This window comes from Phaseolus vulgaris, chromosome 3 (assembly GCF_051622355.1).
Source record: "Phaseolus vulgaris cultivar YP4 chromosome 3, ASM5162235v1, whole genome shotgun sequence".
Taxonomy (NCBI): Eukaryota; Viridiplantae; Streptophyta; class Magnoliopsida; order Fabales; family Fabaceae; genus Phaseolus; species Phaseolus vulgaris.
In genome coordinates, this window is record NC_143500.1 from 22,410,024 (window position 1) to 22,482,112 (window position 72,089).

Below are 72,089 nucleotides of genomic sequence, written 5' to 3' on the forward strand. Positions count from 1 at the left end.
CTCAAGGCTCCCTTAAGGTCATTCCAATTTTCTATGGGAGGGTCCTTGTGGAAGCGCCTATCTCTCTCTAGGGTTTTCCACCAATACATAGCATTTCCTTGGAAACTTAAGGTGGCTAGGGGTACTTTCCTCTCTTCACTAATATGATGACGAGCAAAAAGTTATTCTACCTTTATCTCCCAATCTAGATAGGTTTCAACACTTTTCTTCCCATAAAAATGAGGCAAGTCTATCCTAGTTTCCTTTGGGTGTTCCCTTTTATTCTAGTTCTTCTAGGTGGAGGTTGATAATAATCATTAACTTTCAGACTCCCCTCAGCATGCGAGTCACTCGACCTAGAACTAGATGCATGTGATGTATGTGATTTTTTTTTAATTTTCTAATGTATTCATCTTTTTTCTCTTACAATCTTTAACTCCTCTTCCAAAACGGCAAGATGGGCATCTCTTTCTTTTTTATCTTCCAAAATTTGAGTCTCATGTTGCAATTGTCTAAGTGATAGTGATTGAAAATCTTTAGCCAATTGTTTCAAAAGAGATTTTGTGGATTGTCTATCACTTTCATATGTTTAAGGTTACGTGATAAAAGTAATTTTCAAAAAGAAGATAGGTAGAGTGAAGTAGGTAATTTCCCAGAAAAGGGAGGTGGATCACTTGGATCACTTAAGTACCAAGCCTTTCCTTAGTCGGATATTATCCCACAACACTTTCACAAACCTTTTTCTAAGCAATTTACTTAGAGCACAATTAAAGATGAAAACAAAAATTTTATGTAAGAAAACTATGCAAAGCAATAAAGCAATTGAAAGAAATTACTAACTAGAAAGCTTGTAAACTAGAAGGCACTTTGAACCTTGAAGACACACTCACCGACTAAAGCGCATTGATCCACTAATTAATAAGAGTATTGCAAATTACAACTCGAAAAAATACAAAGAAATTAGGTCAACAAATTTGGATGCACAAAATTAAAATCATATTCTATGCACTCTTTTACTTGTAGCTCCCTTGTGTATATTTGTGTATGCTTTTAGAAGTGGTTGTTTGTTGTCCCTTGCTTTGTCTCTTTAGAATTGATGACATTGTAGGATGAACATGACTTTGACAAAATTTGTATGAATTCAAAAATCAAAATGACTCAACTACAAACACTTTGCACTGATTAAAATCACAAGACTTAAATAAAACAAAAACAAAACAACCAACACAATGAAACCTAAAAACAGTTTGAAAACATAAGTTCAAGATCAAGTTGAACCAAATGCACCGATTGGAATTTTCCAAACAATAACACAACTTCAAAATGTAACTAAAAACAACAAGACATTCAAGACAACATATGACAATACAGAAATGAATAAAACATAAAAATTAAATGAAGAGAAAAACACTTATCTCTTGAAGAATCAAAGCTCTTGATACCAAATGATGGGTTTGCACTTCATGACTGGTTGTTCTTCTTGGAGATTTGAAAAGGGTGGCAGAAGCAATGGATGTGATGGATTAAGGAGGGATCATATAGAGTTATGGGTTTCTTGTATGTGCATGAAAGGTATGGAGAGTGAATGATTAGACCATATCTGGAGAAAGGTGAAGATCAAAGTGTCTAACCTAGAGAGATTAGATAAGGGAGTAGTAGCTTGCAATATTTGGCAGCATTTTACTTGTAAAATTGATCTTACATAACATGAGTCAAGCGCCCCTATATATAGGTGCAAGTGTCTTGAAGACAAAAAGGTAGAGGTAGAAAAGAGACGTAAAAGGGGTGACCTAGGGTGTTAACCTAGGTCAATGCCACCCCTTGGCTAGGTTTCTAAAAGGTAGGACTACATTCCTACCCTAAAAGGTCTAGACACAAGTCAAAATGATAAATACATTCCCTAACCAAAATGATAAATACACCCCTCCTATTATGCTACATATACACTATTCTGCTGAAATTACAATCAAAGAAACTAATTGATGCTCAGCTCCCATGGCTTAGGCTCTACTCCTTGTGATCCTCTGAGTGGTCTTTGAACATGTAGAAAAAAGTTTCTCTGTTATCAGTAGCAGAGTCCCAATCCTTTTGAATCCTCTTTGCCATGGACCTAATTGTTGGTCCTGAACTTGGGTTTGAGCTTGGGCATCTTCCATCAGTCCACCTCTTAGGTTGGATCTTGTCTTTCGACTCCTTAAAAGTCTTAGGGCCGGTGGGGGTGGTGAAGGACCTACCGACGAGATTGGTCGATCCGACGATGGTCCCCCTCCACAAACTTCCTTTTCATCTCTTCATTCTCCTTTTGGAGAGCTAGGATCTCTCCTCATTCTTTCGAGAGATCTCCTCATTCCTTCTTTTCATCTCATCCATCTATGCAGAGACATCAACAATGTCATCTACTCAGCTTCAGACATTCTTTCGCTAGCCATGCTTTGGATCGATACCATCGAACGGAGTTGGGACCTAGAAAACTATAGAGATTATTCTTCTGCTTTCTCGATCGATCAGTCGAATAGCACTTCACTTCCTCTCCAAACAAGCTCCTTACTCTCATCTACTCACTTTACTCCTCAGTCTTCATAATCCAGACTCGAATAATATCTATAGAAGGCACTTCGACGCTAAAGTCAAATTTTGTATTCGACACTCAATATTTTGAATACTATATAATGACATACCTGATTCTTGGAATCTGTGTTATTTATATTATTTTGGTGAACCTTTCTTATTAGACCAACTTGGGTGAGGAATGCATTAACTAACTCTTAATTGTTAATCAACCTCACTAATTCTGCTTAAACATAATTGATTCCAAATTGTGGTGTTGGTCGTGCAAACCTTACCAATACAAAATATAACACAAATTACAAAAACATAATTGCTTATGTAAATTCAAATAAAGCCTGAAGAATTGAGTATTATCTCACGCCTGTAAATGTGTTAGAAGTCGTGGTCATGGGGCTATAACAAGTAGGCACTAACGAATATTTGGTAGAACCAGTTGTCGTATGGTTACCAAAGCAGGTGATAAAATGGAAGACATTAAGGCTAATAATACATTAATAATCCACCTTTTCATACAGCTACGTTAGAACTCCAATGTCATTTTAATATTTTTTTATATCATTCAATTATAAATTTACCATTTATTATATATATTTATATTTAAAATTCTATTTATTATATATATTTATATTTAAAATTCATCCCTTCAAGAGTTGTATACTCTTTAGTTGTGCCAGAATTGTATACAACTACTCTTAGTTGTGCCGGGACATTAAACAATGATATTGTCTGGTGCATGCAGTACTTCTAAAAAAGGGCAAATGTTGACTAAAAATATAGCCTCCATGAACGAAAATTTGGCCAGCTGCTCAGACGTCACCAACTTCACCAAACCATCACCAACCACCTCAAATCAATCACTTCGATTTGTGGAGACTCAAGGTAAACTCTTACTTTTGGAGTAGACTTCACATTACTGTAAACTCCAACTTAACGGTATGTAACGTATAAACAATGGAAGCAAAGGAACGAAGGTAACTGAACATATTACCACTATTAACATTGACAGAATCTGACGAGTGTAAGGCAATAAAAATGTTAACATGATTATATATTTTCACAGAAAAAGATGATCAATTCTCATGTGGGTCTTGTAGTTGGGAAATTATTTCGGCACGAAAACAAGCAACTAAAATAACACGAGGTTTTATTCCACTACATGTCTACATCACACACTGAGGAAATCCTGACAACCTCTTATCTGCCTCTGCCGGTGGAAACATCAGAATTGCCTAAAAATGTAGAAATGTTCCCTGAGTAAAAAATAATTAATTCAAAAAACAGATATACCACTTTTCCTTTGAGATAATAAATATTAACATCTGTTATATCAACAAAAACTAAGGCTGAAAATAACAACCCCAACAAATTCAAACCCTCCACCCCAAAAAAGATATATGGGAGTAAAAAAGAAAGATTGACAAAAGAGAATCGAAACTATCATCACAATAAAAAAGGGCATGGAAAACTGATAGAGACATCCAATTAACTCCATGGATCATCCCAGCCCTTAGGGCCCTCTCTTTTTAAGAAGTCAATAATAGAATTAACAGCTTCTTCAACTCTGTTGGAGAGGGAGTGATTTCCATATTCGATCTCTACTTTCTCTGCTCCTCCCATTGCTCTGCATAACCTGCATGGATTCAAAATGTACCCCTTGACCATAGGATCGGCAATCATATATCTCAATCCTCTCAAATTGCACTTATTGAATAACAAAAACTGACACCAGATAGGATAGAGGTTTTACCGCTCAACAAGAGCTTTCTTATCAACGTAATCTGGCACATATTCGTCCCCCATTGAAAATATAACCTGCCAAAAAACCAAGGCATTCCATAATGACAAGCTTCCTCCTCAAGAATTATAGGTAGATCTCAAGTTTTCTGTCTTCGTCTCTAATAGAATAACATTTGCACATTTACTAGTAGCACTTATACTGTATGGTTGAAAATGGCAGCAGATTTATGAAAGTAACATCATCGACACTGTTGCTCGACATTCAGGCTAAGGCTAATATTGAGAGCTATAGTTGATAGTTTGACAGTGAAAAATTTTAAGCCTTCTTTTTTCAGTAATTGGGAGCACTAGCACTCTAGCATGTTATAAACTTAGCTATAACCTCAACACAGCTTCCCAATCCCCAGTGCATTTTACTTTTACTATATATGCCTTCTTAAACTGGCAAATTACATTTCAAAAGAAAAATATCGTATACCTTCTACAGAAATGAAAAAAGAAGCAAGAAAACTTTTGCTATTATGACTAACATATTGAAGCATAAAACCGTAGCATAGCAATTGATTAGAAAGGTGTCAGCTACCACAATTGTATTTTGTCATAAATTAGTTGAATAAACTTAGTTTGGATGAAAAAGAAGCAAGTAAACTTCTGCTCTCTTAAAATATTGAAGCATAAACCGCAGCATAAAAATTGATTGGTTAGCTTGGTGTAAGTTACCAAACTGTATTCTATCATAAATTTGTTTAGTAAACTGAAGCAGTTAGGGATTCTAATTTCAAACTGTCTCTGAAGCCTAAAAATCGGAATCTGTATTTAGTGCAAACGAGATTTAATCAACAAAATTTGTATCCATTTCCTCTCAATATTTCTCTCTACGGATTCTCAACATCAGCCCAAAAGGTTGTACAAAAAAGGAAAATAAAAAGTTATGTTAAACAGATATATGGTCACCTGACAATGTGTGCTAGACATATGCCCCAGCCTCATCCTCAGTTGGTCTTCACTCAGGTCAGAACTGAACATGTCATCATCGCCATTGTATGAACATAGGGAGTGATACCTACAAAATTAATCTCTTTTTAGGACAGGAACAAAAGCATGGGATTATGAGACAACAAACTTGCCGTATAATCATTATCAACTTTTGCAAGAAGTTAACTTTTCTAGCATGCTAACATGTTGTGTATATGGTATTGCTACATTATGGAGAGAAAGGTACTTAAGGATGGAAAAACAGGAATAAAAAAGTAAATAATGTCTTCAAAACAGATATTACTTGATACGTGACAAGTTGTGTATTTGACATCTGATAAGCCTAGCTCAAAATCAATATCAAACAACTTAAAATCATTTACAGATATGTAGTATATCGCTAACTTAATTGGAAGCTTGTCATCAAAACAATAGTAGAGGAATTTCAGCATGAACAAAACTTGGACTTTCAGAAATGACATTGATAAATCCAAAACTAACTAAGCCTTTTACAAATATACAGTATAGCACTAACTTTGGAAGTCTGTCATCAAAACAACAGTAGAGGAATCCTGTCATGAGCCAAACTTGGCACTTTGCAAATCACATTGATACAGCCAAAACAGTAGAGGGTGGGAGAAGTGGCCATTCTGACTAGTTATCATTTGGGAACTGAGCATCAGCTATGTAGAAAAGGGACCTCATGAAAGGAGAATTCTTTCTTTTGTTCTTAGTAATTCAATTCAATAGTGAATATACACTACAAAAGTATGATTTCCCTTACTTTCTCTGCTTTTTTTCCTTTTTCTGTGTGACTATCATAAATCCAGAATCCATTTATAGGTTCTTCTGGATTCCAAAAAATCTAGTCTGACCTGACAATTCAAGATTGGGGTAGACAGAATCACAATTGGAAAAGTTGGAGAATTTAGTGGAAATTCTGATGAAGGTGGCCAAGGCCAACACACACGGGTCAACTTTTGGAAATAAAACACAATATATCAAGCAACTGATTGAGAGATGGATACAGAAACAAGGCATCAAGTTGGAGGATGAAGTTATAACTCAGGAACTTGTAGAGTATTGGGTTGGAAAAGCAGAGATGTAGAGGCTTAACCAGAGAAGGAACCTTAAATGGAGCAACCAATATATTGCTGGATTAAGCACCAGAAGAGGAACAGTTCAATGGACTAGGAAAAGAGGTAGAGGCATAAATCATAGGATTCGTCTGGATATAGAGAGTTAACTTTTTGTGTGCACAAAAACCACGCTAAGGGTCCCATGATGGGGAGACAATACAGTCACATCTGGGTGAAAGAGAGGGTGGCACAAGGGTCCAGCATGGGTAGCCAGTGCCCCAACAATGGTTATAAAACAATGAATTCGGACAAGTCAGATCAGCTCACTAATAACACTGGCACAAGCATGCAGGATATGTTGCTACTGCCAGAACAGCTACACATGCCCCATGGACAATGGAGACAAGCAGAAACCAAAAGCATCAAGAGTCGGGAAAGGAAAGGAGTATTAAAAGGAAAGAGCACAATGGGATTTTCAAAAAAATGGGCTGCGTTATTCACTAAATACGTGAAAACTCAAAATAACAGCAGAGAGGGTCATTAGGAAAGAAAAGTGGACTAGCATTATTTGAAAGTGGAATTAAATTTAATTCTAACTTGTAAAACTGATTTGTAAGATGATGTTTACAATCATTTATATATTAATCTGGTCACATCTTTAATCATCGTTACATCTCTAACATACATATTTGTTTAATTACTCACTCAATCCCTGTACGAAAAAACGATAAGTTTTAGTCCCTATACAGCTTTTTTGGCAATTTATCACCATCAGAAAGTTTTTCTAGTAGTATTTTTACCATAAAAAAGTCTTTTTTGTTATTCTCAACAAGGACCAAAGTATATAGATGTAGAGAAACTAAAATTATAGTTTTCTTGTACTGACTTACAACTTACAATGGGGACAACTATATGGATTAATTATATAGTTTTACCTTAGAAAAATATGTTTTCAGCACTGTTATGATGTCTCACCTGAATTGAGAATAGACTTGCAAACCTTGACCATAGTTAGCTTGTAAACTTGAGTTAGGGTCAAAAAATTTATAATATAGCAATAGATCCTATCCAATCTAGACGTTATGATGACTGATAGAGCATCCACTGAGTTAGCACCTTTTAGAAGGATAACTAGGAGCATGACACAGGATCAAGGACTAGGTTAGACTCATTTCATAATCAGTGACTCACAGTCCATTATGCCTTGGAGGATTACCAGGAGAAGAGCACAAATTATTAGACTTGAGAACCCACTATTTTTCCTGCTTTGTATTTTGGAAGAATAGAATTTAAATAGCATAAATTGGACTTGTGTCAAGCCCACATTTAAACCTAGCTTCTAGAAAGAGCTCCCCGTGTGTCGCCCAAGTTACACTTCTCACATTATGCACATGCTTAAATGTGAGAAGCATGTGCTCACCTAGATCCACAATTAGTGGCGCCAATTTAGGGGCTTAAGTAGGTGATAGAAATGCTGAGGTACAACTGGGCCAGGAATATGGTCCTAAGCCCAAGATTTGGAGAGTGTATGAGAGGAAGAATAAGAGAGGGGTCAAGAGGAATGACGTGGCCCTGAATCAGGCTTGATATGTATGGAGGATATAAGGGGTATAAGCATTAGTAATATATATAGGTGGTTAGAGGAGAGAGAGAGTATCGAGGATTCTGTTAGAAGTGGATTCACTGTAAACGTGAATTGTAGAGGCCCTGTGGCTCTGGATTGGTAGCTTGCTACCAATTACTGTTAGATTGTTATTTCCTTATTTTTCCTGCTGAGATACACGGTATTAGTTACCTGATTCAAGAATCCTAAAGGAGATATCCATTTTCTTGCTGATTGTCTCTGTTATTTGATCTGCATTCCATTAAATTGGTCCGACCTGCCGGATAAAGACCCAGCCCGGAGAAGACCGTCGATGCCAAGGAAGCCACCTACGCCTAAGATGGGTGATCGGATTGACGCTTTGGAGACCCAAGTGGGACATGTTACCTCCACGCTCGACGCATTGGTTCGACAAATGCAGCTCCAGTCCGAACAGATGCAGCAGCAGAGTCTAGTTCTCGCGAAACTAAGCAAACTGAAGGAGGGAAATAGAGAAGGAGAGGCATCGAGTGGAAACTCGGGTGGTGATTCGCCTTCGAGTGAGTCTCGACTCGCCGGGAAGAAGGTGAAGCTTCCACTGTTCGATGGCGAAGATCCAGTGGCTTGGATAACTCGTGCGGAAATATATTTCGATGTCCAGAACACACCGGAGGATATGCGGGTGAAGCTTTCACGTTTGAGCATGGAAGGTCCCACGATCCATTGGTTCAATTTACTGATGGAGACGGAAGATCAGCTATCATGGGAAAAACTCAAAAGGGCATTGATCGCACGTTATGGTGGCCGGAGATTGGAAAACCCGTTTGAAGAATTATCCACGCTCCGTCAAACTGGAAGAGTTGAAGAGTTTGTTGAAGCATTTGAATTGCTTTCCTCGCAGGTGGGTCGATTGTCGGAGGAGCAATACTTAGGATACTTCATGAGTGGGTTGAAACCTCCGATCCGGCGAAGGGTGAGAACTCTGAATCCTTCTAATCGGATGCAGATGATGAGGATGGCTAAGGATGTTGAGGAGGAGATTAAGGAAGACGATGCCGAGGGTGAAAAAGCTGTGGGGAAAAGGTTTGTGGGCCGAAGAGAAGAAAGTGGGCTTAAGTTCAGTAGTGGGTTTAACCCGACCCAGAAGGACATGAATAGACCCGGAAACTTAAGTTGGCCCAACCCGGCAAAAACAGGGAGCTCTTTTGGGTCGAACGCGAACCCAACTTCATCGCTGAGCTCGACGGGACGGAAGAGCGACGGCGACTGCCGCGGTAGAGCTTCGGAACGGTGGCGGGGAGTGCGAAGTGAGGAGATGGAGGAACGGCGAGCAAAGGGGCTTTGTTTTAAGTGCGGTGGTAAGTATCACCCAACCTTGCACAAATGTCCTGAACGCTCCCTACGTGTGTTGATATTGGGGGAAGGAGAAACAGTGAATGAAGACGGAGAAATAGTAGCGTTGGAGGTAGAAGATGCCGAGGAGGAGGAAGAACCAGAGGCGGAGTTCAAAATTATTGGGGTTCTGGGAAAGATGGGAGAATATAATACCATGAAGTTGGAGGCACAATTAGCTGATGTGGTTGTGGAGGTGTTGGTCGATAGTGGAGCTAGCCACAATTTTATTTCACCTGAATTGACCTCCGCCTTGGGACTACCAGTAAGCCCTACTACTGTTAAGAGAATCAAGCTTGGGGATGGCCATCGGGTTATGTCCGAAGGCACGTGTAAAGGAATTAAGCTTTTTCTGGGGTCTAGGCTCTTTGTAATAGATGCTCTGGTGTTGGAATTAGGAGGGTTAGATGTGGTTCTCGGTATATCATGGTTGAGCACATTGGGGAAAGTGGTAATGGACTGGAAAAATTTATCTATGCAGTTTTGGCATAATGGGGAGCTGGTAACATTACAGGGTCAAGGAAAAGGACAGGTTCGACATGGCTGTCTCAATTCCTTCTTGACAGGCCAAGAGCGGGACTGGAATGGTGAAGGGTGGTGGACTCAATTGGAAGAGAAGCAGCATGCAATGGAATTGGGTCAAAACAGTGTGCGGGAAGTATTGGAGCGGTTTCCTGCAGTGTTTACAGACAAGTTAACACTACCTCCAGTAAGAGATCAGGTGCATAGAATCAATTTGTTACCTAATTATGGTCCAGTCAATGTGCGGCCATACAAATACCCTCACCACCAAAAATCTGAAATTGAGAGACAAGTAGCGAAGCTGTTGCAGGCAGGGGTTGTTCAGCCCAGTATGAGCGCTTTCTCTAGCCCCGTCATTTTGGTCAAGAAGAAGGATCAAACATGGCGGATGTGTGTGGATTATAGAGCTCTCAATAAAGTAACTATCCCGGATAAATACCCTATACCCATAGTGGATGAATTGTTGGATGAATTACATGGGTCAACAATTTTTTCGAAGATTGATTTAAAATCAGGGTATCATCAGATACGTGTGCATGAGAATGATGTGCACAAAACTGCGTTTAGGACTCACAATGGTCATTACGAATATCTTGTGATGCCTTTCGGATTGATGAACGCACCAGCCACTTTTCAGGCCACAATGAACGACATTTTTAGGCCATTTCTTAGAAAGTTTGTGTTGGTATTTTTCGATGACATATTGGTGTACAGCAAGGATGAAAAGGAGCACATACAGCAACTTCAACAAGTGCTACAGGTGTTAGTGGATCAGTGTTTTGTTGCTAACATGGCTAAGTGTAAATTTGGATGTTTGCAAGTAGATTACTTGGGTCATATAATTTCTGGTGCAGGGGTTTCTGTGAATCCAGAAAAGGTTAGATGCATCTTGGAGTGGCCTGAACCTAAGAATGTTAAAGGAGTGCGTGGGTTTTTGGGTTTGACTGGATACTACAGGAAGTTCGTCAAGGATTATGGCAAGATTGCCAAACCTCTGACCGAATTGACAAAGAAAGATGGTTTCAATTGGGGTATGGCTGCTAAGGAAGCTTTTGAGAGGTTAAAGAAAATTATGACAACATCTCCTGTTCTTTTGCTGCCTAATTTCTCTGTGCCCTTTGAAATTGAATGCGATGCTGCAAGGAGAGGAGTAGGTGCTGTGTTGATGCAAAACAGACAACCAATTGCTTATTTTAGCAAAGCTTTGTCTGACAACAACTTGATGAAAACTGCTTATGAAAAGGAGTTGATGGCTTTAGTCCTTGCCATTCAACATTGGAGGCATTATTTATTGGGCAAGGAGTTTGTTGTGTACACTGATCATAGGAGTTTGAAGCATTTTTTACAGCAGCGGATTTCCTCTCCTGACCAACCAACAGTGCTGGTTGGCAAAGTTGTTAGGCTATCAATTTGAAGTGCGTTATAAACCGGGTTTCGAAAACAAAGCTGCCGATGCCTTGTCTCGTTGCTATGATGAGGGTGCATTTTCTGCACTGGTGCACACTCCTATATGGTTAGGGAGTAATCAGCTACTACAAGAAGTGAGGAATGATGAATCTGTTCAGAAGGTAATGGCGGAGGTGATAAAAGATCCTATGGCTAAACCGGGTTATAGTGTGCAGCAAGGGGTTTTATTGTACCAGGGCCGTTTGGTATTGGGTGCTAAATCTCCCTCTATTCCTTCATTGTTGAAAGAATTTCATGAAACTCCTATGGGTGGCCATTCTGGATTTTTGAGGACTTATAGGCGTATTGCAGAGAATCTTTACTGGGTGGGAATGTAGAAATCCATCCGGGATTATGTACGAGCATGTGATGTGTGCCAAAGACAGAAATATGATGCAACTACTCCAGGGGGTTTTTTACAACCTCTACCTATTCCCAATGCTGTATGGGAGGATATTTCCATGGACTTTGTGACTGGCTTGCCTAAATCCAGAGGTTTTGAAGCGGTTTTTGTGGTGGTAGACAAACTATCCAAGTATAGTCATTTTATCTTATTGAAGCATCCTTATACTGCCAAGTCTGTGGCAGAAGTCTTTGTTAAGGAGGTGGTGCGACTTCATGGAATTCCTAGTTCCATTGTAAGTGATAGAGATCCCTTGTTTGTGAGCCATTTCTGGAGGGAATTGTTCAAATTGCAGGGTACGACACTCAAAATGAGCTCCGCCTATCATCCTGAAACAGATGGGCAAACCGAGGTTATCAATAGGTGTCTTGAAAGCTATCTTCGGTGTTTTGCGGCTGATCAACCCAAGACTTGGGCCTATTGGGTGCCATGGGCTGAATATTGGTACAACACTACTTATCTTGTGTCTATAGGTAAGTCCCCTTTTGAAGTTGTCTACGGGAGACAACCTCCTAAATTGCTGCGATACTTGAGCAATGAAACAAAGGTAGCTGCAGTTGCTTTGGAGTTAAAAGACAGAGATGAGGCTTTGGATCAACTTAAGAAGCACTTGTTCAAAGCCCAGCAGCAAATGACAGTGTATGCCAATAAGAAGAGGAGGGATTTGCAGTTCGAGATTGGTGAATGGGTGTTTTTAAAATTGAGGCCCCATAGGCAACAATCAGTTGTCCGAAGGATAAATCAGAAACTTGCAGCACGTTTTTATGGTCCTTTCAAGATCATTGAGAAGGTTGGAGAAGTTGCTTATAAGCTTCAACTACCTGACTACTCCAAAATCCATCCTGTTTTTCACATATCCTTATTAAAGAAGGCAGTTGGGAACTACCATATCCTGGGAGAATTGCCTAAAGAATTAGAGGTTGTTGCTGAAGAAGAGGTATATCCAAGGTTTTGGGCTTCAGAGTAACAGTTCAGGAAGGAGTTTCCATTCCTCAAAGTTTGATCCAATGGAAGAATAAATCTATTGATGATGTCACATGGGAGGAAAATGCTGTGTTGAGGGGTCAATTTCCAGAATTTAACCTTGAGGACAAGGTCATTTCTGATGCGGGTGGCATTGATAGAAATGTTGAGGTACAACTGGGCCAGGAATATGGTCCTAAGCCCAAGATTTGGAGAGTGTATGAGAGGAAGAATAAGAGAGGGGCCAAGAGGAATGACGTGGCCCTGAATCAGGCTTGATATGTATGGAGGATATAAGGGGTATAAGCATTAGTAATATATATAGGTGGTTAGAGGAGAGAAAGAGTATCGAGGATTCTGTTAGAAGTGGATTCACTGTAAACGTGAATTGTAGAGGCCCTGTGGCTCTGGATTGGTAGCTTGCTACCAATTACTGTTAGATTGTTATTTCCTTATTTTTCCTGCTGAGATACACGGTATTAGTTACCTGATTCAGGAATCCTAAAGGAGATATCCATTTTCTTGCTGATTGTCTCTGTTATTTGATTTGCATTCCATTAGTAGGCTTAGTTTGAATTTTGAAATTTCCTCCCTTTGCTAATCACACGACACCTTAGGCTATAAAAATAAAGTGCCTTGCTCTCTTGTAAATCATACTAGATTTTGAGAAGAAACTATGTTGGAGTGAATTTCTGAGTGACTATATGTATATAGTCTCACGCACAAGTTGGTAGTCTCAGCATGAGGGGGATGTGTTGGAGATCCCACATCGACTAGAGATTAGGACATTTCATAGTTTATAAGTGAGTGCAATTTGAAAAGAAAAAGTGAATGAAATGAACAAAGTAGAATTTGAATCAAGACAAAGAAAACAAGTGAAAAGTGAAAAATATATGCTTTCACCATTCAAGCGATATACTTTAAAAAGGATTCTTGATGTATCGCAAATTTGTGTTCATATTTAGTGGAGTTTCATGCTTCTTTTTTTAGTGCATTCTATTAAAATTCAAAATTAAATTTGAGTAAGTTTTCTTTGAGTCTTAAAAGTTATTTTATTGCTTGTCTTGTTAATGTTTTGTCTTCATCTTATTTCCAAATTTAGTTTAGCTTCACTTTATACTTTTCTTGCTTGTCTTTAAATTTCTTAAGTTTTGTTTAGTCCTTCTTGAGTGAGTTGATAGGAGTTGTGTCATCTTTCATTTGAAGCAATTCTTTTCAAGTGTGGACTCTTTGGATAATAGACCTATCTTGGTAATTTGTTGAGTGAAGAGTGAAATTAACCACCTTCCTTCCTTCATCTTTTTTCTAAAAGGTCGGGTGATACACGTGAGAAGAGTGCTTAAAACTTTGTATTGAACTAATTGTTTGAACTTGTTTGTGCAAATATGTCTCACTTGTAAGGGAATCATCCAAGTCGCCTTCTCCTCAAAAGGCAAGTCTTATGGTTGAGCTTGAAGAGACCAAGAGAAGTTTGGCTCAAAAGGAAGATAATGAGGCAAATGATGGAGAGGTTGCAAAGATTAGAAGAGTCACAAGATAGGGAAAACCGGGAGAGGAGATGGGAGCCTAGAAGAGCAACAAGATACCATATACACTATGAAAGTCAAGAAGAAGATGAGGAAGATTGGAGAGTGCAAAATTATGAAGCAAGACGCCATCATCATCAACCCAAGAAGTCTATGTCATGTTAAATTACCATCTTTTAATGGGGACTGTTATCCTAATGTATACTAGGATGGGAAGCTAAGGTAGAACAGATTTTTAGTGTCTATGATGTAAAAAGAGATCAACATGTAAAATTACTTTGACTAAGGTTAATATACATGAAAGTGATGAGTCAAAGATAGCTAGGTTTGTAAGTAGGTTAAGAAGAGAAATACAAGATGTTGTAGAACTATAAGAGTATACCTCTTTGAGAAAATTGATTCACCTAGCCATCAAGTTTGAATCACAAATTTTAAAGAAAAACTCTTTCAAAAAAATACTTATAATGATGACCTTTACAAATAATTTTGGAAGGATAAAAATAAATTTCAAAACAAAGCTTCTCCTTCCAATTTTTCAAGGGAACCCACTTCATAACATAGAATTTCTAAAGACACCTCTTCTACTTCTACTCCTAAATCTCCTACCAAAACCTCAAATAGAAAGTGTTTCAAATGTCTAGGTTTTGGGCACATTGCTCCAAATTGCCCTAAAAAAAGAACAATGATGGTTAAAAAAGGGGTAGTAGTGAGTGACCATAGTTCTCAATCCTCTAGATCTAGCTCTCCTTCCTCTTCAAAAATACCCAAGTGGGGAAGAATGTGAAATACCATGTGAAAGTGACTTGTTAGTGGTAAGGCGCATGTTAGGTCATGTTCAAAAACCATTTGATGAAACTCAAAGGGAAAATATTTTTCATATTCAGTGCCTTATCAATAACAACTTATATTTCATGATAGTTGATGAGGGTAGTTGTACAAAAGTGGCAAGTACAAAAGTAGTGGAGAAACTTGGATTACCCACTATCTCTCATACAAAGCCCTATAAATTGCAATGGTTTAGTAAAAAGAGTGAATTGATTGTTAACAAACAAGTCCTTGTAGCTTTTTTCCATTGGAAACTATAAAGATGAGGTATTATGTGATGTTGTGCCCGTGGAAGCAACACATGTTTTTTTAGGAAGGCCTTGGCAATATGATAGAAAAATTTTACATGATGACCTTACTAACAAAATTTCTTTTCACTTCCAAGGGCATAAAGTCATAACTAAATCTCTTTCTCCAAAAGAAGTAAATGAAGACCAACTAAAAATGAAACAAAAGAGAGACAATGAAAAAAAAAAGAGAGAAACATAATGTTATCAAAACGAGCCTTCTCATCTCTCCCAAGGAAATAAAAAAGGTAATGATTGCTTGAAAGTTGGTATTTATAGTTTATCCACAAAAATGTTTAAAGTCTACATCTTTAAATTCTTCATCTCTAGAAGATAGTTCTAAGTGTTTGGAGTCGTTGTTAAAGGAATTCCAGGACGTGGTCCAAGATCCTTCTAAGGTTTACCACCTCTTAGAGGTATTGAACATCAAATTGATTTTATTCCTGGATGAGACTAAAGAGATCCAAAAAACATGTCAAGAGGTTATTAGAAAAGGGTTGGTCCAAGACAACATGAGTCCTTGTGTTATGCCTATCATTCTTGTCCCTAAAAAAGATGGGTGTTAGCATATGTGTACAAACTGTCGTCGAGCCATAAACAACATAACCATTAAGGATAGGCATCCCATCCCTAGATTAGATGACTTGTCAGATGATATACATGGATCTCAAGTATTTACCAAAATTGATCTTAAAGGCGGGTATGATCAAATTCAAATTAAACCTGGAGATGAATGAAAAACCGCTTTCAAGACCAAGTTTAGACTTTATGAGTGATTAGTCATGCCCTTTGGCTTAACCAATGCTTTGAGTACCTTCATGTGACTTATGCATCATGTCTTAAGATCTTTTATGGGCAAGTTTGTAGTAATCTACTATGATGATATCCTCATATACAACTTGAACATAGAAGACCATAAATTGCATGTTAGGAAAGTACTAGAAATCCTTAGAAAAGATTTGTTGTATGCTAATCCTGAAAAATGTGTCTTTGCCATAAACAATGTTGAATTCTTAGGGTTTGTAGTCAGCTCCAAAGCAGCAACTAGGAATTGACCTACACCCACAAATATTAGTGAAGAGTGAGAAGTTTTCATAGATTAACTAATTTTTATAGAAAATTTGTGAAAGATTTTAGTACTATTGTTGCACCTCTATATGAAATAGTAAAGAAAGATGTAGTATTTAAATGGGACCAAGAACAAGCTAAAGCTTTTGAAACTTTGAAAGATAATTTGACCAAAGCCCCCATCTTAACACTACCAAACTTTACTAAGTCATTCGAAATAGAGTGTGATGCCTCTAATATAGGCATTGGGGTTGTCCTCCTTCAAGAGAGCCACCCCATAGCTTATTTTAGTGAGAAATTAAAAGGAAGTTATCTCAATTACTCCACTTATGACAAAGACTTTATACTCTTGTTAGGGCTTCACAAAACTGGCAGCACTACCTTTTTCCCAAAGAGTTTGTGGTACACAGTGTTCATGAATCTCTTAAATATTTAAAGAACTAGAGCAAACTTAACAAGAGACATGCTAAGTGGGTAGAGTTTATTAAACAATTTCTCTATGATCAAACATAAGCAAGACAAGTCAAATGTGGTTGTAAATGCTCTTTCTAGAAGACATACATTGGTCAATTTTTTAAACACTCAATATCTGGGTTTTGACCACATCAAAGAAATTTACAAAGATTACCAGGATTTTTCTCACATTTTGCAATAGTGCTCAAAAGGAGTCCACAAAGACTTTTTTTCATCCATGAAGGTTTTCTTTTTAAAGGAAAAAGAATTTGTGTGCCCCAAGGGTCTTCGAGACAATCTCCTGTTAAGGAGGAACATGAGGGTGGATTAAGGGGACATTTTGGAGTAGCAAAAGCTTTAGATACCTTGCATGAACAATTCTTTTGACCCAACATGCGAAAATTTGTACACAATTTGTGATAAATGCATAGCATGTAAGAAAGCTAAGTCTAAGGTTCAACCCCATGGTCTATACCCGTTGTCCCATCCTGACATGCCTTGGGTAGATATTTCAATGGATTTTATTCTAGGGCTTTCCAAGACATCTAAGGATATGGATTCTATCTCTGTGGTGGTGGATCATTTTTCCAAAATGACCCATTTTATTCCATGTCACAAAGTAGATGATGCTTGTAATATTTTCAATCTCTTCTTTAAGGAAATTGTTTGATTATTGGACTTCCTAGAAGTATAATATCTGATAGAGACTCTAAGTTCTTGAGTCACTTTTGGAAAATTTTATGGGGCAAACTTGACACTAAACTGATGTTTTCTACTATTTGTCATCCCCAAACAGACGAATAGACAAAGTGGTCAATAGAACTTTGTCACAAATGTTAAGATGACTTATGTTCTCATATTGAGTTTGCTTATAATAGAGTAGTTAATTTTACTACTTCTCACACCCCTTTTGAGGTTGCGTATGGGTTCAATCCCCTTACACCTCTTGACCTACTTCCTATTCTTGTGCTTGAAGAGGTGTTGTTCAAAGATGGTTTTGAAAAAGAAACATTTATTACAAACTTGCACCAACACGTCAGGCGACAAACCAAAAAGGAAGGTATGCAAGTATGCTCAACATTAAAATAAGGGGCGTAAATAAATGATCTTTGAACATGGGGATTTGGTATGGCTTCACTTGAAAAAGGATCGTTTTTCTACTCAAAGGAAATCTAAACTTCTTCCCCATGGTGATGGTCCCTTCTAGATCATTAAAAGGATCAATGATAATGCTTGAGTTAGATCTTCCTAATACATATTTAAGGAGTAATTCTTTTAATGTAAGGATCTAACTCCTGTAGGTGCTTCAAATTTGTGGACGAAATCTCTCTAACCCGGAGAGCATGATGAAACCCTGGCTTATAGAGCATCCACTAAGGTAGCCCAACCTTATAGAAGGATGACCAGGAGCAAGAGAAAGAACCTAGGGCTAGGTTAGACTCATTCCATAGCCAGTGACTTAGAGACCATTATGTCTCAAAGAATTACCAAGAGCAGAGCACAAATTATTGGACTTGAGCAATAGTTATTTTCCCTGCTTTGTATTTCATTAGAATAGGATTTAAAGAGCATAAATTGAGCTCGTGCCAAGCCCACATTTAAACCTAGGTTCTAGAAAAAGCTCCCCATGTGCCGCCCAAGTCACACTTCTCACATTAAGCACATGCTTAAATGTGAGAAGCATGTGCTCTCCTAGATCCAAAATTAGTGGCGCCAATTTAGGGGCTTATGTAGGCTTAGTTTGAATTTTGAAATTCCCTCCTTTTGCTAATCACATGGCACCTTAGACTATAAATAGAGTGTTTTGCTATTTGGTAAATCACACTAGACTCTCAGTAAAACAACTTTGTTGGAGTGAATTTTTGAGTGACTATTCCTCTGAGTCTTATCTTGGCAGAGAATGCTGCAAGTGGCGACTCCCTTCCTCACTCATTTTGGAGCTTTCCTCCCCCAAGTGGCGTGATTCCTTCCATCACTCCATCTGCATGAATGCTACAATTGCATAAGCTTTCCTTTCCACTTTCGTCAATGTGTGATTTTGTTTTCTATTGTTCTTTGTGTCTGTCTTTTCTTTTTGCTCTTTGAAGAGAACTTTAACACTTACTTAACCACTTGGTTAAGTTTGTGTCTAGTGGCAATCCTCACCAAGTCTTCACCATATTTTGTAATCAAAACTCTAATACAAGAAAAACCAAAAACTCAATGAGTGCATTTTCTAAATCAACTCACACATGTTGGGTCACTAATATGCATGATTGTCTAAGTTATGATTCCACAGTTCCTTTCAAGGCATGGAAACTCATCCCTCAATACCCCCAACCCCAAGCTAGCTATTGAAGTTGAGTTAGACTTGCAATTTGGAAAGTGAAAATCAAACTTGGATGCAACTAAGGGGTAGAAAACTTGAAAGTTTTAACTTTGAGAAGTGGCATGGGTGAGGGTCTGGTTTGGAATGCAGATGTTGCTGACCTTGGAAGTGGCAATAAAAGAGTAGCAGGGCGCAAGGGCTACTAGCAACTAGTGGCATAAAAGGGGTGGACAACCATGACAGCTAGCTAGGGTGAATCAAAGGATCTTTGGGTGCACTGATATCAGAACCCAATTCCACATTCCATAGTTGATGATAAGATGGGATGACACTAATGAAGCCAGAGTAGTTAGTTAAATAGTTAGACACCTAAAGTTGTAGAAACTGAATTAGCTTAAATAAAAAGAGGTGTAGATTGAGCATTCAGACTTGTTAGCATTTAGTAAATGAGCATCAAGTTTGTTGTAGAACCCTTTGTGAAGGGTAGCCTATGGGGGCAGAATGCTCTCCTTTATTCTTTGTAATTCAACAAACAATACAAAAGTATTTTCCCATTTCCTTTGTCTAATTAAGTAATTCATTTTCTCTTTTTGAAAAACTCCAATTTTATCTCTGGGTAACCTAATAAATATGCACACAACATCATTCTTTGAAGGGATCGGCCTCAAATAAGTAAACGAATCAAATGTGTAGGAACTCAAACATGGGTAAGGGCAAAAACATATTTACATATGTTGTAACAAATTTGAGTACATGGCCAGTATGGGAAGCATTGACATAAAGTTAGAGGTTGAGCACAAGGACAAGGAAGGAACTGAAAGGTAGGTAGGAAATCAACCTGCTAGTTTGGGTGGCTCTGATTTGCCATAGGGCAGGGAAGTTTATCTCCTTTGATTTTTGTATTCTCAACTCTATTGCCTTTTCCTTTTGTATCCTTGTTAGAATAGTTTATTATCTTCCAAACAGAGGTTGTTTTATGTTGTATCGATCTGCAACCTAAAATCCTAGGGCAAACTCTATTATTTTTTCTTTCTTTGCAACCTAAAATCCTAGGGTAAAATCTATTATATTTTTCTTTCCTTCCTTGAGCTTTGGTTGTAAGCCACTGACCCTTACATATGCATGCATACATACATATATATATGTGTGTGTGTGTGTATGAATCAAAATCAGTAGAGATATCTAAATTAAGATCTCTCAAGCTCTTTTTCTCATATATACTCCTTCAAGTATCCTGAACACTGTTCTCTATAATTTTCCCAATTAATTCCGTAGTAAACTTAGTTCCTATCAGAATGTCATATAAATAAATTTGTACTGCCATAAATTAAGAAATTGATATACTAATGAAATAATAGGCATTTCAAAAATTCAAAGGCTTAAATACTAACAAATAATTCTTTGGTAAGCAGCTCTACTACCATAGGAATTCAAATGTTATTGACGTGTGCAAGAGTGTGATGACCATTTCTTTGCATACATCAAATAATGATAAAAATGCTAAAAAGACTATGTGGTAGACCATGACAATCTAAGAATTACTCTATACAAACCCCTTTGGTCTGATAGTTGATGGGCAAAGATTATTTTACAATTGAATAACATCCTAGTTTCCAAACAATGCATCTTAGGAATCAATCTTAATTGTAAATCTTAACCTATTGACTAATATCAAGTTTGTCTCCGTGTTGGTGGTGCTCTGACAATAATTCTGTACTCACCTATAGGCAGTTATCGGGGAACTAGGATCTGCTTCCCTTGGCATTAACTCTAAACCTCGTCCTTCGCTTATCATCTTAGCAGCCAAGTCAATCATAGAAGCTGTGTGAGGGAGTGTGGCTTGATATTCCCTATCACTGACAGGAGCCTAAACAAATTAAATAGATATAGAAAATTAAACATTCAGTCAAAGAACAGATGGGATAAAATGATATTATTTTGATATTGATCAAACAAAACGTCCACTTTCTTCTTTTGGTTTTAAAACTGGCATTTCAATCCATAGATATATGTTTGTTAATAGAGCATTATTCAATAAATATTAGAAATTCTACAAGGCAATCATAACAATTAAATCATCATTTAATTAAAATAATAAATTAAAACAAAATAATTGATATAACTCTAATGTGTAATTAATTATTATATAGTTCCTAAAATATATCTTACACCTAATAGTATCAAATATCAATATATTTAAACATTACATATTATACTCATTAAAAATAATGGAGTTAGTTGAATTTGCCTTGGTGGACTTCTCAAAGCATGTAGCAGGTACTGTAATACAAAAAGTCCACATGATGACTACAAACCATTTGTTATGTTGTTAACCCCCCACCTTATGCAGGTTATGTTCTATGCATCACTACTTAAGCATTGGAGATAAAATAAAGCTTACACCAGTTCAAGCTCAAATCCACAATTAGGTCCAGGCATGTTGATTAGTTAACAATTACATTATCTGGAGTAGTTATCAACATTATGATTATTAGTTATACGAATGAGAAAGCTGACATCAATATTCCCATATATGCTATAAAACATCCCATATATTTCTATAGCTGGTTCTAATATTAACTTTCTAATCACTAGTGATGTGCTGATCATACTAAAGTTAAATACAAATGAACAAAAAGGTTAGTAGCATCATTCATGTATGTGTTACATCATATATACAATGCAAATCGAGGTGAGGAGATGAAGTTATCAGTTCATCAACAATACAGGTGAATGGAAATCGTAATGCAACAGTGTTTAGTGAAAGGGAATAAACAAAAGTCTTTGCGACGGTTTATATCAGTTTCTCAATAATACGTTAACATAGATTTTAGTATACTAAAGCAACCATTTATGTTCACATTCATATAACTATCTTTATACTTAAACATATTGATGCCGTTTCCTTTCAATGATTTCAGTATTTAAAACTTCAAATATAATAATTGCTAGTTTATGCAAACATAATTCCTGGTGGCAATGGAAGAGTTCAGTTTGGATGAAAACATGTAACAAACATAATTCATTTTCAAAAACATGTTATTAATCTTTGTACAAATATTCTGAAGATTTTAGGAGAAAAAAGGAAAGTTATTTCAGATTGTAGGCTCCTAAATACCATCAAATGACTCAAACCCTTTTCAATATATCCTTATGACCTTAGGCACGTTAAGATATCAACCTAAATCAGGTTAATTGGGCCACTAGTCTCATCTGAAAACATGACAATTAGAAGAATAAGACCCCTAACTGTAAAAGTTCATCTGAGGGGCATAATTGCACCAAATTAAATTAGGCTACCATTTTACAAAAAACATGCAGATGAAAAAAAAAATGGAAGAAGGAAGTTCACAACTGACCCACTATCAGTGTGTACCTGAAAGATGGCAGCACGAACTGCTCGGGAGCAAGCATAATTTGTGCCCATGTAATGCACAATATCCTAAATAAAATGTCAAAAAAGAACAAGAACAAATTTAATTTTCACTATGAATAACAGCAGCAATGGAAGTAGAAGTATAGTTAGCACTTGAAATAGCATATAACCTGGCAGCCAGTACTATGCCCTAGCAATGCCACGCCTTCAGAGTCCTCTTTGTTAATTAAATAATTAATGAGCTGATCCAGCTCCTTAGCATCCTACAACATAAAATTAACAAGCTTAAGAATCAAGATAACCATCCTTGTCGATCAGATAGAAATATTAACATTGCATCATAAGAATGAATATATAATATATTTTTAAAAACACATTATATCTTGAGAACGGCAAAATACTGAGGTACATATATATTTAAAATATGTTATTCAAGGCTGCAGTAACAAATTTAAGGCTCCTGGACTCCTAGGAATTAGGATCCTTAGTTTGCCATATTTAACAAAACAACTAAATTCTGAGGATATTGTTGGGTGAGGTAATGTCAGAGGTCACACTAATTTAACAGTAAAATAAATTACTTCTAAATATCTGATGAAAAAGTCCATAATGTTGTCATTTGTTCTTTTGGATTATTAAACAAAAAACAGAGTTCTCTTTCACAAGATCAATGCTTGATTCATATTGCTCACTGTAAGGAGATGCTTTCTGCAAACACTAAGCTCACTATATCAAAGGAAAAAGGCATTTCACTGCTAAAGTAAAACAATTTCTTGTCTTTTGTGTTAGTGGAATTATATGGTGGTTTACTATTGTATTGATAATTTCCACAATTTTGAGCTAATCATGTAAAATTAATAGGCAAAATCTATTTGATAGAATGTGTTATAAATACTTCACAGCAACCTGTAACAGCACAGCATCACTGGGAATTAAAATTTTAACTGATTACTTGTTGCAAACTGGAGGTGCCATATCCACTGTAAGAAGATGACATAAGAAATTGAACTAATGACCAATTCTCACGGTCCAGAGCAATTGCCAAAGGTTCCAAGTATCTACAAGAAGATGAAGAAAATGGATGTCAGATAGACACTATCCTAAGCTTTGCATCTTCGGGTGGATCTTAAAAAAATGTGTAGAGACCAGTATAAATTTTCTATTATTAGATAAACTAATAACAATACCAACTTCTAGCACATTGATCTTTAAATGAAAAAAAAAATCATAAATCAATTTAAAAATAAGTTGTTGCAACACAATGGAATAGGATTAAAATAATAAATTTGGAAATTTATAAAGAATTATATTTAAGTGCTCCAATAGTTATTTTAAAGAAACCAATTTATAATTATAGAAAAATTGCCACACAAAATAAATTTACAAAAGAAACAACTGCATACAAATTGATTAATTTTTTATTCTATAGAGCTTCTTCATTAAAATAGGTAGAGAAAAATATAAATCTAAATAAAGTAATTAAATTGTTGGTAGCTATTAGCAAATTGCTATTTCCAAGTTACTACAGTCAGACGAAAATGACAAAGAAATGGAAAAAGGGTAATAATAAATATCTGCAAGCACTTCCTTAAAACCGGCTTTTTAATTCATTCCACCATTTCCTCCCTTATATTTGTAGGGAAAATGGAAAAGCACGTTTGATCTTATGAAAGTGGATTATGATTTCCTATTAGCTTTTTAAGCTCATTTCGGTAAGTTTCAAAGCCAAACTTATGAATAAGCTCTCATTTTATACGATTGCAGGAACTTACTTTCCACAAGCACGCTTATCTCAATCATGTCAGTCATCAAATACTTAGAAATACTAGATAGGGTTTTAAGCAAAGAAACCCAAGGCGATCACAGAACACAACACTTAAAAGAACATTAGGTATTATCAATCGAACCTAGAGGGAGAAGAATTTGGCTTTAAAAACATTAGATTTAAAAAGATGAAATAGTATTCTACTTCCAAGGAAAACGAGACTGAAGCCCAGAATGAAAGAGCGATCAAATGAAACAATTTGAATGCATTGGAGGGGAGGGAAACAAACATCAATCATGTAGACCAACACATAGAAGAGATATATTTCTGAACAATTCTACTCAAAAGCTCGAAAAATTCTATGACACCACTCATCTACCAAGCGTATCCGACTGCTAATTTTGTATTTCTTCTAATACTACTGGAGCATAGTATTTTTTCACAACTATATATTGACGTGCTTGAAAATGATTTCAAGGAATCCCACAGCTTTTTTTCTTCTTTTAATACTCAGAATTCATTGGCTTGAAAAATCACTGCTGTTCCTATTCTCATCTATGGAATATAGTCAATGTTTTTTATTTTACATAATATATTTAATTTAAGAAATTACCAATCCAACAGTCATAAGTTATAAAACCATTCTAGGTCAGATGATGAAAGACAACACAGCTTAATAGCTTTGAAATAATCGAGCAGTATGATACGTACGAAGTAGCAAGAAAACCATCGGTCAATCCACCAATAAAAATGACTTGCCGCTTGAAATCGCCAGTCTTAAAGGCAACCTGCAAAAAAAAACTATCATAATGCCCTCCAAGAAAACCAGAAAGCATAAACAAAGCAAAAGAGGAATTGAAAAGTAAAGATACAGTGACAGAAACTGAACAATGGCAACTCAGGCGCGAGATTCACGAAGGAAAAAACACGATACTGAAAGACACGAAAACACTAACGCTTACGTAGCACACTCATTGATAATTACTATTTTTCTTTCTTTCGAAGAAATCAGAGATCTCGAAGGTCGAATACAATGTAGAAGAGTAGGTGCGATATTAATAATATTGAATAGAAGATAAAATCGAAATAATAAAAAAGAAAGTCATATGTATACGCATAAAAAAGAAGCAAGAAGGTAACGGACCTGAATAGGCTTGGGACCGTACTTGAAAAGAACTCCTCGGAACTGATTTCTGCGGACGACAGGGTCGGCGGACTCGGTGGAGGCAGCGACGGCGGGGGAGTTAGTGGACATTTTCAAACTCCTTGAACCACCGGGTCGAACGATTCCGAAGAACCAGGACGAAGATGTAGTGGAGGAAGAAGAGGAGAAGGAAGAGGAAGAGGTGAGAGAATGATTCATTGCCTGGTGAGCGGGACCGTTAGATTATAGCCATGATGTGCTGATAGTGCACGTAATGTGGTCTTGGGATCCGAGAACGAAAACGGAAGAAGATCCCTCCAAGTTCCACATCATGACAGAGCAGGTTACCGGTTACCTATGGAAAGTTTGGATCAGAATGTCACCGGCTCGCGACCGCGTAGTTTTCACGCGCGTGTAAATCGTGCGGAATAGATTGCCGCTGCCAGTTACTCTTACCCGGTGGGTGAACTGTCTTCTTAAAAAATGTGGCAATAAATAATAATAAACACATCTCAATGATAAAAAAGAACCAGGACTCTATTAGGTTGAAACTTACAACTTTTAAAATGAATTTTTGCTTCAGTTATAAAAGTCCGTAAAACATTGAATTAAATTAAATGTAATTATTTTGATTCTACTTATTTAGGTCAAAGTTTAAGTTAGATAGTTAATTTATGGATTGATTTCTTTTATAAAACAAGTAGCGGTAACATAGTCACGAGAATGTCTGTTTATCCAAAAAAATATTTTTTTTTATTATTTATATTAGTGAAAATATAGTCGTTATTATGCTTGTAATTTTTTTATTTTTATTATTTATATATAATTATATTTAATATCAAAAATAAAATAAAGATGTCAATTAAACTAAAATAGTGTGTATATTCGTATTTTTTATTTTTATCATTTATATATAATTATGTCTAATATTAAAAATTTAATAAAAGATGTCAACTAAACTAAATAATAAGTAGAGATGAAAATTATAAATTTTAAGAGAGATGGACATATGACAAAAAAATAGAAAATGATTGAAATATTCAAAACATCCACTCTTTTATATCTCTTTCAATTCAAAGCGCTCATACTAAATGTTTTAGAAAAAATAAGAAATTATGCAATGCATGATAGTGAAATAAAATCAAATATTGATATGAAGATAAAATAAGAAAAGAATTGAGAGAGTTAAAAAGGAGAATCTCATTTATATATAAACATAGATATATTTATATTTAATATTAAAATTTAAATAAATAATGTAATTATTAGCACACTTATATTAATAATATAAATTTATAGTACATTTTAATAAATATAAATATACATAAGAAGACACAAAAATTATCTAAGTGCACCTACTGATATATTGTGAAGGAAACATAGTAGTTGTTTCCGCCGGTTGACCTAACGTCTTCGTGCGTTTCTGTTGACTTCGCTTCCAAGAACCCTTCGCTCCCACGTTTCCTTCCTCCGGTGGAAACACCTGAAAACAAAGAAACAAAGGGTGCCCTCGCGGCCGTTTGCACTCCGACGGTCAAGTTAGTATCTCGGGCAATGAACACCAAACTATCACTCTTAGATCACTGTGTGTTCTTTCTCACCCTGTTCACTCTCAAAAATGCGTAACTTCACTAATGAAAGTGTAGAGTGTTTTTTGTAAAATGTCAAAACGTACCTTAGTTATGTCTGTTGTTAGCCTTATATACCTTTGGTGTTATTGCCCTCCTGTTTAGCTATGACTTAAGCATTTTGTAGGCGCGTCTTAGCGACACTAACACCCAGACTTAGGCTTGTCCAGTGTATAAGACTGCCCTGCCGTAGTGCAACTGGCGTGGGATGACTGCTTGGGTGTCAACTCATGCACCAAATCTCTGAGTCATTCGTCCTGGGAGTCCCCTGCCTTCCTCACGTGCCATGCATGCAGATCACCCTCTGGGACGTGACCCTCTCTCGGGTCGTCTCTGTCCTAATGGCTCTTTAATGGTGGTGCGTATTACCGCGTCCCTACATCCCATGCACGGATCCCTCGTGAGTTGGGTCTCTCCCTACTGGTAACTGGGGGTGTGGCTTGAAAACCACATTTCTTTGTCTATCTTTACTGTTGAGGTGTCGAGACCCGAGACCTCCATGCCTTGCCTCTATGTCGCCCCCTCCACGGTCGTCCTCGCTTGTGAGTGTAAGGAGACACTCTCTTATCCTGTTGTACTTTTTAGGGATCCCACCTTCGAGGTCCCATCATGTTGACTTTGGTCAATGCCCTAGGCCGGTCAACGCTCGATGACCGGACGGTACAGTAGTTATATATGGTAAATTTATAAATATCTTTAATTTTTAAAATAAAGAAAATCAATTTAAAATAAAGAAGCAGTTTCCAAAATAAGTCAAAACTCAAAATTTCGTGATTAATTTAAATTAAATTAAAAATTAAAAAAGTAATAAAAAAAAATTATACCATAATCAATCAGCTTAAAAACAATCAATTTAAAGTCAATTACAAAATTTATAAATTCAAAACTATATAATAATAATTAAAAAAATAGTCTAAAATAGTAACTTACCAATTTTTCTACTTTTCAAATAACATGGCCACATCTAACGATAGTCAAGTGACAATAAATAAATAAAAATAAAAATTAAAAACTATTGTTGAAATTACAAAATGACAAAATAACCAAAACAAATTAATAAAATAAAATATTAATAAAGATAAAATAAAAATAAATTTGTGTACACCAAATAGTTAGAGAATCCCTTCATATATATAAGTATAGATAATTATGTTAATAAATACTTTCACTAATTAATATTAAAATTAATTTTATTAAATGGTTTAAATTTAAAAAATACTTATTTTTAAGCTGACTCGATATAATATCCAATCAAATTAAAGATGTGTAGTCTATAGATTTGTTTACTACGAAATATAAATTTATTATATTTGACCTCTACTCACTCATACTTTATCCAAACATCAATAGTGAGGACTTTTATTTTTTTTCTATTTCCATACAAAAATATAGGAAAAATATTATTGGGTTTTAAGATTTTGATACCTTAAATCTATATTGGTATTCGTATTAATATAATTTTGATAGTGTTAAAACAACAGTACTAATATAACAATTTTGATAGGGTTCAAGTTATTATAATTGTAAATATCTTAATAGGATGATTATTATTCTTACCAAAATTTGAAGATCTTTGATTGAGTTATTGATGAAGTAGAACAGTTTATGTTTAGTAAACTAGGTAGTGGATTTTAATAAAAAAAAATCTATATATCTATAAAATATAAGAAAAAATTAATAAAGGTTTATTTGATAATGATGTTAATCAATAAAAATATATATGAAAATATATACTGTAATAAATAATATAAGGTAAGTGAAAGTTGAAGTGGTACTCTTTTGTGTGTTGATATATATAGCCTTTTAAAACTATTATTTTTGGAGAATAAAATATTAACAGTGATATAATAGGTATCATTTTACCAATTCGTTATTCTTAATATTGTATTGAAAGGGAATAAACAAAAGGCTTTGTGACGGTTTATATCAGTTTTAGAATAAACAATTTCAATTTTGAAGGTTACTTACTTATGTCAATATTATCTACCATCACTTTTATTTCTCTTTTAGGTAACTTTTCTTTTCCTCTCGAAAATGTGTTTTCTATCTGTATTTTACCCCCAAAAACAACTGTATTTTACCCCCAAAAACAACAAAAGTGTGTTTGTCTCTCTGTGTTTCAAAGTTCTTAAAATAACAAAATTATACTTCTATATACTGTGGATAGCGAAGTTGTTTTTTTGGTACAGTTATGCATGTATCTTATATATAATGAAAACATTTTATTAAGTATGAATGGTGTTTATTTATGCACAGTCAGTACACAGTTTAATAAATAGAAACACATATATCTTGTTTATATATTACATAACAAAAATATATTTCTGTGACGATAATGCTCTGCACTCCCGTATATTTTCGTGACACCTCATAAGTTTTATAATTTTACAAATATTCCTTTATATATAAAAAATTAAAATATTTGAAGTTTTGGTTATGATATATATTTCTCTGTATATTTTGTATTTTTATTGTGAAATTGAATTTTTGAATTATATAATTTGTAACATATTTTAGAGTTGATGTATTTTTTTTATTGGCAAATTTGAAATTTTTTTTGTGGATGTGGAAAAAGATTTTAGATTACTGTGGTATTTTCAGATTTAATGCAATGTTATGTTTTAGATGATTTAATATGAAATGTTTGAGTTTCAAATATGCGAATCTAAAAAGTACATAAACTCTAAATTATGATACGGATTATATGCGAATCGGGTATGAAGAATTTAGTAATTAAGTTGACTTTTGGATTGAGAAATCCAAAAGTTATTTAATGCGTGAAGAATTACATTTTAAATTAAAATTTGTACCATATGACTTATAAATTGGCTCATTTGAAAGGTATTTCGAAATTGGATATTTGATTTATTTAGTGTTTTTGGTGGGAATCACCACGAATGGATAGGAGAGTGAAGCAATGCAAGTGGAGAAGGAGATGTTGGTGTACATGCGGGGTTACCTCCCAGGAGCTCTGCCGCAGAAGACGTTGTTGTTGATGTCAATCCTCATTAGGGTTCAACCGTCAGGTTACTCTTGAGAGATGTTTGCGATAGAAATTGTGGATTTCTCATAACTATCTTTGAGATCTAGCTTTGTTTATCTTTTTAAATTATTTTTCCTTTTACAAATGGACTTTGAGAGTGTCCCTATATAGGGAGTCCCTATAGACAAAATAGAAAAAGGAAGAAGGTGAAACACTATTTGAGGCTTTATGGTTTTATTTATTTTTATTGGAGGACAATACTCGTTATGGGTGTGAAAAACATATCAAGGTGCAAGAAGAAGCAGTCTCCTGTTTTGACAACAAAAAAAGAAGAGTGAAAATGGCAAAGCCCAGACAAAAATGTTTGTAGGTACAACAAAAATACAGAAAAAGTGCAAGCCCAAAATTTCACTTGGGTTGTCTTTTTTGGTAAGAACTTGAGTTGTCTAATTAATTATTGGAAGAAAGGAGTTTTATTTGTACCTTAATTTTTGTTTTCATATTGAGGGAACACTCTTACTCTTTTATTCCCAATTATGCATTATTCATCTTCTTTGTTTCCCTCTCAACGTCAATATCTTCATATTTTCACCTTGCCAACCATTTTCCTTATCCATTTGATGGTTTCAAAGAATTATCCGTATCTTCTCTTCATCTGATAGTTTTGATGTTTTTATATTAACCAATTTATTAAAGTCTAGATTTTTCAAATGTATTATAAAAACGAATTTTCGAAATGCAAGTTAGTGTTGTTTGAAAATTATTTTCCAGAAGATTTATACATTCCAGAAATTGTTTGTGAAATATATATAAAATTAATCATGTCTAGAAACCAGTCTTGGGAATGTAATGAATTATCTCTCGTAAACTAATTTCTATATATGACAAGTGCCATTTTTTTTTTAAATTACATATTTTTAATTATAAACTCTAGCTAGAAATTAATATTATTAACAAAAAATGTAGGAGAAGAAAACATGATGAATCAATGCAACACCATTGTCTCCATATATAACCAGGAAGAAGCTTTGTTTTCTTGAGAAAAGAATCTTGAGCTGATATATATAAAAAGATTATCAACACAGAAGCTTCCATAAACTGACAAAACACTTAGGAAAATATATATGCCTATACGTACAGTTATCATCATCAGTTAATATATACATATAAAAGTATAAAGTTCAAAGCATAAGGTGGACACACTTTGGTGGTGGTGGTGGTGGAAGTTTCTTCCGCCGCTCCCTTAAAAGTGATATCATGCATTGTTATAATTATTATTATTTATAAGTTGGTCAAAGTATGTTATATAAGGTGCATTCCACCATTGCTTATGGACCGCAAACCTAACTCATCTTATTAAATCCCTCTTATTGTGGCCAAAGAACATTTAAGAAAACACTACAGACAGAAAGACCTACCTCATTTCAGTGTGTGATGCCTATATTAGGTAAACTTTGTTTCCATTCTTTAGGAAAAACATTGGTAGATACTAATATAAGACAAAGAGCTGAAATAAGATTGTCTATAAAAATATATATGGGATTCTCTAATTTTTATTTACATTTTTTTCTATTTTACTCATAATAATTTTATATTTATAAAAATATAAGTAGGAATTTTACCATATAATGTACATAAATTGTTTTCCTTATTTTACCCATAATAATTTATAATAATATATATATAATGAGGATTTCTCTAGTACACAAATTATTATTATTTTACCCTTAACAATTCTATATTCATGTATAATTTCATGTGCATACAAACTATTTCCCTATTTTTTCTTTAATAATATTTTTAAATCACAATATAAATTTGACATTAATTAAAACTATGAAAATAAAATAAAATAAAAGCATAGTGAAGTAAAAAAAAGTAAATATATAAAAGAAATTAACCTACAGCGGAAACTGACTACTCACATCTTGTATACACGGCACGTGTTTAGAATGTTTGATTCTATATAATTAAACTTTTATATATATTACAACATTACTTCAATACAATAAAATGTATAATAAATAATGTATTTAATTATTTTTTTCATTATATAATAAAAAAATCACATAAAGTAATTATAAGTAATAACAAATATGTCCTTTTATTTATAAAAAGATTGTGTAAGCAACCACATAATGTTTTCACTAGTATAAATAATTAGAATAAGAGATATGATAAGAGAAAGATATACACTAATGATGAAAATAAAATAGACTAATTAGTGTTGACATAGTAATAACCACCTATCATCTATTACACTATTTTTGGATCAGGGGTGCACTGTTGTTGCAGACGGAAGTGAGGATACACCTTGTTTGGATAAATGAGTATGCAACGATGGGAGAGCGCGAAAGTGGATGATATTAAGTTTGGATACACTTTGTGTTATTAAGTTTGTGCCCCTTTTATTCTTTCAACTTTTCTTACCTGGGTTGATCATACACTGCACGCATACACAAATTTATTCCATACAAAGATTCTTAAATTTGACACAGAGAATCTTGTTGACTATCTTAAATGCAATGCTTAGGTCTAGGTGAAGTTCATTAATATAACACATATCACGAGTTATTTATGTAACCTAAGATTATCGTGAACATTGCATTTGTATTTGTATTATTGCTTGACTATTTTCGTTTGGAGAGTGAGTAGAGTGCGAGTGATAATTGTTGGAGATGGTGTTAAGTGAGGTGTGCCAATTTCATCTTCCAAGTCAGGTTAGGTATGTTTTACATTTTACACACACCCTAATCGATTAACCTTGTAAAAACACATCATACACAATCAATTAAGTCCTACAAAACAATTCATAATCGATTAAGCAAAAGGCATAATCAATTACCTTCTATTTTTTGTAGCATATATTTTGAGTGTTAATGGGAGCATAATTGATTATGCTGTTAAAATTGTTTTTATAATCTATTATGTTTGTTTTCGAAGGCAAGACATAGTCGATTAGGCTCGTGAAAATTGTAAATAATCGGTTATATTGTTTTTTTTAAGGTAAAACATAATCAATTATGTTCTTATTTTTTTCAAATTTTTCAGTTTCAGTTTTTTGATAAATTTTTCTTTGGTTTTTTAATTTGATGTAGGTGTTTTTAGGTCTTTTGTTGATGCAAATTCTTGACGCACAACTTCATCTTCATCCATAATATTCTTGTGTTCTTTTCCAGAGGTAACTTTTGTTTGAAATTTATATTATGTTTATTTTTATTGTATTCATGAGTTTATTCATGTCTTTATTTATTATGTATTTAATTTAGTTAATTTATTTTACAATTGATTAATTTGATTAAGTTTGTGGTAGAGTCCATTTTAATATTCAAATTTTAAAATTATAAATACTTATATTAATTTTTATTATTAATCATAATTGAACCGATAGAGTAACTTACATTAAAAAATTTGACTAATTATTATTTTTTATTTTATTAACCAGAATCCATTTTTATATTGATTTTTTTTAATTATAAATATTTATATGACTTTTTTATATTATAGAATTGAAATCATGGAGTAATTTTAAATTAAAAATATTTATGTAATTTGTTATTTAGTTATTATAATTAGTTTTTAGGGTAACTGTAGTGGTGTAGTTTTACACCGAAACGATAATCGTATTTGTGGTTGTAATTGTAAGAAAAATGTTGTAGAGACACTTACTCGTAATTATGGTTGTCAATGAAAAGCTAAACATTAGATGGATAACGATATGAATTCTACGAGACATTTTGATGAGGTAGAAATGACAGATTTTGAGGACACAGTTGAAATTTATAACGATCTTAGTTTTGCGAACATGAATTTAATTGCACAAATACAAAAAAAAATTAAAAAAAAAACTTAAGATGCATCAGTGATGATCCTTTGTATGATTGTTTTTGGATTGAATTTGTTATGTATGATACGTACTACGACGAACTCTATTACCAAGTTCCAACCACAAAAAGGGCATCGCAGACAACAATTGATGGAGTAATAGGTGCACATTGAATGTTGTTGTGACATTATTCGCATGAGACAAGAAACATTCTTTCAATTATGTCAATGAATAAGGGAAACCAGACTTGTTAAAGATGCATATTGATCAATCGTGGAAGAACAAGTTTCCAAATTTCTCCACATTATTGAACATAATATGAAGAGTCGAAGTGTTTCATTCTTCTTTCATCGGTTTGGAGAAACAGTTTCCCGTCACTTTCATAATGTCTTGAGTGCGATTTAAAGGTTGGAGGCAGAATTCTCAATTCAACCGAATGGTACTGTTGTACAACCGCAGGTCTTAAACAATAACCGATTTTACCCCTACTTTAAGGTTTGTTTATGACAAAATTGCTTGAAGGGCTAGGTGTTGCTTGTGTGTGTTCTGGGTAGTTTGAATTTTTAAATCCACTCTTTGTTATGATCCAAACTTGTTTTAATCAAGATCTTTTGAAAAAAATAATGTTTTCTAAGGAAGTGGAAAAACAACCAGTTCTTTTTTCATTTCAATCGGTTGTTTTACACTTAGTGGTTTTTGAAAAGGATTTGAAAAGCTTGACTTTGTTTGGCTTTGTTGTCAAACCAATTCAACCGGTTGATTTGAGAAATCAACTGATTGATTTTTAAAAATTCTTAATAGAATCTGTTAAGTTTGTTAAATATGTCTTAAATGATTCAAAACTGATTTGGCTCTTGCATTAAATGTTTTTAACAGCTTTTTGGAGTATAAAAAATCTATTATACGCTCCTAGTTGTTATGAAATCAAATTATACCTTTCAAATCAGTTTTCTCCAAGATTGCTTTAAGCTTTGGATTCTTTTAAAGAGTGAAATAGGATTGCTTTGTATTTTTCAATTCAATCTTTTGATTGTATCAAGTGTGATCATTCCTTTTCTCTCTTGATCTCTGTAATTTTGTAAAGACTGGTGTGTGCAGATCTAGAAGGTGTTCTGATATGTGGTGTATTGTTAGCTAAAGGAGGTGTGTGTACTTTAAGGATTCAAGATCACCTCTTTGGTGTGTGGTTTGTAATCAAGTTTTTTTTTATTGCTTAGTGGATTGCTAAGAGGTTTCTGAGTACTGGATGTATCTCTTGGTTAAGAGTGAAGTAGTATAAATTTCCTGTGTGATCTTTGTTGAACCAAGTGGGTTCAAGCTTTGAAGAATCCAAACCCTATGAAGGTTGATGAAAGGCTACATGTGCTTGATGTTGTTGAGCTGTCTTTTAGATAGGTTCTGGGGTAGAATTAAAAGAAAAGTGTTTTTTAAACTAAGTGAAAAACAACCTGTTGTTTTGTCGAAACAACCGATTGTTTTATACTTAGGTGTTTTTAGAAAAGGTTGAAAACTGTTTTTCAAATGGTTGAGCTGTCAAAACCAAAACAACCGATTGATTCGTGGAAACAACTGATTGTTTGTTTTGATACCATAACAGAAAACTGTTTTGTGCTTTGACTGAGCATTAAATGATTTTCTAACTGTTTACGCTCAAGTTTTTAATGCTTTAACCAATCTTTAAATGCAATGAATAGTTTGTTAAGATTTGATAACAAACAAAAACTTTGATTATATACAGAAAAACAGATTTGAGTTTTTCACTGATTTTTGATTAAGAGAAAAAGTTGAGATTGCTGAGAGATTGAGATTGATCGAAGAGTGGGAGTTAGGATTTTTTGCTTGTATTGATTTCAGATTCGTTCTGTAACAAGTGTAATTCTTTGTACTGTTGAAAGAAACTTTCTGTGTGTTGTTGAGAAGTGTTGTGTGTTCTTGAGGGGATCAAGATCAGCATTCTTAGTGTTGGTGTGTTTGACCAAAGGAAGTGCGTGTCTTGAGGGTATCAAGGTCACTTCTTTGGTTGTGTTGTAAGTGATCTATGGTTGATTGCTTAGTGGATTTCCTCAGTGGTTTCTGAGAAGACTGGATGTAGCTCTGGGTTTAGAGTGAACCAATATAAATCTGTGTGTGCATTTTCTCTACCCCTTAACTCTTTAAATTCAGTTTTTATTTTTGTAAACTGGTATAAACAACCGATTGTTTCTGCAAAACAACCGATTTTTTTTCTAGTGCTGTGCTTTTTGCTTTGTGTTTTGAAAAACTGATTTCTTAATCAAGACATTCTCGGAGTAATTTCATTCAAGGCTTAAAAGTTTTCAAAAACCCTTTTTAAACCATTCACCTCCACTCTAGTTTAAAGCCATACATTCTAACAATTGGCATCAAGAGCTTGGTTCTTGAAAGTTATTCAAGTTGATCCAAAAATCTTTTTTCTATGGCTGGAAAACAATCTTTTGAGGAAGGTGCTTCAATCTATAAACCACCTTTATTCTGTGGATTGAATTACAAGTATTGGGAGGCCAAAATGAAAATCTTTGTGGAATCTATTGATCAAGGAATTTGGGATTCAATTGAGAATGATCCTTTCATTCCAAAGTTTAAAAAGGATGGTTCTTTAATTGCAAAACCTTGGTCCCAATGGACCAATGATGAATGTAAAATGGCCAAGCTTGATTGCACTGCTCAAAACATAATGCACTAGATACTAATGAGTTTTTCAGGGTATCAAAATGCAAAACTGCTAAAGAGATGTGGGACACACTCAAGGCTGCTCATGGAAACATCAATGAACCAAAGGAGACAAGGTCAAGAAGTCAAGCAAGAAGGAAAAGAAGGCAAAACAAGAAAAGCCTCAACCTCTGCTTCATGGCCAGAAAGGAAGATGACTCAAGTAGTGTAAGTTCATCTAACTCCTCAAACTCTGAAAATTATAGTCAATTGCTTCAAGCCTTTCAAGAAACGCATGAAGAAGCCAACCGATTGGCCCTCTTGAACAATCGATTAAAGGGAATGAATAGCTGGCTTGAAAATAGAGTCAAATCACTAGAAGAGGAATTAGAAAATTCAAAAACAGATTTTGAAAACCTTGAAATTGTTTACAAAAACTTCTCTTGCAAGTGTGATACTCTTGTTTGTGAAAATTGCGAAAATCTTGAAAAGAAGGTCCACTATCTTGTTAAAACTGTGGATAAGCTTTCTAAAGTACAATCTTTGAGAATGTCTTGGCATCTCAAAACTGTGTTTTTGGAAAAGCTGGATTGGGTTTTAACCCACAAAACAAACAAGATAGATTTTCAAAGTCATTTTTGAAAATGCCAGAAAAACAACCGATTGGACCATCGAAACAACCGATTGTTACATGCTTCTACTACATGAAAAGAGGCCATTTTGTGAGGTTCTGTAAAATCAGAAAATATGCTGTTCCTAGGGGCTTTATGAAGTGGATTCCTAAGTGCAGTAAAAGTTCAATTGATGAATGTAAACCAAATGGACCCACATTCATAAGGGGACCAAATCTTTGTACTTGAAAATCTTCTTTGTAGGAAAACTTGGAGGAGAGCATGCAACAATGGTACTTGGACAGTGGATGCTCCAAGCATATGACAGGGGACAAATCAAAGTTCCTGAGTATCTTCATTAACCAAGAAGGGCATGTCACCTATGGGGACAACAACAAGGGAAGGATTCTTGGGAGAGAATCCATAGGAGACAAAGACATCTTGGTAATCCATGATGTGCTCTATGTAGAAGGACTAAAGCACAATCTGCTGAGCATTAGCCAACTATGTGACAAGGGATATCAAGTGATGTTCAAGACAAACACATGTGAATTTTGTCTACCCAACACCAAAGAGGTAATGTTGGTAGGTAAGAGAATCAATAATGTTTATCTTCTAGAAATCTCTTCACCATGTTCAATTGGTTGTCTTCTATCCAAGCAAAATGAATCTTGGCTTTGGCATAGAAGAATTGCTCATATTCACATGAATCACTTGAACAAGTTAATTTCAAGGGATCTTGTGATTGCGCTACCAAAGCTCAAGTTTGAGAGGGATCACATTTGTGAAGCTTGCCAAAAAGGGAAACAAGTGAAAAACTCTTTTAAAATAAAAAATGTTGTTTCTTCTTTAAAACCTCTTGAGCTACTTCACATGGATCTCTTTGGGACCCTCAAGAACTATGAGCCTTGGTGGAAATTACTATGCTCTTGTTATTGTTGATGACTTTTCTAGGTTCACTTGGACTCTCTTCTTGGAATCAAAGAGTGATGCCTTTTCTGCATTCAAGAAGCTAGCAAGAAGGTTGCAAAATACAAAGAACAACAACATAGGCTCTATTAGAAGTGATCATGGAGGAGAATTCCAAAATGAAAAGTTCAGCAAGTTCTGTGAAAAGATGGGGATTTTGCATAATTTCTCTGCTCCAAGAACTCCACAACAGAATGGTGTGGTAGAGAGGAAGAACAAGTCTCTTGAAGAGCTAGCAAGGACAATGCTTAGTGAATCATCTCTTCCTAAGTACTTTTGGGCTGATGCAGTGAGCACCTCTTGTTATGTGATGAATAGAGTGCTTATTAGGCCTATTCTAAAGAAGACTCCTTATGAAATCTTCAATGGAAGGAAGCCTAACATAAATTATCTCAGAGTTTTCGGTTACAGTTGTTTCATTCTCAACAATGGAAAGGAAAACTTGGGGAAGTTTGATGAGAAAGCTGATCTTGACATCTTCATAGGGTATTCTCTCACAAGTCATGCATACAGAATCTACAACAAGAGGTTGATGACTGTAGAAGAGTCAGTTCACGTTGTCTTTGATGAGGTAGATCACAGAAACATCCAAATCCCGAAGACCAATGCTGAAGAGGATGAACAGAGCATCAGTTTGGAGAAGCTGGAAATCTATGCAGAAAAACAACCGGTTGATTCGCAGAAACAACCGATTGGAATTCTGCAACAGAGTGAGCTGCCCAAAGAGTGGAGGATTCCTAGAGATCTGTTAGTGGAAAACATCACAGGGCAGATAAAGGAAGGTGTCTCCACATGTAGTTCCATCTCAAACTTCTGCAGGCACACAACTTTCGTCTCACAAATTGAACCAAAGAAAACTGATGAAGCTCTCAAGGATGAAAAGTGGGTTGAAGCTATGCATGAAGAGTTGAATCAGTTTGCAAGGAATGAGGTATGGTTTCTTGTCCCTAGAACAGTTGAGATGAACATCATAGGTTCGAAGTGGGTGTTCAGAAACAAGTTGGATGAAAATGGTGTGATCACTAGGAACAAAGCAAGGTTAGTTGCCAAAGGCTACAATCAAGAGGAGGGCATAGATTATGGTGAAACCTTTGCCCTTGTTGCAAGGTGTGAGGCTGTGAGGCTGCTGCTGGATTTTGCTTCTATGAGTGGTTTTAAACTCTTCCAAATGGATGTCAAAATTGCTTTCTTGAATGGCTACATCAATGAGGAAGTGTATATAGATCAACCACGGGGCTTTGAAGATCATCAACATCCCAGCCATGTCTTCAAGTTGAAGAAAGCTTTGTATGGACTGAAGCAAGCTCCAAGGCAGTGGTTAAGCAAACAAAGGATGGGATCTTTCTATGTCAATCAAAGTATTACAAGGAGATTCTCAAGAAATTTGAAATAGAGAGTTGCAAAGAAGCAAGCACTTCAATGCCATCAAGCTGCTACATGGATGCTGATGCTGCTGGAAAGGGAGTAGATCAAACCAAATACAGAGGATTGATTGGCTCTTTGCTATATCTAACCGCTAGTAGGCCGGACATCATGTTTGCGGTGTGTCTTTGTGCAAGATATCAAGCAAATCCTAAAGAGTCACACTTCAAAGCTGCAAAAAGAATTCTGAAATATCTTAAAGGAACATCAACTGTTGGGTTATGGTATCCTTCTCACTCTCCAATTCATTTAATTGGTTATTCAGATTCTAACTTTGCAGGTTGCAAGCTAGATAGGAAGAGCACAAGTGGAACTTGACACCTTCCTGGCTCAAGCCTAATCTCATGGCATAGCAAGAAACAAGCATGTGTTGCTCTCTCTACTGCTGAGGCTGAGTATATAGCTGCTGGAAGCTATTGTGCACAGATTTTGTGGCTCAAACAACAACTTGCAGACTTTGGATTACAAATCAGCAAAGTCCCTTTGATGTGTGATAACACAAGTGCCATCAATCTTACCAAAAATCAGATTTAGCACTCAAGGACCAAACATATTGAGATAAGGCATCATTTCATCAGGGATCATGTAAGCAATGGGAACTGTGAAGTGAAATTTGTGGAGACCAAACTGCAGTTAGCTGATATCTTCACTAAACCACTACCAAAAGAGAGGTTCTTCTTTCTAAGAAATGAGTTAGGTATCATTGATCTTAATAATCTCTCCTAAATCTGTTTTGATGTTAAAGTCTATTTGTGAAGACAAATAGGGGGAGAATTAGTTGGTTCTTGTGTATCTTTCTCTGAAACTGTTTAAATTTGTTAAAATCTCTGATATAAAACTATTTTCTGCTGCTGCTGATAGAAACAACTGATTGTTTCGTGTAAACAACCGATTGTTTATCAGGAAATATGCTTTCAATGTGTGAAAATCTAACCTGCTGCTGTAAGAAGCATTGGACTGTATATATGCTATTTTTGCAGATACTGCTTCAGATTCAATCAAATCAAACACAAGCACCAGGGATTTGTCTTCATCAAATAGGGGGAGATTGTTGAACCAAGTGGGTTCAAGCTTTGAAGAATCCAAACCCTGTGAAGGTTGATGAAAGGCTACATGTGCTTGATGTTGCTGAGCTGTCTTTTAGATAGGTTCTGGGGTAGAATTAATGTATAATCCACTCTTGATTGAATCCAAAGCATAAACACTCTCAATCCTTTTAAAAGAAAAGTGTTTTTTAAACTAAGTGAAAAATAACCTGTTGTTTTGTCGAAACAACCGATTGTTTTATACTTAGGTGTTTTTAGAAAAGGTTGAAAACTGTTTTTCAAATGGTTGAGCTGTCAAAACCAAAACAACCGATTGATTCGTGGAAACAATCGATTGTTTGTTTTGATACCATAACAGAAAACTATTTTGTGCTTTGACTGAGCATTAAATGATTTTCTAACTGTTTACGCTCTAGTTTTTAATGCTTTGACCAATCTTTAAATGCAATGAATAGTTTGTTAAGATTTGATAACAAACAACAACTTTGATTATATACAGAAAAACAGATTTGGGTTTTTCACTGATTTTTGATTAAGAGAAAAAGTTGAGATTGCTTAGAGATTGAGATTGATCAAAGAGTGTGAGCTAGGATTTTCTGCTTGTATTGATTTCGGATTCATTCTGTAACAAGTTTAATTCTTTGTATTGTTGAAAGAAACTTTCTGTGTGTTGCTGAGAAGTGTTGTGTGTTCTTGAGGGGATCAAGATTAGCATTCTTAGTGTTGGTGTGTTTGACCAAAGGAAGTGTCTGTCTTGAGGGGATCAAGGTCACTTCTTTGGTTGTGTTGTAAGTGATCTAGGGTTGATTGCTTAGTGGATTTCCTCAGTAGTTTCTGGGAAGAATGGATGTAGCTCTGGGTTTAGAGTGAACCAATATAAATCTGTGTGTGCATTTTCTCTATCCCTTAACTCTTTAAATTCAGTGTTTTTTTTTGTAAACTGGTATAAACAACCGATTGTTTCTGCAAAACAACCGATTGTTTTTCTGGTGCTATGCTTTTTGCTTTGTGTTTAGAAAAACTGATTTCTTAATCAAGACATTATCGAAGTAATTTCATTCAAGGCTTAAAATTTTTCGAAAACCCTCTTTAAACCATTCACCCCCCTCTAGTTTAAAACCATACATTCTAACAATCTTTCTATCCCTTATCTCCTTTAAATCTGTTTTAGCTTGTTTTTTATTCACTGCTGAAAAAAACAACTAGTTGATTCTCATAAACAACCGGTTGATTTTCTGGAATCAACTTAAAACAATTTTATTTGTTGGTTGATCTGGTTTCTTGTTCTTTGATTCTTTAGTGAACTTCACTCTACCTTCAATATTTGTGAAAAACGTTTATAAACAATTCACCCCCTCTTGTTTAAGGTTTACAATTCCAACAATTGGCATCAAGAGCTAGGTTCTTGAAAGTCATTCAAGTTTTGATCCAAAAATTTGTTTTCATGCTTGATAAACTACCTTTTGGGGAATGTGCATATATTAATAGACCACCTTTGTTTTGTGGTGTACATTACCAGTTTTGGAAGGTAGAAATGAAAATCTTTGTAGAATCAATTGATAAAGGAATTTGGGATGCAATTAAAAATGGTCCTTTTGTTCCTATGCTTGAAAATGATAAAGTGATTTCTGAAAAATTATGGTTCCAATGGGCTGAGCATGAAAGCAAAAAGGCTCAATATGATTGTATTGCAAAGAATATTATTGCACATGCCTTAAGTTCTGATAAGTTTTTCAAGGTGTCTCAATGTGAATCAACAAAGGAAATGTGGGATACTCTAGAAGTCACTCACGAAGGAACAAATGATATGAAGAGAGCAAGGAAGCATGCTCTCATCCAAGAATATGAGATGTTTAGGATGCATAAAAGGAAGACAATTGCTAAGGTACAAAAGAGGTTTACTCATATTGTCAATCACCTCATGAGTCTTGGGAAGATGTTTGAAAAAAGGGATCTAAAGTTCCTAGACATATCATGGCAGCCCAAGGTCACTACTATCTCTGAGTCTAAGGATTTAACCTCTGTGACTACTGCCTCACTGTTTGGAAAGCTCAGAGAACATGAGTTAGAGATGAACAGATTGAATGTTCAAGAAAGTGGGGATAAGCTTGTGAGGAACATTGCCTTAAAGGCTGTTGGACACGAAAACTGTCAAGATTCAAGCGATGACAGTGAAGGAGAAACTCTAAGTTTGCTGACTAGGAAATTCAGAAAATTCCTGAAGAAAAACAGCAGCAAGAATGAATCTTCCATCGGGTAAAATAGCAAGAAACTTAATGATTTTAATTCTAACAAATATACCTGGTTTGGAGGTGGAGAACAGTGACATATTAAAGTTGATTGTCCCAATAAAAAGAGCAAAGAGAAAAAGGGTCACAAGAAGTATAAGAAGAAAGGATAATCAAGAAGAGCATGCAACGATGATTCATCCTCAAACTCATCATTTTGAAAAATTTGGAATTGATTTATGATGACTTTTTACGACAAGTGCACCGCATTTGTCAGAAGTAATAATTGTCCCTAAGGACGGATATCGATCTCACAAGGAACAGTGAATTATCAAGTACAATAATCGCTAAATATAGAACAAAGCAATTAAAAGTGTATTGAAAGTGGTTGTGTTGGCGATGATTAATAAGAAAACAGACAAAGAAATAGTTGTTTCAATTGGAAAAATAGGGATTAGGTTTCATCTCTCTCACTCTCATGTATTTTGATTAACATGTCAATATTAAGTTCTTTAATTGAAATTGATGCCCGTATAAAAATAATTTATATCAATTCCTCGCATATAAAATCCTTAAGAATGTTCCCAAACTATCGATCCCTCGCATAATTATAAGAACAACTTAGAACGAAGCTCAGACGTTAATAGCAATTAACATTTCAAGTCTATTCCTAACACTCAAATATGTTAAGTATTGTTGTTTAGGTCTAAACCCTAAAAATATCTCCCGGTCAGATTTAACATTATCAATTTGTCACGGAAAGTTAAAAGTAAAACAACAATACCAATAAGCTATCAAGAACTGAATATTAATATATAAGATATCACCTCAATACATAAGAGTTGAGCAGATTACTCCTAATCCCAAAAGGTAGAATTAGCTACGCATACTTCTAGCACCTCTCATTCTCCCAATTGGTTACAATTCACTCTATGGTGTTTTCCTCTCAATCTGGCACACTAGGGTTGAGCCTCTAGCCTTCTATTTATCCTAGTTTTCTAGGGTTAGGTTGTTTCATGTGTCGCGCTAATGGGCTAAATGATAAAACATAAAAAAGGCCTAATCTTTCTTTGCATCTTTTTCCATTTTGGGACCTTCCATCTTTATCTTTTTAGCTCAAATCATTCATCTTAAATCCAAATCTTCAATCTTCCTTAGAAATATGCAATTAACACCAAATTTGGGAATAAAATACTCTTATTCAAATAAAGATCATAAAAATGTAAAAAGGTATAAATTCATAAATTAGGGATTATTTTATATGTAAATTAGCAATAAATCCTCATAAGTGCCTATATTTTAATATGAAACATTACTGAAATTAGGCACTTATCAATTTACAAAAACTCTTCTTGCAAATGTGACTCAAGTGTTTGTGAAAATTGTGAATCTCTTGAAAATAATGTTCACTATCTTGTGAAAACTGTGGATAAGCTTTCAAAAGGAAAATCAAACTTTAAGACTGTTCTGGCATCTCAAAATTGTGTTTTTGGAAATCTGAACTGGGTTTTAAGCCACAGAGTAAGAAAAGTGGTGTTTCAAAGCCTTATTCAACCATTAGGCAAAAACAACCGATTGAAAAGTCGAAACAACCCGTAGTTTCATGCTTCTATTGTATGAAAAATGGTCATTCTGTCAGATTCTGTAAAATTAGAAAATTTTGTGTTCCTAATGGTGTTATGAAGTGGGATCCTAAGAATCCTAAGGCTTCTAATGATCCAATTAAGGCCAATGGACCCAAATTTGTTAGGGGGACCAATCCTTGCTACTTGATCTTATCTCTTGCAGGGCTCCTTGATGGAAAATAAGCACATGTGGTACCTGAACAATGATTGTTCGAAGCATATGTCAGGGGATAAAACCAAATTTGTCAATCTTCTCCTCAAGCATGAAGGTCATGTGACTTATGGTGACAACAACAAAGGGAAAATTCTTGGAAGAGGAACCATTGATGATAAGAACTCATTCTTGATTCATGATGTGCTGTTTGTGGAAGGACTTAAGCACAATCTCCTTAGCATAAGCCAGCTGTGTGATAAAGGTTATCAAGTAACCTTCAAGCCCAACATGTGTGAGATACGGCTGCCCAAATCACAGGAAGTATTGTTGATTGGTAAAACAATCAACAATGTTTATCTTCTTGATATCTCACATTCTGCATCTATTGGTTGTCTTCTCACCAAGCATGAGGAATCATGGTTATGGCATAGAAGAATAACACATATTTACATGCATCATCTAAATAAGTTGATCTCTAAGAATATTGTGGTAGGTTTACCCAAACTCAAGTTTGTGAAAGACCATATATGTGAAACATGTCAAAAGGGGAAGCAAATTAAACATTCTTTAAAACTCAAAATTGTAGTTTCTACTTCAAAACCAATTGAACTGCTACACATGGATTTATTTGGTCCTTCAAGAACCATGAGTCTTAGTGGTAACTGTTGGGTCTATTAGTGTCTAAGTTCAAGAGGGGAGGGGTGAATTGAGCTTATAAAATTTTCTCAAGAACACACAATTTTTCAGTATTCCAGAGGCAAAAAGAACAGATTGTTTTTACATGAAACAAATTGATTCTTCAGAGCAGTCTTGGCACAATTTGAATTTTGTTCAATGTAAAATTGTGATCAACAGAGAATTATGACAGAACCAGATCAGCTTAATATAGTGAGGATGAAGGATACAGCTATGCTTAGAAATCAATCAAAAGTTACACAACACAAGATTTCAAGAAGTATGATCCTTTCTTAGGTTTTAATGAATGATCAGTTTGTTCACAATTCACTTAAACCATTATATGCAGCAACCTTGTATATGATCAGAAAACTTCAACAAATCAGGAAGAACAGTTTTCACTTAACCCAGAATTAACAGATTCAATTTAAAAAGAACAGATTTAGTTCTTGACAGAATTAAGCAAAAAATCAGAAAAGAGTGCAGGGATGAGAATACAAGATACACACGTTTTTATACTGGTTCACTCATACAGAGCTACATCCAGTCTCACCTTACCCCAAGGTGGAATTCACTAAAAACAGTACCAATCACTTACAAAACCAACAGTTCTTGAACACTACAAGAACAACACACACAATGCTGAAAAACCCTATTTCAGCACACCTTGCACTCCAAGAAACCCTATCAAGGAGTGACTAACACTTACACCTTTACAAAACAGAATAAAGGAAAGATTACACCTGAAAAGAAGATGCAAGAACTCAAAACCAGTAGTTCAATTTGCTGCAGAACTGCACCAGCACCTTCACCAAGATCAAAGGTTTCCTAGAACAAGCACACTTGAAAATCTCTTTGGAAAACCTTTCAAAAACTCTTTCAATCCTTCTTCTCACATGGTAATTGTTTGATCTCTGTCAAAAGCGTAATTCCTCAGCACTTATTCATGTGAGCTGGACTTTTCTTTATATAGAAAACAGTTTCTAACTTCTTTTCAAAAAATAGTTGAAAAGCAGTTAAGAAAACAACAGATTCATTTTTGAACTTAACAGGTTTATTTGTGAAAACTGCCAACTCAGCTTAACAGAAATAACTGTCTGAGTGGTACCTTTGGTGCCCTAACTAACTTGTGAAAAACCTTTCAGCAGACCAAAGAATAAACCTGTTCTTTCATAGTAAAACAGATTAAAGTATAACACACAGGCCAACTCAGCTTAACTGAAATAACGAACTGAGCTTTCCCTTGGTGCCTTAACAGGAATTTAGAAAAGCCTTTTTAACAGAGAAGAAATAAACAGATTCTTTCTCCATAAAACAGATTTATTTGTGTACTGTTTTAAAACTGTTAAAAACATTTTAAAAAGCTTTTCAAAAACCATTTAACCACATCATGTGCTTGATCTAGACTTGGTTAGGCATCTAGGATAGGTTACACAGCAAAAGACAATCATACACATTTACAAGCCTAATTACAAATGAATCTAAAAACCTATTACAATCTTCAAAGCACTCAAGCCATTTTCTTCATCAAACACACATCAAGTCTTGGTAGGGAAGAAGCTTCCTTCAGCTTCAACAATCTCCCCCTGTTTGATGGAGACAAATTCCCTTTGTTTTGCACAACTTTGAAGAAAGATCATGACCAAAACTGTACAGAACTATATACACAGAAAACAGGTGTTAAAGCAGAACAAACAGATTTATAAATGATATACCTGCAGTTTTAACATCTGAATCATATCAGCAGCCACTGTGAATATCTTCTGCAGAACCTGTACCAGGCTATTCTTAGGCTGTTCTGTACTAGGCTATTCTTCTCCCCCTTTGGATTCATCAAACAGAATGGGAGCACAAAATACCACAGAAACAATAATAGCCATACATAACAGTTCAAATAATACCAATAAACCATATAGGTTCATTACAAATCACAAAACAACTAAAAACCAGTGCAGAAAAGAAACAGTACAGATTAATCCCAAATTGTTCAACAATATATGAAAGATAAAAGCTTGGAGATAGGATCACTTGTTGTTGTAATAGAGCTCAACTAGCTGCACTTGAACTCCTTCAAGTTGTTCATCCAAGTGTTGAAACCTGGCGTAGGTCATCTCATAGTGTGCCTTCTGCTCATCTGTGAGTGTGTCCAGCCTGCTTAGCACCTGTCTTTCAAACATAGACAGAGGTTCACCCCTGTACTCAGGTGCCTCATATGCAACTATTGCATTCTGACTAGTGGCAGCAACATCTTCATGTTCAGCAGAATGTATTGGTGATTCGTCCATGTGTTGCACACCATCAGCATTTTCTTCTTCTTCATTTCCTTGAGGAGCAGCTTCTTGCTCAGCCCTTTGTCCAGCATTTCTTCTAAAAACCCAGCCATCTTCATCCTTATAAAATCCCATTTTCATGAGTGTGGAGTTATCTATTTCACTTGCAGCCTTAATAGAGTCATTCCTCTCATTGGTAGTGTCCACTTTAAAGTGATCAATTAGTTTTGACACAAATATTGCATAGGGAAGACGATAATCAGGTAGTCTTGCAGATTTCAGCATATGTTCAACCATAGTACTTACCCAATTTACCTTAAGCTGGTTCATGATGCAATACAGCAGTATCAAGTCTTCCTCATGAAGTACAACATGATTACTTCCTCTAGGTGTAAGCTGCCAAGCAATTATATGAGCTAAGAGTCTAGGAATTAGAGTTAGGCTACCTGCATGATACCTAGCTACTGGTTCAGTGGGATTCCTCACACAGCTTCTATAAAATTGCAATTTGTTGAATCCTTGAATTCCAGCAGTGTTTCCTTTGCTCACTTTCAGTCCTGAATATTTGATTCCACCCACACTGCTTCAGATTTCCCTAGTGATCTTCAACTTCACTCCTTTTACATGGGAAACCAGATTTTTACCCTCTTGTTCAAGGTTGCAGTAAAACACCTTCACAAGATCTGGATAAACATTTCCATTCATCTCCAGAAATCCTTTCAGCTTTTGATGTTTGAGCAAGTCTTTGGCTTCTATCAAATTCTCCTCTCTCAGCCATGAGAACTCAAGCAGTTTGGGTACATTGATTTGCTTTCTACCAGTCTCATGTATGAACCTTGTCATTGCCTCTGAATCTCCAGCAAACCAGTTTTCCAGGATACCTTGGCTGCTTTGAGATTGCTCCTTGGATTTCTTCTTTCTATGTGAGGAGGATGCCATGCTTAATCTGTTTTTCCCTGCATCAATATATTACCATACAATTCTAGAAGAAAGACACTACAGATTATTATTCAAAAGCAGAAACAAAACCTGTGGTGAAGCAATGTGCACCTGGACAGCTTATAGTGCAAGTGAGATGGTGTGAGGGACGAGCTAAATTGTGCTAGGTTTATATAGGATTATTAAACCAAAATTGAAAAGCACATATTTTAATTCAGGGCAATGTAATCAGATTTTGGAAATAATGAATTTTGAAGAAAAATCAAATCCCACAGATATGCTACAAATTTTATTCCAATGGTGCAGCAGGTTCAGGTGTGGAATCACGTAAGAATATCTTGGAACCTGATTTTGGTACATCAAATCTGTTGCATCTACACAAAATCCAATTAGTTAGGATACCCACACATTGATTTGCATGGATCTGTTGGTCAATAACCGTAAAAGCAGTCAACAATAAAGTGAGAGAGAGAAAAATAAATCTTTCTCTTTCCTAGTCACAGCTGTGATTTCTGAAACATGGAACGAAACATGTTAAAACATAAAACAACAGATTGAAATTTTCACTGCAGAGGACAATTCAAGCTAATAATACCCAATTCATTTAAAAGAAAGTGAAACCTGTCTTTAGCAAGTGGTTTAGTGAACAGATCAGCTAATTGAAATTCAGTACCAATGAATTGTATATCACATGTTCCATTAGCTATATGTTCTCTTAGAAAGTGATGTCTAATTTCAATGTGCTTAGTCCTTGAGTGCATGACAGGATTCTTAGACAGATTTATGGCACTTGTATTATCACAATTTATAGATATGTTATTTAACAGAATACCAAAATCACTTAGCTGCTGCCTTAGCCATAAGGTTTGAGCACAACAACTTCCAGCAGCTATGTATTCTGCTTCTGCTGTGGAGAGAGCAACACAAGCTTGCTTCTTGCAATGCCAAGAGATTAGACTTGATCCAAGCATGTGACAAGTCCCACTTGTGCTCTTCCTATCAACTTTGCAGCCTGCAAAATCAGAATCTGAAAAACCAATCAAATTCAAAGATACCTTGTTAGGATACCACAATCCAACATCCTTAGATCCTTGCAAATATTTCAGAATTCTCTTTGCTGCATTGTAGTGTGATTCCTTTGGATCAGATTGATATCTAGCACATAGACATACAACAAACATAATGTCAGCGCCTGCTAGCAGTTAGATATAATAAAGAACCAATTAAACCCCTATATTTCGTTTGATCCACTAATTTTCCTGCAGAATCTTGATCCAGCTGACAACTTGTTGAAATAGGAGTGCTGATTGCTTTGCATTGATTCATATCAAACTTCTTGAGTAGTTCCTTGCAGTATTTTTCTTGGCTTATGAAAGTCCCATCCTTGAGTTGCTTAACTTGTAGACCAAGGAAGAAATTCATTTCCCCTAACATTGACATCTCAAACTCACTTTTCATGGTTTTCACAAAGTCTTCACACATCTCTTCATTTGTGGATCCGAAGATAATATCATCTACATAGACTTGCACAAGTATGATATCTTCACTTTTCTTCTTTAGAAAGAGAGTTTTATCTGAATTGCCACGACTATAACCTTGAGACAGCAGAAATTCACTTAACCTTTCATACCATTGCCTAGGTGCTTGCTTTAATCCATATAAGGCTTTCTTAAGCATGAACACATGTTCTGGATTTTTGTGATCTTCAAACCCTGGAGGCTGAGATACAAACACCTCTTCATTGATGTAGCCATTTAGAAATGCACTCTTGACATCCATTTGAAACAGCTTGAAACCTTGTATGCTGGAAAATGCTAGAAGAAGTCTGACAGCTTCAAGACGTGCTACTGGTGCATAGGTTTCACCAAAATCAATACCTTCTTCTTGGTTATACCCTTTAGCAACCAGTCTTGCTTTATTTCTAGTGATAGCTCCATGTTCATCCATCTTGTTCCTGTACACCCACTTGGTTCCTATGATGTTCATCTCATGCTTCCTTGGAACCAAAGTCCACACTTCATTGTATTCAAACTGGTTCAGCTCTTCCTGCATTGCTGTTATCCAATTGCTGTCTTGCAGTGCTTCTTCCAGGCTTTTAGGCTCAATCTGTGACACAAAAGCTACTGTTCTGCAGAAGTTATTGAGTGAATTCCTTGTTGAGACTCCTTTCTCAATTTTACCAATTACATTGTCAAGAGTGAGATCCCTTGGAGTCTTCCATTCTTTAGGCAGTCCTGCATTCACAGTAGATTCTTTGACAGAATTTGGATTAGTAGCATCAAGCTCACTAGATTGATTCTGTTGCATAATTGTTCTTAAATCATCCATACCAGGTTCATCCATAACAGATTTGGGCACAGAAAAATCTGTTTCATCAAACACAACATGTATAGATTCTTCAACAGCAAGCAATCTTTTGTTATATACTCTATAAGCATGACCATTTATAGCATAACCAATATGTATTCCTTCATCTGATTTAGGATGAAACTTCCCCAGATTATCTTTACCATTATTTAAAACAAAGCATTTGTAGCCAAACACCCTAAGATGACTAATGCTAGGCTTCCTACCTTTATACAATTCATAGGGAGTTTTCTTAAGAATTGGTCTAATCAATGTTCTGTTAAGCACATAAGAAGCAGTATATACAGCATCAGCCCAAAAATATTTAGGTAAACCAGATTCATTTAGCATAGTCCTAGCTAACTCTTCTAGTGATCTATTCTTTCTTTCAACAACACCATTTTGTTGGGGTGTCCTAGGAGCAGAATAACTATGTATGATCCCATGTTTTTCACAATATTTATCAAACTTTGCATTTTGAAATTCTCCCCCATGATCACTACGAATCTGTTTTATCCTATTTTCATTTTCATTATGCAGAACTTTAGCAAGTTTCTTAAAGGCTTTATATGCATCATTTTTAGAAGCAAGAAACAAAGTCCATGTATATCTTGAAAAGTCATCAACAATCACCAAAGCATAGTAATTTCCAGCTAAGCTAGCAGTCCTAGATGGTCCAAACAAATCCATATGCAAAACATCCAAAGCTTTATTTGAAGAAACCATATCTTTTGATTTAAAAGAAGTTCTAATCTGTTTTCCCTTTACACAGGCATCACACAATCTGTTATTTTGAAACTTTATGTTTGGTAAACCAGAAACAAGTTCCTTTGATTTTAGCTTATTCAAGTGATTTGTGTGAATGTGAGCTAGTCTCCTATGCCACAACCATGACTCATCATTTTTAGATAGCAAACACTCATTTTCAGAACAACTCTTTATAATGTCAAGGAGATAAATGTTGTTTACCCTTTTTCCAGTGAACAGCACCTTACCAGAATTTTCATTTGAAATTGTACAAGTATTGGCTTCGAAATTGACCTTGTATCCCTTGTCACACAGCTGGCTAATGCTTAGAAGACTATGTTTTAGCCCTTCAACATATAGGACATTCTCAATAGTAGTTGAGTCTTTAGTACCAACATCTCCTCTTCCAAGAATTTTTCCTCTATTGTTATCTCCATATGTGACATGCCCTTCAGCTTTGAGTTTCAGATTTATGAACTGAGTCACATCACCAGTCATGTGCTTTGAGCAGCCACTGTCTAGATAGCACTGGTTTCTCCTGCTGTTTTTCTGCAACAAAACAGATTTAGCACATATGGTACCCCTTTAGTCTAGGGTCCAGCATGATTAACACCTTTCCTTAGGAAGCCATTTGGCCAATCCTTTAGGAACAAGATATCTCCTAGCCTTACATGTTCTAGATACATGACCAGATTTCATACAATAAAAACATGTTGCAGTATGCATTGTTTTTGAATTACTAAAGGAGGAAAAACCTGTTTTGGAAGGAACAAAGAAACTGGACAGCTTTTTCACATTACCTTTCATTTCAGGATTATATCCTAAACCATTTTTATTGAAAACAGCATTCTGTGAACCTAATAAGGTTTCAAGATTTTCTCTTCCCTTAGTGAAATTTGAAAGCGTTTTCAACAAATACTCAACCTGTTTTTCCAGCCTTTTGCAATTATCACAAGTTTTAATTGATGCATGTAAACATGTCAATTCAAGACTAATTAATTCAGTTTTAGCTTTGTGCAGTTCTTCTTCAAGAGCTTTAACCTTTGGTTCAAGTACCCTATTTACTCTATTCAATCTGTTGCACATTATAGCCAACCTGTTTGCTTCATCATGTGTTTCCTTAAAGGCTAATAGCAGTTGATCATAATTTTCAGAATTATTGGAGAAATTACTCACTGAATCAGAGTTGGATCCCTCATCATTCACCATGAAGCAAAGATTCGCTTCTTCACTTTCAGTTGAAGAATTACTAGATGAGGATACATCATTTTCTTCCCATGAGATATATGCTCTTCTACCTTTTCCTTTGTCACTCCTCTTGCTTGCTGATTTTTCTTTGCTTTGATTGTTTGGACAATCAGCTTTTATATGACCTGGTTTACCACATCCAAAGCACGTGTAATTGGAAGAATTTGAATCAATAGGTTGTTTGGAATACCTTTTTCTTTGCTGAGTTCTGTCACGGTTTTTCTTTCTAAGAAATCTGCTGAATTTTCTGGTGAGCAGACTCACAGTCTCATCATGTTCTGGATCACCTTCTTCCTCACTTGTATCATGTTCTATGGTAGTTTTCAGAGCAATTCCTTTGGCCTTCTTTTCCACTGTTTCTTGTTCTTTCAATCTTTTCAGCTCAATTTCATGTTCTATCAGCTTTCCAAAAAGTGCAGCAGTGGACATCTTGGATAAATCTCTGGATTCTGAGATTGCTGTTACCTTTGGCTGCCAGCTCCTATCAAGACATTTTAGTACCTTTATGTTAAGCTCATCCTTGTCAAAGACTTTACCAAGGCCAGTGAGGTGATTTACAATGTGTGTAAATCGTTTCTGCACATCTGCAATACTTTCTTCAGATTGCATTCTGAACAGCTCATACTCCTGAATTAGTGAGTGCTTCCTTGCCCGTTTCACATCATCAGTTCCTTCATGAGTCACCTCTAGTACATCCCACATCTCCTTTGCTGAGTTACATTGAGAGACTCTAAAGAACTCATCCATATTCAGTGCAGATGTGATGATATTCTTGGCTAAAGAGTCATATTGGGCCTTTTTCTTCTCAGTTTCACTCCATTCAGACCAAGGCTTCTTTATTGTTTCATCTTTGACAACCTGCATAGGTATAAAAGGTCCACTGACCACTGCATCCCAGATTCCCATGTCAATAGATTCCATAAAGATCTTCATCCTGATTTTCCAGAAAGCATAGTTAACACCACCAAACATAGGAGGTCTATTAATAGATGCACCTTCAGCAAAAGGCATTTTAAACTCAGACATCATACACACACTTGAGCAAAATACAAGCCCTAACTCTTGATACCAATTATTGGGTCTATTAGTGTCTAAGTTCAAGAGGGGAGGGGTGAATTGAGCTTATAAAATTTTCTCAAGAACACACAATTTTTCAGTATTCCAGAGGCAAAAAGAACAGATTGTTTTTACATGAAACAGATTGATTCTTCAGAGCAGTCTTGGCACAATTTGAATTTTGTTCAATGTAAAATTGTGATCAACAGAGAATTATGACAGAACCAGATCAGCTTAATATAGTGAGGATGAAGGATACAGCTATGCTTAGAAATCAATCAAAAGTTACACAACACAAGATTTCAAGAAGTATGATCCTTTCTTAGGTTTTAATGAATGATCAGTTTGTTCACAATTCACTTAAACCATTATATGCAGCAACCTTGTATATGATCAGAAAACTTCAACAAATCAGGAAGAACAGTTTTCACTTAACCCAGAATTAACAGATTCAATTTAAAAAGAACAGATTTAGTTCTTGACAGAATTAAGCAAAAAATCAGAAAAGAGTGCAGGGATGAGAATACAAGATACACACGTTTTTATACTGGTTCACTCATACAGAGCTACATCCAGTCTCACCTTACCCCAAGGTGGAATTCACTAAAAACAGTACCAATCACTTACAAAACCAACAGTTCTTGAACACTACAAGAACAACACACACAATGCTGAAAAACCCTATTTCAGCACACCTTGCACTCCAAGAAACCCTATCAAGGAGTGACTAACACTTACACCTTTACAAAACAGAATAAAGGAAAGATTACACCTGAAAAGAAGATGCAAGAACTCAAAACCAGTAGTTCAATTTGCTGCAGAACTGCACCAGCACCTTCACCAAGATCAAAGGTTTCCTAGAACAAGCACACTTGAAAATCTCTTTGGAAAACCTTTCAAAAACTCTTTCAATCCTTCTTCTCACATGGTAATTGTTTGATCTCTGTCAAAAGCGTAATTCCTCAGCACTTATTCATGTGAGCTGGACTTTTCTTTATATAGAAAACAGTTTCTAACTTCTTTTCAAAAAATAGTTGAAAAGCAGTTAAGAAAACAACAGATTCATTTTTGAACTTAACAGGTTTATTTGTGAAAACTGCCAACTCAGCTTAACAGAAATAACTGTCTGAGTGGTACCTTTGGTGCCCTAACTAACTTGTGAAAAACCTTTCAGCAGACCAAAGAATAAACCTGTTCTTTCATAGTAAAACAGATTAAAGTATAACACACAGGCCAACTCAGCTTAACTGAAATAACGAACTGAGCTTTCCCTTGGTGCCTTAACAGGAATTTAGAAAAGCCTTTTTAACAGAGAAGAAATAAACAGATTCTTTCTCCATAAAACAGATTTATTTGTGTACTGTTTTAAAACTGTTAAAAACATTTTAAAAAGCTTTTCAAAAACCATTTAACCACATCATGTGCTTGATCTAGACTTGGTTAGGCATCTAGGATAGGTTACACAGCAAAAGACAATCATACACATTTACAAGCCTAATTACAAATGAATCTAAAAACCTATTACAATCTTCAAAGCACTCAAGCCATTTTCTTCATCAAACACACATCAAGTCTTGGTAGGGAAGAAGCTTCCTTCAGCTTCAACAGTAACTACTATGCTCTTGTTATAGTTGATGATTTCTCTAGATTCACATGGACATTGTTCTTGGAATCCAAGAGTGATGCATTTTCTGCATTCAAAAAGTATGCCAAGAGATTACAAAACATAAACTGCAGTGACATTTGTGCCATACGCAATGATCATGAAGGGCAATTTCAAAATGAAAAATTCAGTTTTTTGGTGTGAAAAATTTGGCATTTTCCATAACTTTTCTGCTCCTAGAACTCCCTAACAAAATGGGGTTGTGGAAAGGAAAAACAGATCTCTTGAGGAACTTGCTAGAACCATGTTAAGTGAATCCCCTTTACCAAAATATTTTTGGGCTGATGTTGTAAGCACAACTTGCTATGTGATGAACCGGGTCCTAATTATACCAATTTTGAAGAAAACTCTTTATGAACTGTTTAATGGGAGAAAACCTAACATTGGTCATCTAAAAGTGTTTGACTGCAAGTGTTACATCTTGAATAATGGTAAGGAAAACCTTAGCAAGTTTGATGAAAAAACGGATAATGGTATATTTCTTGGATATTCATTAACTAGCCATGCATATAGGGTGTATAACAAGAGGCTTATGACTGTTGAAAAGTCTGTTCACATTGTTTTTTATGAGTGTAATCATGTAGAACAAGAATCTAGGAAGAATTTTGCAGAGGAGGATAAACAAAAAATCTCTATTGAAAAGTTGGAAGCCTGTCCAAAAAAATAACTGATTGAATCTGCGAATCAACCGGTTGAATTTCTGCAATAGAGTGATCTTCAAAAGAATGGAGGATTCCTAAAGATCTTTCTATGGAAAATATTATTGGGAAAATTGACAAGGGAGTTTCTACTAGAACATATACCTCTAATTATTACAAACATATGGCATTTGTGTCTCACATTGAAGCCAATTCTGTAAGTGAAACACTCAAGGATGAAAGCTGGATTGCTACTATGCAGGAAGAGCTAAATCAATTCAGCATAAATGAAGTGTGGACTCTGGTTCCTAAAGCTGACATCATGAATATAATGGGAACCAAATGGGTATTCAGAAACAAACTAGATGAAGTTGGAGTGATTACAAGAAACAAAGCTAGGTTGGTTGTCCAAGGTTACAATCAAGAGGAAGGCATAGACTATGATGAAACCTTTGCACCTATGGCCAGATTTAAAGCTGTGAGACTGCTGCTTGCCTTTGCCTGCATGAGTGGTTTCAAACTGTTCCAAATGGATGTGAAGAATGTCTTTTTAAATGGGTTCATCAATAAGGAGGTTTATGTCTCACAACCACTCGGTTTTGAGGATCATCAAAATCCCAATCATGTTTACAAGCTGAAGAAGGCTTTGTATAGACTCAAACAAGCTCCAAGATAGTGGTATGAGAGACTTAGCAATTTCCTCTTGATGGGGGAGTTATCCTTCTTCTTAGGGCTGCAAGTCAAGCAATCAAACCAAGTATTGCAAAGAGATTCTTAAGAAGTCTGAAATGGAAAACAGTAAAGAGGCGTCCACACCAATGTCTACAAGCTGTTATATGGATGTTGACTTAGCTGGAATGACAGTAGATCAAACAAAATTCAGAGGATTGATTGGCTCTTTGCTTTATCTCACTACCAGCAGGCCAGACATCATGTTTGTAGTTTGTCTTTGTGCTAGATTTCAATCCAATCCAAAAGAATCTCATTTTAAAGCTGCAAAACAAATTCTGAAGTATCTCAAGGGCACAACCACTGTTGGTTTATAGTATCCCTCTCACTCTCCTATACACTTAGTTGGCTATTCTGATTATGATTTTGCAGGGTACAAGCTAGATAAAAAAAGCACAAGTGAGACTTGTCATCTTCTTAGTTCAAGTCTCATATCTTGGTATAACAAGAAGCAAGCTTATGTGGCTCTTTCCACTGCTGAAGCTGAATACATAGCTATTGGAAGCTGTTGTGCTCAAATTTTTTGGATCAAACAACAACTAGAGGACTTTGGGTTGAAGATCAACAAGGTGCCTTTGCTTTGTGATAACACAAGTCCTATAAATCTTACCAAAAATCAGATTCAACATTCAAGGACAAAACACATTGAGATTCGCCACCATTTTATAAGAGATCATGTGAGCAATGGGGATTGTGAAGTTCAGTTTATTGAAACTAGAAGACAACTTGCAGACATATTCACGAAGCCACTGCCTAAGGAGATGTTTTTCTTTATAAGAAATGAATTGGGTATTTTTTATTCTAAAAATCTTGCTTAATTATGTTTATAATTTGTTCTTCTACTCTATTTGTGAAGACAAATAGGGGGAGAATTATCTGGTTTTAATGTGGTTTGTATGCTGATACATATGGTTTAAATCTGTTTAGTATGCTGCTGCATAAAACTCTGATTGTACACCTCATTCACACGTTTTTTCACACTAATTTTGCTGGTTTTCTTTATAAAAATCACATGGTGAAAACTGGTTCATTGGTGCAAGAGGAACCTAGATATGATTGCTCCCTTGTACATTCATTTTGTCTATTTTGTAGGTACTTTCAAATTCAAATAGATCATCAAATAAGGGGAGATTGTTAAAGATGAGCTTTGTTGTCTCCAAATCTATGAGGATTGCTTCAAGGCCTAGGTGTTGCTTGTGTGTGTGTTCTGGGTAGTTTGAATTTGTAAATCCACTATTTGTTATGATCCAAACCTATTTTAGTCAAGATCTTTTGAAAAAAAATGTTTTCTAAGGAAGTGGAAAAACAACCAGTTGTTTTATCGTTTCAATCAGTTTACACTTAGTGGTTTTTGAAAAGGATTTGAAAAGCTTGACTTTGTTTGACTTTGCTGTCAAATCATTTCAACCGTTTGTTTCGAGAAATCAACCGATTGATTTTTGAAAATCTTTAACAGAATTTGTTAAGTATGTTAAATTTGTCTTAAATGATTCAAAACTGATTTGGCTCTTGCATTAAATGTTTTTAACAACTTTTTGGAGTATAAATAATCTATTATACGCTCCTAAATGTTATGAAATCAAATTATACCTATAAAATCAATTTTCTCCAAGATTGCTTTAAGCTTTGGATTCTTTTAAAGAGTGGAATAGGATTGCTTTGTATTTTTCAATTCAATCTTTTGATTGTATCAGTTGTGATCATTCCTTTTCTCTCTTGATCTCTGTAATTCTGTAAAGACTGGTGTGTGCAGGTCTAGAAGGTGTTCTGATATGTGGTGTGTTGTTAGCCAAAGGAGGTGTGTGTACTTGAAGGATTCAAGATCACCTCTTTGGTGTGTGGTTTGTAATCAAGGTTTTTTTTATTGCTTAGTGGATTGCTCAGAGGTTTCTAGGAAATGGATATAGCTCTTGGTTAAGAGTGACCCAGTATAAATTTGATGTGTGATCTTTCTATCCCTTATCTCATTTAAATCTGTTTTAGCTTGTTTTTTATTCACTGCTAATAAAAACAACCGGTTGAATCGCATAAACAACCGGTTGATTTTTTGGAATCAACTTAAAACAATTTTATTTGTTGGCTGATTTGGTTTCTTGTTCTTTGATTGTTCATTGAACTTCACTCTACCTTCAACATTTGCGAAAAATGTTTATAAACAATTCACCCCCTCTTATTTAAGGCCTACAATTCCAAAAGAATTAATGAGTGATATTAATCATTGAAATGAACTTCAGTGCACGACAACCTTATTCGTATAATAAATATCTAATATTTTGTTTTTTTTCATTATTTTATACCATACAAATTCAAATAAAGAATAATACACCATACATAAAATATATTTTTTATTAATTCATATATCATAGTATTTTTAAATTTTAAACATACACAAAAATTTTTTTAGCCAAATTTTAAATACTCATTTACTTTTAAAATATATTAAATTTTTTATAATAATAATAATGAAAATTATCATTAATATTAATATTCTAATATAAATAATATATATATATAATATAAATGAAATAGTCATAAATAATATTATCTTAATACATAAATTTAACTAACAAAAATATTTAATTATATTATTAATGGAATTAAATAATATTAATTAATAAAAGGAATAATAAAATATATTTTAATATAACACAAAAATATTTTAAATATTTAATTTAATTAATTTATTTTCATTTTACATTATTTTGTTTTTTATTTATAATTGCAACTTTACATTATTTTAATTAACTAAAATGTAAAAAAATAACTCATTTCATTTTTCAATTTTTTTATACACAATGGTAAATTTGTAATCTTACATTTTACACCTTTAAAAATAATTTGAAATACACTTACAACCATCACATCACTCACATATTTCAATAAATCTTTCTCACACATTCCTATAATTTATTTGATATTTAATTATATAATATTAGTTGTTTAACTTTTTAAAATTAAATATCTTTATTTACATTTTTTTATCAGCAATAAAAAATGAAATGAATGATAGTACTAAGGGTACTTCAACCCGTATACAAAAACTTATAGCAAAAAATAGAATATCCTACATGTTTTATCTATCCTCAACAAGAGCACCACAACCAACCAAAAAAACATATATTTCTCGTGCTCTCTCCTACAGACATAATATAGACAAAATAAATCCTTGTAACATTACAAAATTTGCATTCCTTACAATTTAGATAATTTCTTTAATAAAACACCTCAGTACATACCCAATAAAAATATATATAGTCCATGATCCATGATAGTATACATGATAATCCAAGATTCATTCTCATCTTAAAGTGGTACAAAAGAAAGTTGTTGTCCTCCAGTCCCAGGACACATAATGAGAAAAAATGAGCATTAACATCTTGAACTGTGGGACCTATAACTCTGAGAACCTCACAAGGACAAGTAGCGCATTTGCAAAAGATAAAAAATGCTGCAAGGAAAGACATTACGTAACAAATTTCAAAATTTCAATTGGGTGAAGACACCCTTCCGTGTATGAAAAAAATATATTTAAGTATTTATGTTTTAATCCACACTCATGCCTTCATTTGTGCCACTGTAAAAATCTCCTCTACATCCACTACATTACCTCTAAAATTGACATTGTTCCTATGGTTCCATATACCCCATATTACCGCTATCCACTCACATCTCCAAATCTCATTTTCTTTTTTCCTAACCCTACTGATATCATACTGAAAAATTGTTGGTTTGGGCAGTTATGGTGAACTTAAGCCCTTCCAACCCATAAATCACATTTAAAGAATGAGTGACTTATGTTCTCTTGGTGCATTCTTCATAACAAACATATTCTTTCACCTATATTTATACTCCTAGCCTGCAGATTATCAGCAGTAACAATGTTACCTATGATTAACCTCCAAGTGAAGAAGTGGGTGAAGGGTAAGGCTTTTGATCTCCAAAACTCTTCAAAGAAAAACCCTAGGTCAATGATTGTTAGAGGTAATAACTTTGAGTAAGCTGATTTTACCGCATATGTTTTAGTATTACCATCTTTCTGCATCCATTCATCTAACCCTTAATTAGTCAAGGAAAAACTCTCTAAATCGGTCATGAATGCTACAACCTTTTTCTGCTCCCATACAAATCACTCTCTTCTCCATATTAACTTGCCAATGATTCTCACTCCAAATTCCAAAATTGGTTCAAAGTACCACATTTAATTTCCGAGTTTTGAAATATACTTGGGAACTTCTCCTTTAAAGGCTTATGTCCAAGCCGATTATCAGTCCAAAACCTTGCTTTAGTCCTATTTCCAATTTTCCAACCTCTATTATTATTGAACAAATTATTGTTTTCTCCTCCACAACACTTCCTAATATCTCACTACAAAAAAAAAATCAAATTTACCGACGAATTTTTAGCCACGAACTTGAATCTATAGGTAAATTCAGTTTTACCTACGAATATTATCTACTGATATGAATCCGTAAGTAAACTCAATATTATCTACCTTTGTAGCACAGACACTATATGAACACTGATACGATACGGACACAAACACGGCACAGAGATACGTAAAATTTCTAAAATGTAGGACACGGGGACACAAATCTATATATATTATATAATTATGAATTATATAAATTGACAATAAAGATTTACGTGCACAAGTATGTTCCAGATTATTTTTTGGAGCAGAAAGATGTTTTTCATGACTGATTCACAAGAATTTGTTTCTTATTTTTGTAATCATAATAACAATTTATACAATAAAGTTTGAATTTTTAGAAAATTAATGTATTTTTCCTTTTTAAAATTGTGTTAGAACCGTATTAGAATTGTTAGAAATCTAACAAATACCTTTTGAATTGGACACTTCACAGATACGTGTCCTACAGGTGTCATACGAGTGTTGGTGTCCAATACGAGTATCGGACATGCCATTTAAGATGTGTATCCTAGCTTCGCAGGTAAATTCAACTTTACCTACATATTATATTACCCACAAATCTCTATATGTAGGTAAATTTTACATTATATAAATTTTTTTACCATGAATCTATATCTAAAATAAATCCAATAATATTACTAATTATTAATATAAATATTTTTATTAAAAATATTAAGAATATAAATAATCTTAATAATTTTAAAAGTTTTAGTAATATAAATAATATTAATCATAATAATTATATACATAATATTTAAAATATTATTACAATATGATTAATTATAAAATCATAACTAATATTCAAAAAAAATAATAATAAATAATAATTATAAATAATAATCATAACTAATAGATATACATACTATTAACATTATAAAATTAATAATATTATTAATAATAATATTATTATTATTAATAATATTGATGACATTAATAATATTAATAATGTTGGTAACATGAATAATAATAATTATAAATAATAATCACAACAAGATGTAATATTAATAAATAATAATTTTGAAATAATAATTAAATTTAAATAATAATTTTTTTTTTTTATAAATATGTTGGATTTATCCACGGACTGGAGTTGGTAAGTAGTTACAGTTTCCATTACCCACGAACTAGAGTTGGTAGGTAACTACTATTTCCATTACCCATGGACTCGAGTTGGTAGGTAATTACTTTTTCCATTACCTACAGACTAGAGTTAGTAGGTAACTACTGTTTCTATTACACACGAACACATTGTTCGTAGGTAAATTACCTTCTTACACATGGATTTATATTAATAATATTAATTTTTTTTATTAATATTAATAATATTAATTTTTATTTATTAATATTAATAATATTAATTTTTTTATTAATATTAATAATATTAATTAAAATATCATTATTATTTCTATTATTTGTAATATTAATAGTATTAATAGTCCTTTCTAAAAACCATATTTAAACTCTGAGATATGTTTCCATAAACCGTCATCCTCCCCTCCTAATCTCCACTTCCATTTCTCTAATAAAATCATCTTGAACCATTTTAAATCCTTTATTTCCTACCTCCCATCATTTATTGGTAGTCGTCGAGACTTGACACAACGATATGAAGATGGCATGACAATTGTTGCTCATGATGGTAAACCAATATTTTTCTTACAATGACATGCAATCCTTCTTGGAGTGAAATTTTATCAGAACTTAAAAATTTTCAAACTCCACAAGATCGTCCTGACTTGGTCACAAGAATATTTCGAGCAAAATTTGAACAATTGAAGGAAGATGTTATTGATAAAGGACTTCTTGGAAAAGTTAAAAGTTACATGTATGTGACTGAATTTCAAAAACATGGACTACCCCATGTACATATGTTACTTATCTTACAAGATAATGATAAATTACGTGATCCAGAAGATTATGATAGCATTGTTAGAGCAGAAATACCAAAAAGTGAAGAAGAGCCACAATTGCACGAAGATGTACTGAAACACATGATACACGGGCCTTGCAGAACTCTTAATCCAAGATCACCATGTATGAAGCACAATCAATGTAAGAAAAAGTATCCTAAAGAGTTCTTGGAAGAAACACGTCAAGGTAATGCTTCATATCCACAATACAAGAGGCGTTTCAATGCATCAGTATCTATAAATAGAAATGCAAATGTTGACAACAGATGAGGGGTTCCTTAAAACCCTTGGTTGTTGTTAAAATATGATTGTCATATAAATGTTGAGGTGTGGAGTAGCATCAAAAGTATTAAATATTTATACAAGTATGTGTACAAAGGTCCAGATCGAGTAGCAATGGAGGTTCGTAGAGGATCAATTGTAGATGAAGTCCAACAATATATTGATGCTAGATGGATTTGAGCTCCGGAGGCTTTATGGAAAATATTCAGATTTACACTTTATCGAATGAATCCAAGTGTAGAAAGATTACAAATTCATTTACCAAATCGTCATCAGGTGCGCTTCTTTTTTATTTTTCTATAAAAGAAATAAATGTTTTCTTATTGTATAATATAATATTGTCTAGTATAAATTCATGTAAACTGAAGTTGCACCTCAAATCTTGAAACTTTCTTTGTTGGTTCTTATTTTATCTATTTGTCCTTCTGTAATTCTAGAGAGAGAAGACAAAGAGATCAAAGTGGTGCAATATTTCAATTCATCATCTTTGTTTTTTACTTTCTATTTCAGGTGCGCTTCTATAAACATCAGAACATAAGTGATGTATTAAATGATGACAATAACTCCAAAACCATACTCACACAATTCTTTGCACTAAATTATCGAGATCCACATTTTAGAAGTTATTTGTATAGAGAAATTCCACAACATTATTGTTGGCACAACAAACAAAAGGAACGGTACCCAAGAAGGTCAAGGAAGAAAGTTATTAGTCGAATTTATACTGTATCTCCTTCAGAAGGAGAAAAGTTCTTCTTGCGTATTTTGTTATCCCATATAAGAGGGCCAACCAGTTGGGAATACCTATTATCACCAAATGAAACATATTGCCCCACATTTAAAAAAGCAGCTGAAAAATGGGGATTTTTAGAAAGCGATAATAGTATTCATGAATGCTTAGTTGAAGCATCAAGTTTACAAATGCCTTATGCTTTAAGGAGATTGTTTGTGACCATATTAATTTTTGTGAACCAACTGATGTTCGAAGTCTCTGGAATGAGTTTTATATCTTTACGGTAGAAGATTATACTTCAACAAACACTTCTATGGGCATCAACGTTAATATGCTATTGAGGGATTTAAATGATCTTCTTATTCAACATGGTAAAACAATCAATGATTTTGATTTACCAACATTAACATTTGATGCATTTGAAAATACTTTAGTACCAAGAATTATACAAGAAGAGTTATCAATACAAATACCTAATGAAGATGTTGACAATGTACAAAGATTGAATATTGATCAGTTGACCTCTTTCAATACCATTTTAGATGTAATACATCGTAAGCAAAGTCAAGTATTTTTTGTGGATGGACCAAGAGGAACCGGTAAAACATTCATTTACCGTACATTAATTGCATATTATAAAAGTAAAGGAAAAATTATTTTAGCGACAACCTCCTCTGGTATAGCTGTAACATTATTACCTGGTGGTCGAACTGCACATTCTCAATTTAAGATACCTATTAATGTAGAAGTTGGTTTGTTCAATAAGCAAACAAATTGATCTTGCAAAGCTACTAAGACAAACAACAAAAATTATTTGGGATGAAGCACCCATGATTAATAGATATGCTTTAGAGGCATTAGATAGATCATTAAAGGACATTCTAGATTGTGATGCTCCATTTAGGGGGAAAGTGATTTTTTTTTATCAGCAATAATAGGGGGGGGGGGAAGTAATGATATAAGGAGGAGATTTTGTACCCAAGATTAATAATTAAAACTTGTATGAAATTCCACAACATTATTGTTGGCACAACAAACAAAAGGAATGGTACCCAAGAAGGTTAAGGAAGAAAGTTATTGGTCGAATTTATACTGTATCTCCTTCAGAAGGAGAAAAGTTCTTCTTGCGTATTTTGTTATCCCATATAAGAGGGCCAACCAGTTGGGAATACCTATTATCACCAAATGAAACATATTTCCCCACATTTAAAAAAGCAGCTGAAAAGTGGGGATTTTTAGAAAGCGATAATAGTATTCATGAATGCTTAGTCGAAGCATCAAGTTTACAAATGCCTTATGCTTTAAGGAGATTGTTTGTGACCATATTAATTTTTGTGAACCAACTGATGTTCGAAGTCTCTGGAATGAGTTTTATATCTTTACGGTAGAAGATTATACTTTAACAAACACTTCTATGGGCATCAACGTTAATATGCTATTGAGGGATTTAAATGATCTTCTTATTCAACATGGTAAAACAATCAATGATTTTGATTTACCAACATTAACATTTGATGCATTTGAAAATACTTTAGTACCAAGAATTATACAAGAAGAGTTATCAATACAAATACCTAATGAAGATGTTGACAATGTACAGAGATTGAATATTGATTAGTTGATCTCTTTCAATACCATTTTAGATGTAATACATCGTAAGCAAAGTCAAGTATTTTTTTGTGGATGGACCAAGAGGAACCGGTAAAACATTCATTTACCGTACATTAATTGCATATTATAAAAGTAAAGGAAAAATTATTTTAGCGACAACCTCCTCTGGTATAGCTGTAACATTATTACCTGGTGGTCGAACTGCACATTCTCAATTTAAGATACCTATTAATGTAGAAGTTGGTTTGTTCAATAAGCAAACAAATTGATCTTGCAAAGCTACTAAGACAAACAACAACAATTATTTGGGATGAAGCACCCATGATTAATAGATATGCTTTAGAGGCATTAGATAGATCATTAAAGGACATTCTAGATTGTGATGCTCCATTTAGGGGGAAAGTGATTTTTTTTTATCAGCAATAATAGGGGGGGGGGGGGGGGGGGGAATTGATGATATTAGGATGAGATTTTCGCTAGGTACTACCAGTTGTTCAAAAGGGTACAAAGGCACAAATGATTTCTGCGTGTATTGTCAAGTCTTCTTTATGGAGTAACATAAAGGTATTGCATTTACAACAAAACATGCAGTCATTACAAGATCACAATTTTGCAAAATACCTCATGTCCATCGGAGATGGGATTGAACCTACAATTCTTGATGATATGGTGAAAATACCCCATGGACTAGCAATACCATGGGAAGGAGAGAGTTCAATACAAAAACTTATACAAGAAACCTTTCCCCAATTGCAATTTCATACATGGGATGCATCTTATATGGTTCAGAGAGCCATATTGACTCCAAAAAATGAAGATGTTGAAATACTTAATAACATGATTATCAATCATTTTCTTGGAGAACAACATAATTTATTGTGTCACATAATCTATACCAACAAGAGTACTTGAACTCCATTGCTCCAAGTGGCTTGCCACCACATATTTTAAAGCTTAAAAAAGGTGCACCATTAATGTTGTTGTGAAACAGAGACCATAAATCTGGGTTATGTAATGGGACGAGATTATTGTGTCGTGGGTTCTACATGAACATGTTGGATGTTGAAAACTTGACAGGTCAACATGTTGGAAATTTTTTTTTCTTACCAAGAATTAAACATAAAACAATAGAAAGTACAAGTCTCACATTTGTGCTTATTAGGAAATAATTTCCTGTGAAATTAAGTTTTGTCATTACTATAAATAAATCACAGGGGCAAACTATACCTAATGTTGGAATTTACCTTCCACGACACGTTTTTAGTCATGGTCAATTATATGTTGCATTATCAAGAGGTGTTTCTCAAACTTCAACAAAAATTCTTATTAAAGGACACCTTGAAGGAGAAGAAGGAAATTTTAGCAAAAATGTTGTTTATAAACATATTTTGTTATCGCAAAATCAAGTATTGTTCGTTTTAATTATATGTGACACATAAAGATAATATATGTGATTATTCTGCTTACACTATTTCTTATATATATTAAAGGCAACATAATATACAAGGAGCCCTTCCAGTTGAATGGAGATATCAACACAAAGCATTTACACATTTATCTACACAAACAAGTATTTATTAATATATGTATATTGCATATATATATATATGTATGTGTGTCTGTGTGTATTTTGCAATTTATTCATAATTGACATTCTTTCGTAGGAAATAAAATTTGTAAACAATGGAACACTTAGAAGGATGATCAATCACTCGCATTGATTAAGTCAATTGACACCAAGGTATAATGATTGTACATAATGATGATGATAATGATATTTTTTATTCATGTACTATAAATTTATATTATTAATATAAGTGTGCAAATAATAACATTTTTATTTGAAATTTAATATTAAACATATATATATATATATAAATGATAAAAATAAAAAAATGTGGATACATAGTCGCGAGAGCGCCTATGTTTCCATAAACCGTCATCTTCCCCTCCTAATCTCCACTTCCATTTCTCTAATAAAATCATCTTGAACCATTTTAAATCCTTTATTTCCAACCTCCTATCCTTAAATTTGTGCTCATATTATCTCATTTAACCCAAGTTATTTCCAAACTCCTGCGTGATAATAATTTAATGGCTGATGGGTTAAAGGAAAGAGGACTATTAGAAGTACATCTTCTTTTGTTAATTGTGTAAAAGAAAAAACTAAAGGAGATGAAATTAAATTACTCTTGGTGAGAGAATTTAGAAAATGTTTCGGCAACCTACACGAAGGTGAATTGCTCAGAAGTTCATTTAACATAATGGGTGTCTAATTAAATGTTTGTAGCTTCATTGCTAACTTGTTTTATCTTCTTTTTTTCTATTTGATTTACCCATCTTCTGGAATAAAACATTACGTTCTTTAAGATGAACTATTTTTCAAAATTATCCATAGATTTGTTAAGTTATTTAATAATTATCATTTAAATAATTACAAAATAACAGATGTTTTAAAAATAAATTCTATAAAGATTGAAAAAAAAATTCAAATTCACTGTGCTACAGTGTTATTGGTCATTGAGGGAAGTATAGGGAGAAAATTTAATTATTAAATTTAGTTTTTTATTTAAGAAAAAATAATATGAGAAGATCAAAATAACAAAGATCACAAAAACATCACATCATCTTTCATCCAAAACTTTAAAGTAATAAATTTGTATTTTTTTTCTTATATATTGAAGTTATATATTTATAAACAATAGGTATATATAACTCTGATTCAGGATACATACAGTCTTGTTTGTGAGTGGGATCTCTGCCTCTGGTCACAATACATATAGAGTAGGATGGGGTGGCATGTCTCATTATGGTGGTGCTACAAAGGTGTGTTAGAAAGACTTTTTAATACTCAAGTCAATATCTTACTTATATGCTCCAAAAATTGATCTGAAGATTTGTATGATGATTTTGATTGTGATTTTAAAGATGGTGGAGATTATTAATTTGAAGATTTTGGAGATTTGAAGGATGTTTGTGGTTGATAGAATGCAAATATTCAAGGAGGAAATAATTGGGTTTGACCCAAATTCTTTATTTGCATATTGTTACCCATAAACAATTTTCCATTTTATTAATGATTAGATGCATTTTTGTAATTAATATTGACAAATATGTCCTACATTGCATAAGTATTAATTGATATGTTGAAAAAAATTATTGATAATATTTAAAATATAAATTACAGTTGTATAAAGTTTTTATTTTTAAAAAACCTAAAAACATTTAATTAATAGAATTTTTTTTCTAATAATTTACAAATATTCCATTGTATTCAATGTTTATGGAAGAAGGTTTAAATTGAAAAAAAAAATTGAACAAGTTCAAGGCCCAAAAATATGTAAAAAGAAAGATATTTATTATATTTTTTTATGAACAATGAATAATTTAAAACTAAATGATGTTACAACCTTTAACCTTTATACAGAAGAAAAAAAACCCTCCAAACTTGATTCTAAAAGGAACACTTCATAGCAACTCAACAGATAAACAATGGTCACATTATGCTTCCTAACATATTTAACTTATACAAACAAAAAAAAATTAGCCAATATCTTTTATAACAAAAAGAATATTTGTTATAAAATAAAGAATACTCTACACTACTACTAGAAAATTATTAAATATAAATTAATTTTAAATATAAAAAATAATTAATTATTATATTGATTTATTTATGTTATAGATTAAAAAATTATTAGTATCTCAAATAATTTTATTATTAATAAAAATTTATAAATTAATTTTTATATTGATATCTAATTGGTTAATAATTTTATTTACAAACAATTGGTAGATAAAATAATATATATTTTTTAGTGTATAAAATAATATATAATTTAATTAATATAGTAATAAATTATTTTTAATTTTTAAAATTAGTTTTTATTTAATAATTTTGTAGTGTGAAAAAAACTTGTATGATAATGTTCTTTATGAGAAAAAACTTGGTCAACATGAGCAACCACCTAGAAAGGAAAAAAAGAGAAAAAGAAAGAACAGTTATGTGTATGATATGTGATATAATGTTATAAGAAAAGAAAAATACTAAGTGTTGGTGAAGCATATAATATACAAATGTGTATATGAATCTATTCTTATTTGGTTGAAGAGAAAAAATTGTGGCTGATACTGCACCACTTTTGCAAGCTTCATCTGCATAAGGCATTAAGCCACATTCTAACAAATTTATATGAGTAACTCCTGTTCCTTAACATATGATGAAGGCGTTGACAAGAGCATGTATATATAAATAGACACATTCAACAACATATCAAGATTCATTTAAATTATTAATCATATACACTATTAGTATTACTCTAGAAAGATTATATATATATATATATATAGCAGCAGAATATATATGCATATACATTAACTGCAGCAGAAAACTGGAGAAGTAGACAATTACTCGGAGATGGTTTTCGAGCACTGATATTGTGAGTTCTATATGATATATTTTATAAGGTTGTGCTAATATATGATGAAGAAGCATATATGATATTGGTGTTACAGAACATAAACAGAGAGGCAAATGGCAGATGTTAAATAAAATGGAACTCTAGCTAGGATGAATGCACTGAAAAAATGTGGGGTCGTTGGGAATCAAAACTTAAAAGAAAGTGGCTTAAATATCAAGAAACAACACTGTAATAATATATTGATTAATGTGTTGATGCCCCTTAAAAGTCTTTCATTATTATATCATATTTATAATGGGGTTTTGCACGGGTTCATCACTTTGTGGTTATCATATCAAATCCCATATAATTGACTTTATCATTGCCCATGATTGTCTTTCATTGCTACTTTGCTTTTTGAACCCAGGAAATACATATATAGTGATCCCCAGGCCCTAACATTTATATATATTTATATTTATATACACACATACAACAAGCTAATTAACATCAAAAGTTCCATGCTCCAAATCACTATACTGATTTTTGATTTGATAGATGTGTGTATTAGTAAAAATACTAGATGTCGCGTAATGCTATTTAATTACAACATTAATCATTGCAAACACAGTTTCATATAACTATATTTGGCTTCACTCACTTTTTTTTTTCTTAGTTCAAATCAAGTTTTGCCTTTATATACACATTTTGTGATTATCTCTACCGGCAAAAACCATTAACACCAAAAAAGGCTTTTATTGTATCACAGAAATTCAATTCCCTGATTTCACAATGATCATATTTTTTTCACGGGCACGTGATGCAAAGGATATATCATGAAAGAGAAAAGAAAACATCAAACTAATAAGATTGCTAATGCATGTAATATTTATATTTCACGCCCCCTAATAAAGTTTAGAGATTAATGATTAGTTTTTGGCATTGATGGGCATTTGAATATTCATGGCAATAATAAGTTTTTTTTTTTGTGAATCCTTGAGAGATGTTAAATTCATAGTGTGCTTTCTCACTATATTAGTGCGACTGCCATATTGAATTTGAAATATAGAAAAGCAACTTTTGATTCAACACACAAAACCCCACCATCAATCATAGTCATGAGAAAACAAACAATTCTTTTATATATAGTAACATTAAGTGGACAAACAGTGTATCAACAAAAGTACTATTCGTTTCTTTTTTATTTGTTAAATTTTATTTTGATTCATATTTATAAATGAACGACCATACGATTCTCTAAAAATTCAAAATAAATAGAATGAAACAAGTAATGTTTTTCTTTAATTATTCTTTTATGTAAGGCAATACACTCTCACTGTCTTTGCCACAATCTCTGCAATAAAGCTTTACAACAAGTTGGTACCCGCAGATAATGTAAATTATTCTCCTCCTAATGATTATTCATGACCAATTCACTTAAGTGCTTTAGACTCGTGATTTTACAACACGATTCTGATTTTTTTCTGAATTTTTTAAGCCAAGTAATGGAGATTAGTTTGTGACAAGTGTAGTATAAGAAAAGATACAATCTTTAGTGTTTGTCACTTTGTTTTTATCATTTAATTACTGGAGCATAATTAAATAGAATTTAAACTCTGTCCTTAGGCTTGAGTGCTCCATTAAGTCGCAAAAGGGATTCATGCAATTTGTCAATATCAGCTGGCATATCTACATATTTAAAAGCATGCAACTACATATATAATTACCTTAATTCATTTTTAATTACAAAGATGTACAATTAACGAAAAATCATTAATTACACTCACCATCAATTAAAGATCAGTCAAACTGAACTTAAGCAAGTGACCCTAGCTGCAGTATATGATTAAAAC

General features: G+C 34.0%; 3 protein-coding genes and 1 pseudogene across 5 annotated transcripts; 3 read left to right on the plus strand and 1 right to left on the minus strand.

The window, feature by feature from the left end:
* Positions 1–3,812: 3,812 nt before the first annotated feature.
* LOC137806838 (alpha/beta-Hydrolases superfamily protein) lies at positions 3,813–25,891 on the minus strand. Of its 2 annotated transcripts, none has more exons than XM_068607150.1 (9): positions 25,399–25,891; positions 24,966–25,042; positions 23,442–23,547; positions 22,660–22,752; positions 22,490–22,555; positions 20,835–20,980; positions 5,239–5,347; positions 4,295–4,359; positions 3,813–4,177 (listed from the first exon to the last, which is right to left on the minus strand). In XM_068607150.1, exons 1-9 carry the CDS (start codon positions 25,615–25,617, stop codon positions 4,030–4,032), a joined length of 1,029 nt encoding a protein of 342 aa, XP_068463251.1. In that variant the 5' UTR covers positions 25,618–25,891; the 3' UTR covers positions 3,813–4,029. The 2 variants fall into 2 exon arrangements, with proteins under 2 accessions (XP_068463251.1, XP_090156525.1); XM_090300399.1 differs by having other exon boundaries at positions 23,396–23,547; positions 25,399–25,846.
* LOC150028742 (uncharacterized) lies at positions 8,149–14,922 on the plus strand (annotated as a pseudogene). The gene is made up of 2 exons (XR_016519552.1): positions 8,149–9,011; positions 12,583–14,922. The product of XR_016519552.1 is annotated as an uncharacterized LOC150028742 (transcript).
* Positions 25,892–42,153: 16,262 nt separating the features above from the next.
* On the plus strand, positions 42,154–45,235 carry LOC137839323 (uncharacterized). The gene is made up of 3 exons (XM_068648444.2): positions 42,154–42,806; positions 44,418–44,523; positions 44,567–45,235. The coding sequence occupies exons 1-3, from the start codon at positions 42,154–42,156 to the stop codon at positions 45,233–45,235; spliced, it is 1,428 nt and encodes a 475-aa protein (XP_068504545.2).
* Positions 45,236–62,961: 17,726 nt separating this feature from the next.
* On the plus strand, positions 62,962–63,480 carry LOC137839324 (uncharacterized). The gene has a single exon (XM_068648445.1). It carries the CDS (start codon positions 62,962–62,964, stop codon positions 63,478–63,480), a length of 519 nt encoding a protein of 172 aa, XP_068504546.1.
* The last annotated feature ends 8,609 nt before the right edge of the window (positions 63,481–72,089 follow it).

Coding starts and splice junctions, on each gene's coding strand:
- LOC137806838 (XM_068607150.1), bottom strand. CDS start 25,617: ATGAATCATTCTCTCACCTCTTCCTCTTCCTTCTCCTCTTCTTCCTCC. Junction 20,981..22,489: donor TTCGTGCTGCCATCTTTCAG/GTACACACTGAT, acceptor TAATTTGTTTAG/GCTCCTGTCAGTGATAGGGA. Junction 4,360..5,238: donor TGTCTAGCACACATTGTCAG/GTGACCATATAT, acceptor GTTTTTTGGCAG/GTTATATTTTCAATGGGGGA.
- LOC137839323 (XM_068648444.2), top strand. CDS start 42,154: ATGCTTGAAAATGATAAAGTGATTTCTGAAAAATTATGGTTCCAATGG. Junction 42,807..44,417: donor AAGAATGAATCTTCCATCGG/GTAAAATAGCAA, acceptor TCATTCTGTCAG/ATTCTGTAAAATTAGAAAAT. Junction 44,524..44,566: donor AGGCCAATGGACCCAAATTT/GTTAGGGGGACC, acceptor TATCTCTTGCAG/GGCTCCTTGATGGAAAATAA.
- LOC137839324 (XM_068648445.1), top strand. CDS start 62,962: ATGACATGCAATCCTTCTTGGAGTGAAATTTTATCAGAACTTAAAAAT.